This window comes from Vicia villosa, linkage group LG4, assembly GCF_029867415.1.
Source record: "Vicia villosa cultivar HV-30 ecotype Madison, WI linkage group LG4, Vvil1.0, whole genome shotgun sequence".
In the NCBI taxonomy this organism is placed as follows: domain Eukaryota; kingdom Viridiplantae; phylum Streptophyta; class Magnoliopsida; order Fabales; family Fabaceae; genus Vicia; species Vicia villosa.
Window position 1 is genome coordinate 158,728,113 of NC_081183.1, and position 72,089 is coordinate 158,800,201.

At 31.7% G+C, this 72,089-nt stretch overlaps 3 protein-coding genes and 2 long non-coding RNA genes across 7 annotated transcripts; 1 reads left to right on the forward strand and 4 right to left on the reverse strand.

The window, feature by feature from the left end:
- Positions 1-1,250: 1,250 nt before the first annotated feature.
- On the reverse strand, positions 1,251-2,762 carry LOC131600099 (alkane hydroxylase MAH1-like). The gene has a single exon (XM_058872323.1). The coding sequence runs from the start codon at positions 2,760-2,762 to the stop codon at positions 1,251-1,253; it is 1,512 nt and encodes a 503-aa protein (XP_058728306.1).
- Positions 2,763-13,300: 10,538 nt separating this feature from the next.
- Positions 13,301-16,787, forward strand: LOC131600100 (uncharacterized). Of its 3 annotated transcripts, none has more exons than XR_009283008.1 (5): positions 13,301-13,944; positions 14,059-14,136; positions 14,306-14,541; positions 15,020-15,120; positions 16,522-16,787. It is a non-coding gene; the product is annotated as an uncharacterized LOC131600100 (long non-coding RNA). The 3 variants fall into 3 exon arrangements; XR_009283007.1 differs by having other exon boundaries at positions 14,306-14,519; XR_009283009.1 differs by lacking the exons at positions 15,020-15,120; positions 16,522-16,787 and having other exon boundaries at positions 13,301-13,986; positions 14,306-15,013.
- Positions 16,788-17,457: 670 nt separating this feature from the next.
- Positions 17,458-19,021, reverse strand: LOC131600101 (alkane hydroxylase MAH1-like). Its single transcript, XM_058872324.1, has one exon. The coding sequence runs from the start codon at positions 19,006-19,008 to the stop codon at positions 17,458-17,460; it is 1,551 nt and encodes a 516-aa protein (XP_058728307.1). The 5' UTR covers positions 19,009-19,021.
- A 2,737-nt stretch (positions 19,022-21,758) lies between these two features.
- LOC131600102 (uncharacterized) lies at positions 21,759-23,916 on the reverse strand. The gene is made up of 3 exons (XR_009283010.1): positions 23,673-23,916; positions 23,333-23,411; positions 21,759-22,813 (listed from the first exon to the last, which is right to left on the reverse strand). It is a non-coding gene; the product is annotated as an uncharacterized LOC131600102 (long non-coding RNA).
- A 15,238-nt stretch (positions 23,917-39,154) lies between these two features.
- On the reverse strand, positions 39,155-40,918 carry LOC131600104 (alkane hydroxylase MAH1-like). The gene has a single exon (XM_058872325.1). It carries the CDS (start codon positions 40,825-40,827, stop codon positions 39,307-39,309), a length of 1,521 nt encoding a protein of 506 aa, XP_058728308.1. The 5' UTR covers positions 40,828-40,918; the 3' UTR covers positions 39,155-39,306.
- Between the last annotated feature and the right edge of the window lie 31,171 nt (positions 40,919-72,089).

The following is a 72,089-nucleotide window of genomic DNA, read 5'->3' on the forward strand; positions in this document are numbered from 1 at the left end:
TTGAGAAACCGCACAAAACCATATCTTCGTCCTCTTTTATCCCTCCTCGGAGGTATAACAACCTCATCAATTTCTCCCAACTCTTTAAACTCATACAAAAGATCTCTAGCCTTCCATTTCATACTGAACTCCGTAATGAAAAAGGTCGTAACCTTCGCGTTCTCCATCTTTTTTCCACCTCCACCCGCCACATCCCACCTAGCCTCATCTCCCTTTCTCGTCATGTTCCTGCCAACTTTAGTCCAACCACCTTCATGTACGTTCAATTTCTTCATGCCAGAGTAACCAGAAAACTATACGACGAAGATTAGTGAAGAAATGAGTATAGTGAAGATGGGTTTTTCGATAGAGAGTTGTTTTGTTCTAAAGAGTTTTCGCAATAGTGAAGATGGGTTCACCACGTTTACTGTTAATAACTGTGATGATATCTTATGATATTTGACCACAATTAGTTTTTCCAACCATAGGGAAAAGTTCTATAGATTTAGCTATATAAAAGCTCAACATGTTCATTTACCTTTTCACTAAACCAAACACATTCCGCCTCCAAATTTTATCTTTCATTCTTGTTGTGTTGTTGTATCAGTGACCTTGAAAGTTTAGCCTTTGAAGATACTAAAACAATTAAAAAATTTGGTTTGAAGATTAATGTTAAATTTCACTTTATCAAATAAATGATATGTTTAAATCTTGACATTGATCTTCAAAGTTAATATTTTTAAGATAGTAAAAATGAATAAAGATATCGCCAAGCAAAAATTTTAAACATAAATGAAAAACTAAATTGTATGCACTTGGATACGAAGCGTGTCCTTGAGAGTGATATTTTTCCACATTTAAAAAACCTAAGTTTGGTGAAAGGTTATTCAATTTTAATTTTAAAATAAACAAAAAAAAAAATACATGCAACCTTTCACCACAGTTATTTCGGCCAACCGAGTGAATAGTGTTTTGAAAGTTAAAAAAAAACGCTTAAATAAATAAATTTTACCATGATAGAAACTTTATACGGGATGATATTCGTTATCAAATCTACATTTTGTAGTAGTTCCAGTCTTGAATAATTATTAGTATTATTAGTAATACACAACAAATTCAGAATTCGAAAATACTAAAGATGCCAATGCCAGTAACAAACACATCTAGAAAACTAGGACAAGTAGAAACATAAAAATAAGTTAAAGGAAACCCTCAACATACATCACGCAAATTAATCTAAATTTCACACAACTTATATTAATATACCTACTTCAAATGCATCTTTTACTGACTTTTACCTTAAGTCCATGTTTCATACGAAGCATAAAAGAAACCCTTGGAGCTACAGAATGACCTTCCACCACCTGTATATTAAAATTCCATAACATGGCAACTGCAACCATTTTCATTTGAACAAAGCTAACATCTTTTCCCAAACAACTTCTTGGACCTGCATTGAATGCTATGAACTTGTAAGACGGCACGTGTATAATCTCTCCTCTATCTGATATCCATCTCTCTGGCTTAAACTCCAAGCAATCATTTCCCCATATTTGTTCCATCCTTCCCATTGCATACAAAGAATATATTAACTTTGTATTTGCACTAACATGGTCTCCACTAGGTAGTTTATCAGATTTTATGGCACACTTGTGTTGAAATGCTAGAGGAGGATAAAGCCTTAAGGCTTCACATATAGCTCCATGAAGGTAAACTAGTTTATCAAATTCTTCTACACTTAGATTAGTAACCAAATTCTCCTCTTGTGTTAAACAATTATTTTTTATCTCTTGAATAATTTTAGCTTCCACCGTAGGATGAGTTGAAACAAGCCAGAAGAACCAAACGAGACCTGTGCTAATTGTTGAATTTCCAGCAACCAAGAGATTAACTGCAGTGTCTCGAATGTATCTATCAGCAATTTCGCCCTTTTCCGATCCTTGCTTGATTATTTCTTTTAGTAAGCAAGAATGACTTTCATCAACATCTTCATCACCTTTGCATTGATCTATGCATTTGGACAAGAATCGGTGAAGATTTTCTAGAGCTACCTTACCTCTCTTCTCTTGACCAATTTGTATCCATTTTTGTACCTTCCAAATACGTTTTGGAGTATAGTGCCTCAACAATATCATATCCTCAATCACAGAAATAGCTGATACATAAGCGATATCCGAGAATTCATTGAATTTGTTAGGAAGGGAAATGGGATCAAAACCAAATAAAGAAGTGCAGATTATATCAAAGGTGAACCTCTCAAGAATATCTTGTAAATCAAGTACTCGTATACCTTTGGTCGCGTGATGATCGATAAGTGGTAAGAGGAAATTCTCTAGCTTCTGCTGAATGTTTTGTTGAAGGGATATCTCAAAACTTTTTGTTTTGAGCAATGAATGAAGTAGGTTTCTCTCTTGCCTCCATTCATCGGAATCCAAATTGAAAATACCAACACCGAGAATTTCAAAAATCTCATGGAAATCAGACCCTTTCCCATAATTGTTGAACTTCTTGCTAGTGATGTGGTGCACATTCATGGGATCACTAGTGAAGATAAAATTGGCACTGTTTGTGAACCAAGGTCCTTTGAAATGAAAAGTGCCTCCATGATGTTTCAAAACTGAAGTTGCAAAGTCATGAATATGGGATTGATTATGCAAAACTGATGGTAGCATGCCAATTATAGGCCAATTTGGTATAACTACATTTTTGTTGCATCTCCATATATAATAGATTATGGTGAAGAGAATGACAACAAATAAAGTGATATACTCAAACAAGTCCATATTGTACTTAGACTAAAGTGCATGTGATTCGAATGATATAAAGAAGAAGAAGATTTGGGTATATACAAATCTATATACAAATAAGACTATATTTACAATCAATTTTACAAATGCATTTCTCTAATAAATGGCCTCTCTTCTCTTGTACATTTCATAATTAATACCAATAAAAAAATGTCACAGAACCTGTAATGTAACAGTGTCTGGTCTTTGTTAACTACATCAAGGCATTACTACAAAGTTAAGCATTTTTCAATTTCTCATCACTTTGAGGAAATGTCAAATTATGCATTTATCAATTTTTAAAGGAAATGTCAACAATGATACGTCAGTTACATGAATGACATCAATGATACTCACCGAGTCATAAAAAAACCTCACATTTGCAGCAACAAAAAATTATACATTTTAATATTGATAAGAACTACAAATATACTTGTGCATACTGTAAGAAAAATAGATGGTGATGGAAGGTGGTGGAGAAGAGAAGGATAGAAATTACAAAATAATAGAGATTGTTTTTTTTGAAGGAAGATGATATGTTGTTTTTCATATATTTCATTAAGTTGAAAGTACTACAAATATATAGAACCAAGCAATGAACTTACTTGTAGCCCTTATTCGCTGTAGTGACTCTCTCCTTTGTTGTTGATTTCCTCCCTTTTTCCTTTTCCTTTTTTCTCACAAAAGGCTTTTTTCCAAAACTATTGTAGCTTTGGTTTTTGCCTTTGGTGTTGGCCACAAAAGCACCTTCAACATTTTCTTCCATCCTTAAAGATCTTCTCTGCTCAGTAGCTTGCAAAGCATTAACAAGCTCTGCGAGTGTGATTTGAGAAAAGTCCTTAGTTTCTTCTAGAGAGGATATTTTTGCTTCAAACCTCTCTGGAAGACACACCAAAATTTTTTCCACAACTCTTTGATCATTGAGTTCCTCTCCTAGCAATCTGATTTGTGAAACAACCTTCGAAATTCTGTCAGAAAATTCTCTAACAGTTTCGGTTTCTTTCATTTTTAGTGCTTCAAACTCCCTTCTCAAGTTCAGCACTTGCATCTTCTTTGTTCTTTCACTTCCTTGGAACTCCTCCTTCAACTTGTCCCAAGCTTCTTTTGCAATCTCAAGATTCAAGATCTTGATAAATATATCATCATGTAGTGCTGCATGTATTATGGCAAGTGCTCTTCCTTCTTTAGACACTTCCTCGTTGTGATTTTTTATTTGAGCTACTGTTGGGTTATTTGGAAGAGGTGGCGGGTTGCTTCCATTTTCCACAACATCCCATAAACTTTGAGCTCTCAAATAAGCTTTCATTTTTGCAGCACACAAATGATAGTTTTCTCCTAAAAACATAGGAGGTGGATGTAAAGAACTAGTGTTGGACGCCATTTATGGTGTTTAAAGGTTTTTGTGAATTTTATCAAGTTGGTTTTCTTTCCTCACAGACCCGTTAAGATCAATGAAGCTCTAGATACCATGTAAGAAAAATAGATGGTGATGGAAGGTGGTGGAAAAAGAAGGATAGAAATTACAAACTAATAGAGATTGTTTTTTTTTAAGGAAGATGATATGTTGTTTTTCATATATTTCATTAATTTGAAAGTACTACAAATATATAGAACCAAGCAGTGAACTTACTTGTTGTAGTGGAAGTAAAATCCAAAACAACACTATTCTAAATAGTAGACTAAATAGTAGACATCATTAGATTTGGTCTACTTTACTATCTTGACAAGCAAGAATCTAATTATTATAAAAAACAAGACAAGTAAAGTGACATGACAAGCAAAGTGACATAACAAGCAAAGTGACTAAACAAGTAATGTGACATAACAAGAAAAGTAATATGTTAGAATAATATCAATTTCCAACACTCCTCCTTGAGATTTTTCTTGAATACTACAAATATTGATGTCAATTCTTCAAACTTTCCCTTGAAAAGAGCTTTTGTCATTATGTCTGACATCTGATTTTATGAATTACAATGCTCCAAATTGATTTCCTTTGTCTACAAGATGCCATATTTGATTTTTCTCTATTATCTTTATCTCCTCCTGCATGGCAGCCTTCCATCCCTCAATATTAGCATCTTCAGCATATCGGGTAGGCTCTAATGTAGCTATATTGCACCTGGCATAAATATCATCCAAGGTTCTAGTACCTCGGGTTGAAAAATCCGCATCAATATCATAACTTTCTTCTTCATCTTCTGAATTTCGATCCTCCAAACTATCTTCCATAGACAATACCTTACTCGAACCTTCAGCTTGACTTTTCTCCCAATTCCATTTATAGAACTCATCAAATTTTACATCTCTGCTAACCAGAATTCTGTTGGTCTCCAAATTATAAATTCGATACGCTTTGGAGCTACTACTGTATCCCAAAAATATACCGATCACAGACTTTGTTTCCAATTTATCTCTTTTCACATTTGGAACATGGACGTAGCAGACCCATCCAAATATCTTTAAATGTTAAACAGACGACTTTCTTTTATACCATGCTTTAAAGGGTGTTTTTCCCTTCAAGGCTTTGGTAGGCAACAAATTCAGCAAGTACACTGAGGTGTTGACAGCCTCAGCCCAAAAAGTTTTAGGAATATCTTTCTCAAAAAGCAAACATCGAGACATCTCCATGATTGTCCTGTTCTTCCTTTCACTCACTCCATTTTGTTGAGGAGTGTAAGGAACAGTAAATTGATGTTGGATTCCAGCTTGCTCACAAAAAGTTTTAAATTCTCCTGCTGTATACTCAGTACCATTATCAGATCTGAGCTTTTTAATTTGACAATCAGCCTCTTTTTCAACCATAAGTTTGAAACTCTGAAATGTAGCAAACACATCTGACTTCTGCCTTAGAAAAAATAAACTCTTCCTTGTAAAATCATCAATAAATAGCAGAAAATACTTGTTGCCATTTAGAGATGTCGTTGGCATCGGACCACACACATCAGTGTGTATGAGCTGTAACCTTTCAGAAGCCCTCCAGGTTGACGCAGCAGGGAATGATAATCTACTTTGTTTTCCATATTGACATACATCACAAATGTCAACAGCATCATCAATGACTGGTAAATTTTCAACCAAATCATGAGAACTCATTTGTTTTAAGGTTGAGTAACTAAAGTGACCCAACCTTTTATGCCACAAGGAGGAATCACGAACAGTACTTGGAAATGCATGCATGGTTGTTTGACTCCACTCTATTGGAAAACTTTTACCTCTCATTTCAACAGTAATTAACTTATATCCAAAAGGATCTATAATAGTGCATCTCATGTCTTTGAAATGCAATGAATAGTTCTTTTCCATCATTTGTCCCACACTTAAAAGACTTTGATTTATTTCAGGTACAAATAAAACATCTGAAATGTATTTGATACCTGAGGGAGTTTCAACAGCTACAACACCTTTTCCTTTGACATCAACATGTTCTCCATTGCCTATAGTAACTTTAGAGTAGAAGGACTTATCAAGTTCCTTAAAAATGCCAACATTATGAGTCATGTGATTGGTGCACCCACTATCTATTAGCCATGTTTCTTCGCTACTATTGACTAAATAGCAAGAAGCCAAGAATACTTAATCCTCTTGTTGGTGGTGTTCAACAACTTGGGCTTGTTGTCCTAGCTAGTTTGCTTTGTTTTTGCAAACCTTCTCCACATGACCAAGTTGATTGCAAGCTCTACATTTAACTACTGGCCTGTACCAATAATACTTCTCTAAATGAGTATCTTTTTTGCAATGTTGACAAAGTGGAAACTTCTTTTTCCAACTCACTATGCCAAATTTGTCTTTTAGCAGCACCCCTACGAAAGCGCTTTTAGGAAAAAGCGCTGGTATAGGCTTCGCTAAAAAAAAAATTTAAAAAACACGCTAAAAAAACACTAAAAAAGCGCTGGTATATGGTATGTCTACAAAAGCGCTTTCTAAAAGCACTGGTATAGGCCATCTTACGAAAGCGCTTTATAAAAGCGCTGATATAGGGGTAGATATGAAAGCGCTTCTAAAAGCGCTGGTATAGGTATAGGGTACGAAAGCGCTTTTAGGGAGAAAGCGCTGGCATAGGGAACCTATGAAAGCGCTTTTGAAAAGCGCAGGCGTAGCTCATTTTAAAATTAAATTTTTTAAAACAAATTAAAACAGACGCGTTTTGTCTTTCATTATTCTTCATCGTTCTTCTTGCCCTCACTGTTCTCACTTCTCACTGTTAACCTCCACGACGCCAACCTCCACAGAGCCGACCACCACACGTCTGCTCGCCGCCGCCAACCTCCACAACACCGACCACCACTCAACGTCTTCTCGCCGCCGTCGCCGTTCTATATTCCAGTTTCTCCTTGTGAAGGTTAGCAAAATTCATGTTTCAACTTTTTCATTCTTGAATAAGAATTTTCGGGTCTGTTGTAGTTTTAGGGTTTGTTGTAGTTTTAGGGTTTTGTGTTAGGTTTTAATGAATGGGTTTTCTGTATTAATGAATTTAACAAAATACAATCTAGAGAATTTTTTTACCTGGATGTTGTTGAAACTAATGAATGGGTTTTTTGTAAATTGAGTTGGAATAAATTTAGTTTTCTGGTTATGGTAATCTTTCCTCCCCCTCAAAATCTCACGCATTATTTGTTACTGTAGGGAGAACCTGTATCATAGTTAATGTTTTTGAAGTAGTAGTTGCTTCCTTCCATGTAACTTGTGAGATAGACTAAGGATTACCAGTTCCAGCGAAACTAAGCTTCTATTACTTGTCACATTTGTAGTAGAAAAATATATAAAACGGCATGATTGTTATTTTGAGGAAAGAAATAGAGGAGAAATATATAACCCACCAAAGCATATATTAAGCAGCCAGTGTTTTTACTTATTCTATATGGACTTTACTTTTCTAATTCATAATATGCTCTTGTAGAATTTGTTAGATAATTTTAAATGATGAGTTGTCATATTAACTTGGAATATACTTGAGAGTTGAGAGATGTACAAAGGAAAGGGATATAATCTTAACTTTCTTTATGCATTCATTCTGCTGAAGTTATCAAAAGTAAATAATTTAATTAAAAAGTTTACCAAAAAGAAAAATATCACGAACAAGTAGAGTTAAATATCAATAAAAAATAAGAGTTAGAAGTGAAAAACAATAGTTACCAACTTATCTACCTTGGATGTGTCATACTAGTTTCATTGGTTTTAACCATTTGATATAGGTACCTGTGGTCTCCCTTATTGTTTTATTTTTGTGTTGCAAATGTTGGGAGTTCCTAAATAGTTTATTCAGTAAATTCCTAAATTGTTGAATCTGGCTTATTAGTAAATTTCTTTCTCGAATTACTGGTATTATGATGAATTCTTTGGGCGTATAATACCCGACCAGTAGGGTTAGTTTCTCATTCTTGGTTCATCTAATCTTTGTTTCTTTTGCGTAGCAAAATTTTCATATAACCTATTGTTTTAATTTATAGAGCACACTGGTTGTTGCTTGCTATCAACCCTATAAGAGAAGTGGTATATTTTCCGAATTCGGTAGATGGTGAGTGGAGCAATTATCCGGCTATGAAGGAAATGATTGATTTGTAAGTGGGATCGTTCTAAATATTCTTGTATATTTATATATTTAATTATTTGTGAGATTGATCTAAATATATGCTTTTATATTTTTGTTAGATCAATACAAGTGTTCCGAAGTCAACGAAACGCACAGGTATCCCGGACTAAATCAAACAACATTACTTGGATCAAAGTGCAGGTACATTATTTTTCACAATTTTGCTTATAATATTTATGCTACTTGATAAAACAAGACAACTATAAAATCTTATTTGTTTTTCTAAGTAGTGTCCGATACAGCGAAGCAGTTCAGATTGCGGATACTATGTTTTGAGGTTTATGAAAGAAATCCTTCAAGCGAATCAATTAGAGATTCCAATCACGGTATGAATTTATAACTTAAGATAATTTCTTATAATTTATTACATTTAACTAAATCATTCATATTATGTTTTTGTTTTGTAGTACTTTGACGAATTCTGTGCTGCTTCTTACACGAGACTTAAGTTGGAAGAAATCAAAGAGGATTTGAGTCAATTTTATCTTCAGCAACTATTCATGTAGGATTTGTGTCGATTTGAAGTATAATATTATAGTACTCTAGGATATATGGTTACTAACTTTGTTCATACTGTTGCCAATATTTGAAGTATAATATTGTTGATGTTACAAATTTAGTTTGTTTGACATGAGTTAGTTACATGTGAAACTTTCTGTATATATATCATACTTTACATGATTTAGTTTGTTTGACAGGAACTATAATGATGTATATATATATATATATATATATATATATATATAATTTTGGATATTATAATGGTATTATATTAGTATATATATATATATATATATTGTCCTACCTATGGTTGAAAATATATCGTCGAAAATATATTACAGGTCGAAAATATTACAGGCTGAAAATATATTACAGGTCGAATTAGGAGGCTTAAATTACAGGCTGCACTTTAAAATACCTTATTTAGCAACGACAGTGCTTTTAAAAAGCGCTCTTAAAGGGCCACCTACTAAAGCGCTTTATGACTAAAAGCGCTGCCAAAGATTTAAAAAAAAGCATTAAAAAAAAACGCAACCTACGAAAGCGCTTTTGGAAAAGCGCTCTTATAGGGGGGCTATCAGAGCGCTTTTTCTAGAAAAAACACTCTAATAGGGGGGCCTACCAGAGCGCTTTTCTGGAAAAAGCGCTCTTATAGGGGGGGCTACCAGAGCGCTTTTTCCAGAAAAGCGCTCTTATAGGGGGGTCTACCAGAGCGCTTTTCTGGAAAAAGCGCTCTTATAGGGGGCTACCAGAGCGCTTTCAAAAGCGCTTTTGTTACCTACGGCAGCGCTGGTTTGCCAGCGCTTTAAAGCGCTGTAATAGCCCAAAATAAGCGCTTTTAAAGCCCTTATTCGCTGTAGTGACTCTCTCCTTTGTTGTTGATTTCCTCCCTTTTTCCTTTTCCTTTTTTCTCACAAAAGGCTTTTTTCCAAAACTATTGTAGCTTTGGTTTTTGCCTTTGGTGTTGGCCACAAAAGCACCTTCAACATTTTCTTCCATCCTTAAAGATCTTCTCTGCTCAGTAGCTTGCAAAGCATTAACAAGCTCTGCGAGTGTGATTTGAGAAAAGTCCTTAGTTTCTTCTAGAGAGGATATTTTTGCTTCAAACCTCTCTGGAAGACACACCAAAATTTTTTCCACAACTCTTTGATCATTGAGTTCCTCTCCTAGCAATCTGATTTGTGAAACAACCTTCGAAATTCTGTCAGAAAATTCTCTAACAGTTTCGGTTTCTTTCATTTTTAGTGCTTCAAACTCCCTTCTCAAGTTCAGCACTTGCATCTTCTTTGTTCTTTCACTTCCTTGGAACTCCTCCTTCAACTTGTCCCAAGCTTCTTTTGCAATCTCAAGATTCAAGATCTTGATAAATATATCATCATGTAGTGCTGCATGTATTATGGCAAGTGCTCTTCCTTCTTTAGACACTTCCTCGTTGTGATTTTTTATTTGAGCTACTGTTGGGTTATTTGGAAGAGGTGGCGGGTTGCTTCCATTTTCCACAACATCCCATAAACTTTGAGCTCTCAAATAAGCTTTCATTTTTGCAGCACACAAATGATAGTTTTCTCCTAAAAACATAGGAGGTGGAGGTAAAGAACTAGTGTTGGACGCCATTTATGGTGTTTAAAGGTTTTTGTGAATTTTATCAAATTGGTTTTCTTTCCTCACAGACCCGTTAAGATCAATGAAGCTCTAGATACCATGTAAGAAAAATAGATGGTGATGGAAGGTGGTGGAAAAAGAAGGATAGAAATTACAAACTAATAGAGATTGTTTTTTTTTTAAGGAAGATGATATGTTGTTTTTCATATATTTCATTAATTTGAAAGTACTACAAATATATAGAACCAAGCAGTGAACTTACTTGTTGTAGTGGAAGTAAAATCCAAAACAACACTATTCTAAACAGTAAACTAAATAGTAGACATCATTAGATTTGGTCTACTTTACTATCTTGACAAGCAAGAATTTAATTATTATAAAAAAACAAGACAAGTAAAGTGACATGACAAGCAAAGTGACATAACAAGCAAAGTGACTAAACAAGTAATGTGACATAACAAGAAAAGTAATATGTTAGAAAAATATCAATTTCCAACACATACGCACGGATATTTGTATGGTGTGCACATTTGTTTTCAAAATGTAATAATAGAAAGACAAAATTGTTTAATAAAAAAAGTTTAATATTTTAAAAAGATATAATAAAGTGGTGCCTATAATTTTTTTCGTATATAAAAATATTTGAATCATTAATATATTTTTCCGTATATAAATAATATTATTTTTTGTTTTGACATTATTTACAAAAATATTTGAAGTAATAGTAAACTTGTTCTCATTATTATTTAATATTTTGATCAATCACTTCATTTTTCCCATTTCATATAATTTCACGAATTTATTATGGATGTTCTCCTTGTAGTGGCACCTGCAGGAACTTTATTTTATGAATTTAGTTTTTTATCTCTTTTTTATTTTTTCTTAGATTTGTAAAAAAAAATATTGTGAGTCTAACATTTGTGATTTGTTTTTCCGGTCAGAAATAATTTTTGTAGCGTTGAAATTTACTTCTCTTTTAATCGGTTAGTGTTTTGACTATTATTGATACTCTAATATTAAAATCAATATTTTTAATAATTAAGTATTATAATCTATGTGAGAGATTGTTAGATTAATTAATTAATTAATCAAATATGAATTGAAATAATTAATTATTTATTAACTATATTAAGCACTAATTAATGATGAATTGTTTGATTGAATTTTGTACTTGAATGAACTGTGATGGATTGGACCATTAAGTTAAGCTCATTGAGAGGTCCATGCACTCAATGAGCAAAATTAATAGTCGAATTCTAGACAAAATTATGGGCAAAATTAATAAAAGTAAGGGTGTGAAAACTAAAATAGATGAGTACCCAATGTCCAGACAGGCCCAACCCAATTAATTATATATGGATTATAACAAAAAAAAATTAAAAATTAATTATGCTACAGTGTTACAGATCGGCTGGTGTTTCAACTGTCCCCTCTATGTCTTTAACGGTTGGTGTTTCATCTTTCCCCTCTTTGTCTTTGACTATTGCTACTTCAAGATATACATATTTAATCATTATTATTAGATATTATAATAATAAGAGTTTTATATTGGTGATAAAACTCCAATCAGCTAATTATCTTCATAGTCTTTTTTTCTTGAAGGATACCATTTTTATTTTTTAGTCTTCTTGCAATTTATGCTTTCAAAACTTTATAATTGATTAGACCTTCCCTAATTTTATAATTTTTTTTACTTCTTTTCTATTATAATTTTAGAGCGACATTATAATTTTCCATATATTATAAAATCAAACAAAAAATTATAGCCTTTAAATTTAATTAAAAAGTAAGAGTAATACAAATTGAAATGTATGAAAATGATGAGTTTTACTATGTGATCAAATTAGAGAGTTCAAGCAAAATTAATTTGTCAATATGAAAAATTATCTAAATTTTTCACATAATAAATAACATTAAAAGTTTTGGGTTTTTTTTTTAACTCAACTATAGATATTATAATAAACCAATATAAAAACTAAAGTGAAAAAAAAACTATTTGAATTTTTAGAGTTTTTTAGTTTTCTCAACGGCACACACGTTTACAATTGAACATTTACTATTGTTCATTATAAATAGATCTAACAAAAACTAAAGGCAATTGGAATACTCTTTATTTCCTTATCATCTTTTTTAGAGAACAAATTAGAAAAGGCAAGGTACTCGAAATCATGGGCAGAGGAGCTACAACCCAGGGAACCCGGACACGCGTTCGTGCTCAACCCCTCCTTTTGTTATATACTCCTCACTTAATAGTTGATTTTTAGACAATACCAGAGGCAAAATTAGTAATCTTTAGACAAAATTAAGGACAAAATCAGTAAAAATATGGTGTGAAATTTTTGGACAAAATCAAGAGATTTTTTTTAGATAAAATCAAGAGAAAAATTAGTTCAGACATGATATAAAATTAATAAAAACAAGGTGTAAACTTTTTGCCCAGACTCCCTAAAATTTCTGGCTCCACCACTGCACTCAGTCGTTTAACTATTTAAACATTATCTCATTAGACGATTAAAATACTCTGTAAATCCTAGACGGCAACGAGGATAATAACTCTCTCATAAAAGAAATTACTAAAATCCTACGAGATACACTGTTCTAGTTACTCTTGATTACTCTATAATATACTATAATTTTGTATCTTTCAATATACTAAAATCCATCAACATCAACTTATAGATTATTAGATAAATAAGCTTATTGATTAAGGAAATGTTTTTCGGTGTACATGAGTGGTGTATGTTTTTCGGTGTACATATAGCAAGCCTCGATTGATTATTAGATTAAAAAAACTGTTCTAAAAGACTTAATTTCGATATGGCCCCCTTATAACTAGGGGTGGCAATAAAATCCATTAACACAATATCCATCCAATCCATCCTATAATTTATCCATCCAATCCATCCATTAAACAAAAAAATATTTTAATGGATTTATCCAATCCATCCATCAAATTATATGGATGGATTCAATCCATCCATCTTATTTTATAAATCCATTGGATATTATTTTATCATTTATTAAATAAAACTTTTTAATAAAAAATATATTAAACATTTAATATCTTTTCTTAAAACACAATAAGAAAATAAAATATATTTGAAAATTAGAAAAACATTTCAGATTCAATTTCTTGTTTCCAGATTTCTTCTTCCCCCAAACTTCAGGAATCACCACGTTTTCTCCAAACGAACGAAGAACCCTAATTTTGTATTCCCCCAATTTCATCTTCCCCCAATTTCACGATGAAACCATTTCGCTAGCAATTCAACTCAACATTTTGGTGCTACAATTGCAATTCAACTCAACGTTTTGATGCTACAATCTCAATTCATCTCAGCATTGCAAATTCAAATCAGCATCGCAACTCAACGTTTCGTATTGTCATAATCGTTGCCTCTTCTGCTGGATATTCTCTCTGTAGCTTTTCAAGATTTCTCTTCGGCGGCTGTTGATATATTTTTTGCGTTTTCTACTTCAAAGGTAAACCTATAGTATTATCTGGAAAAACCCATGAATGAGTAGGTACGCAATCAACTATAAAATATCTTATAGTTACTCGTATTTCAATGTTGTTCTTGTGGCTGATTTGCTCAGGTGGAATCAAGGTTTTCGGTTGTGGCTTCTGGTGTAAATCATCAAGTTTCATCAAGAGAGCTTCAACATACATCATTGGTAGGCTTCTTACTCGAGATCATTGATATTTCCCGCGTTATATATTGTGTTCACAACTAAATTGTTTTAGATTATATCACTTTATTTGCCTTGTATTGTGTTAGATAATTGTTAATTAGGTTGTGTTTAAGAGTGGTTGATATGGTGAGCTTATAGTCAAACTTTACAGATGAGTTTCTGCTCTCATTGTTTTGGATTCGGAAATAGATTCAATGAAATTAGCAGGGTGAAGGGAGAGTGATTTGTGGAGTGGTGAAGAGCAAAGAATGGTTGAAGAAGATAATGATGGAGAGTGGTGGGAGATTCTGTTATATAGAGGTTGATGAAAGTTGAGAACTTTGAATCTGAGCCATAGATTGAAGAATTATGTTACAAGTTGAAAGGTGAGATTGAATCAATTCTGAGGTTAGTTACATTCTGTTTTTGATAAGCTGGAATTTCGTTACCCTTCTGTTTTGGTAGTTAGTTGTGAACTGAATGTTAGTTACAGGTTTAAAGCAGTTAGCCAATGTTAATAGAAGCTGGTGAAACTATTAGAAGTGAAGTTAGTTTTTTTCTGTTGGATTCTGTTATGTAGTTTGTTAAGTGTTAGGATTCAGTTATTGTTAGTAATAAAATTGATGAATTGGAATTATGTTAACACAATTGTTGTGTTTGGAGGTTCAACTTCCTATGATATCAATCTGTTTTGGATTTCCCTTTGAGTTCTTAAATATGCCTTGCCTGAATGCTTTTGTGTGATGAACTGACCTGCTTGATAATGCTTGTAACAAATCTGATCGGCATTTTACTTGATATTGAGCGGCGTGAATACGACGTGAGATTATGAACCTGGGCCGAGTTTGATGCAAACTGAAGCTGAATTGACTTTTAATTTGTGCAGGTGTATAGTGTGGGGACAAATGGACACAAGATTAGATGTATTCAGATGTGATTGATCTGGTGACGGTATATGGACTGGTTTTTGCAAGGTGATTCAGTAAGGTATTTATATGAATGTATGCTGAGTTTATGGTTTTAGAGTGCATGTATGCGAGCTGTCGTGGAATGTTTTAGTTAGGAACAATTTAGATCGGTTAATGAACTAGAAGTGGTTTGATTATGTCAATAGTTAGGATTTGAACCACTAGGTGTGAGGCTGAATGTGTCTTTGAACCTTGAACTGTTTTTTGAATGTATGTATATGTGCTGGACTATTTTTATTGGTTATCTGGATGTTACGTCGCAGGGCCTGATTCTGTGATTCGCTTCAGTTTAATGTAGGTTAGGAAAAGGTACATGGCTTTGCAGGCCGATCTGGTTTTATGTGGCAGGTTTGGTTAGAAATGGTAGTGTGTGTATGCAGGGCTGTATTTGTGTCGAGTTAGAACTAGATAACATGGTTGATGTTATTTCGAAACCAATGAGATTATAGCAATCAGAAATTAAATGCTGTTAGGAATTGTTAGCTACGTAAAAACTGATGCTTGGAAGATTTGTGTTAATGACGAAGTATATTTGTTATTTGTTGTGGTAATTTTTATGTGATGGGTTTTCAACCAGGTAAGTGCTATCTAGGTGTAGCAGTTTGGTTTTGCATTGTGATATTTGGAGATTGTTTACAGATCCTGTTAGTGTGAAATAGAAAGGTGTTCATGTAGTTTTTGGTTAGTCTAAAAAAGAGAGAAAAGCTTGGACCTGTTTGGTGTTTTCGTTATAACCATTCTAAGTTGTATGTCAGTTTCTAAATGTGACAATCTCTAATAAAATGTTCTGCAAGTTGCAAGGGGTCAACTTAGCCTTACTATTGATTTTTCAATCAATAACGTTTAGAACTTAAACTGGTAAGTCTCTGAAGAAGTGTGTAGAAATTGTTGGAATTCTAGACACATCTTATAAAAAAATAGAGCTTGACAACAAAATTGTCTAGACAATGTTCATATTTTAATTAGGTATTTGATATTGAAACATTAAGCTATCATAGATCTCTTAAAGGCATTACGTAAAGGCTTAGAATGTAGGTGATTTGGTATATGTCCTTATTTTCATTTTCTTTGCTAGTAATATTGTTTAGATAATATAATATAATGATGTGAGAGAAAAAATAGAGAGGATTTAATTTACTTTATCTTTAGATTTTGCTTTTCTTTTTCTTTTTCATTGATATCTAGATAGCAATCAAAATTTAATGTGAGTGAAAGATTTAAAGAATCAGCATATATAAAGAAGAAACAAGAAGTATAATATAGTGTGTGTAAGGTATATATTTGAGTGTGAGCCAATGATTTCATAATTATAACTATCATTTCTTATTGAGAAGTCACCATCTTTTCCAATCATAAATTTCATCATTACTCTCTTCATTTCAATTTAATGGATTATTTTTATCATTTTACTTTATGGCAGGTTCTTTAACTTGAAGATGGAGCAATGATGAGAAAAGTTTTGGCATGCAAAGAAGAGGTGGAAACTTGAAGAAATTGAGTGGCTTCAATCAGTTGGAATTCTCTTGTAGCTTAAGGACTTTGACTTTATGCAACTTGAATTCAACTTGTTTCAACTTGGGATATGTAGCTAGTAGTGTAATCTTGAATTTGAATCTTGTTTCACTTAGGAATTCTCTTTTGTAATTCAAGAACTTGATGTAATTGAAATCCAAAGGTTTGTACTAATTTTGTATCACTTTTTCTAAATATAAATAGAGATAGATATAGAGAGAGCAAGAAAGTGTGTTTTTTACGATTAAGAATACTTAAATTTTTGAAAGAAATTTAAAAACAATGGGTATATTAATTTTTATTTGTGAAATTTAATTTTTTATGAAATTTAAAAGATAATTAACAATTTTTTTTTTGTGAAATTTAATTTTTTTATGAAATTTAAAAAATAATTAACAATTTTTTTTTTGTGAAATTTAATTTTTTTATGAAATTTAAAAAATAATTAATAATATTTTTTTTTGTGAAATTTATTTTCATACACCGACTTAATATCTGGCTATACAGGTAAAAATTATGGTTAATTTAATTCAATTCACGTTGTAAATTGTAGTTAATTCATATATTTGAACACACCACAATTTAACTGTGAAATTTAACTTTGAATTGAAGTGGTCATCTACTCAACTTAATTAATCATATTTTTGCAGATAATTAACCAAGTCGTACAAGTATACAAAAAGAGTATCCATTATATATTTCCATTCAATATCTATCCATTTTCTATAAGACACACAACAAGAATAAAGTACTACTTGAATAACATCATTCACTAGAACATACATGATATAGATTTAAAGGAGACGACACACAACATGCATAGCACTTATATATATTGCTTATATCATATGCTTCTTTTACTGACTTTAACCTTAAAACCATGTTTCATGCGAAGTACAGCAGAAACCCTTGGAGTTACAGATTGACCTTCCACAACATATATATGAAACTTCCATAACATAGCAGCTGCAACCATTTTCACTTGAACTAAGGTAACATCTTTTCCCAAACAACTTCTTGGACCTGCATTGAATGCTATGAACTTGTTAGACGGCACATGTATATTCTCTCCTCTATCTGATATCCATCTCTCTGGCTTAAATTCCAAGCAATCGTTTCCCCATATTTGTTCCATCCTTCCCATTGCATACAAAGAATATATTACCTTTGTATTTGCACTAACATGGTCTCCACTAGGTAGTATATCAGATTTGACTGCACACTTGTGCACAAATGGAACAGGAGGATAAAGCCTTAAGGTTTCACATATAGCTCCATGAAGGTAAACTAGCTTATCAAGGTCATCCATACTTGAATTTGTGATGAAATTCTCCTCTTGTGCTGCTAAATACTTATCTTTGATCTCTTGAATGATTTTAGCTTCCACTATAGGATGAGTTGAAACAAGCCAAAACAACCAACTGAGAGCTGAACTAATTGTTCCACTTCCTGCACTCAAGAGATTTCCTGCAGTGTCACTAATATACTTCTCATTCTCAACCACTTCATCCTTTCCCAAGCCTCCCTTCATTATTAGTTCCTTTAGCAAGCATGTACGACTTTCGTCCACATCTTCACTGCTTATCAATCTTCTATTCTCTTCATCACCTTTGAAAGTAGCTATACATTTGGACAGGAATTGTTCAAAATTTTGTTGAGCTACCTTGCCTTTCTTCTCTTGACCAATTTGAAGCCATTTTTGTAACTTCCAAATATGTTTTGGAGTATAGTGCCTATACAACATTGTATCCTCAATCACAGAAATAGCTTTTACACAAGCAATATCTGAGACTTCATTGAAATTGTAAGGATGGCAAATGGGATCAATACCAAATATAAAAGAGCAACTTATATCAAAGGTAAACCTCTCAAGAATATCTTGTAAATCAAGTACTTGTACACCGTTTGATGCATGATGATCGAGAAATGGTAATAGCCAATTCTCCAGCTTCTGTTGAATTATTTGTTGAAGGGATATCTCAAAACTTTTTGTTTTGAGCAATGAATGAAGTAGTGTTCTCTCTTGCTTCCATTCGTTGAAATCCAAATTGAAAATGCCAACACCGATGTTTTCAAATATGTCATGGAAATCAGACCCTTTCCCATAGTTGATGAAATTCTTGCTGGTGATGTGGTGCACATTCATGGGATCACTAGTGAGGATAAAGGTGGCAATGTTTGTGAACCAAGGTCCTTTGAAATGAAAAGTTCCTCCATGATGTTTCACAACTAAAGTTGCAAAATCATGAATATGGGATTGATTATGCAAAACTGATGGTAGCATGCCAATGATTGGCCAATTTGGTATAAGAACATTGTTGTTGCATCTCCATATATATAAAATTATGATGAAGAGAATGACTACAAATAAAGTGATATACTCAAACAAGGCCATATTATACTAAAGAGGTTGTGATTTTTATTGTCTTTTTGAATGATAATAGTGAAGAAGATGATATGGGTATCTATATCTATATTGAAATTTATATGCAATTCTGAAATTAATGACCTCTCCTCTTTTGTACATTTCACAATTATTACCAGAAATTAAAACATCACCGAACCTTTAATGTTACACAGTCATGTATTTGATTTGTTAACATAAAGGCACTACTCCAAAGTTATGCATTTATCAATTTTTAAAGGAAGTGTCAACAATGATGCATCAGTTACATGAATGACATCAATGAGTCTCACCGAGTCATATAATAAGAAAATTATATCACCAGAATCATTAAGAAAATTATTCTCACCGAGTCATTTTGAGATGGACATCGTTATTTTGAGATGGACGATGACGTATACTGTCATGTGTGTAATTAATTTTTTTCTTTGTTGTATTACATGTAATGAATACTAGTAACAAACCCGTGCATTCGCACGGGTTCTGGTACGGGACGCGCATTTGTTTCAGATTATTTTTTAATAGAAAAATGTCTAGTATTCGAGAAAAAATAATAATTGAATGTATAGAAAAATGTCTGGTACCCGTGAAAAAATAATAATTGAATATATAGAAAAGTGTCTGGTACTCGTGAAAAAATAATATTTGAATGTATAGAAAAATGTCTGGTACCCGTAAAAAAAAATAATTGAATATATAGAAAAACGTCTGATATCTGTGAAAAAATAATAATTAAATGTATAGAAAAATGTCTGATACCCGTGAAAAAATAATAATTGAATATACAGAAAAATGTCTGATACTCGTGAAAAAATAATAATTGAATATATAGAAAAATGTTTTAATACAATAAGATTTTTTTAATATTAAGATCAATAAGATTTTTTTAATACAAAATACAATTTTGTTATAAAATATGTGAATAATAGAAACTAAAAAAATGTAATAAAAAAATAGAAGCTAAAAAAATTATGAATGAAAAGAGTATGAGAAAAATTAAAGAGAAATCTTATGAATATAAAAAAGAAAATAATATTTAAAAATAAAAATAAAAGATAGAAAGATATACTCATTTATTTTGTTATATTAAAAAAATTGTTAGAATATTTCATGCATTGTGTCAATGTTCTATTCCTGCATGCACCTATACATCCACCTTTGTTTTCAGCTTCATTACCATCACGATTCTCATGTCATCAAACTATATTTTTAAGTTAAAAATAGTTTTAAAAAAAATTCTTTCGTTAAAAAAATTATGCCAGTACAACTACATTGATGGTAATTTTAAAAAATTAAAAACTGTCTTAAATGTAAATTATAGTAATAATAATAAGATTTTATTTATTATTAAAAATAAATGGTTATAATGATTATAAGCGACTTAATTAATTTATTTAATATCTATTTTAATTTAATATTTTAAAAATGATAAGTTATTATTTCTATAGTTGACCATTTCCATCTCTTCTATTCATCTTTCCTTTTATTTATTTGACACCATGTTCTCAAAAATTAAAGAAAGTGCAAATTATTGTCTTTAATTAAGAGAGAAACGTCTATGTATGAAAATATAATTTAGCCTTAGTAATTTTACTTAAAAACAAAAGTTGTTATATTTAAAACACTTAATATATAATTTATCTTTAAAATAATTAAAATAAATTATATATTAGTACACGCATTTGTTAACAAATATTACAAATTATAGTTTTGTTGAAGTTATACTACATAATTTAGACTGTCATAATCAACATTTGCCCTCTAATATTTTAGTTTATGTGAAAATTTATGTTTTTTTAAACTAATATATCATTATTATTTTTAGAAAAGTATTCGATCTTAATTTAAAAACATCTTCAATAAATTTAGAAAATTATTTTAGATGCTAATTAAAAATTATTTATAATTAGAAATCATTAATGTTGATAATACAAAAATGCTGATTGTGAATGATAAAAATAATTGCTATATATAAAAATGCTTATCATTTATAAATTTGGAAAACAATTTTAAATGATTAATTTCTTTTTTTTAACATAAATGATTAATTTCTTTATTCATCTCAGAAATGTAGCTAATTACCATTTAAAATATGTCCATTTTCTTTATTAGAAATTATTGCATATTTAACGTTTTTTATTGGTTGTGCAAATTTTCCATTTTTATGATCATTAAAAACATGTTTATTAATTATTTAATAATTTTCTTATTTAATAATTCACTCATAAATATGCATTTAAAATGAATAATTTTCTTTATTCTTCTCACAACTATAGCTTAATTATCATTTAAATTATGTTCATGTTCTTAATTAGAAATTATTGCATATTTAACATATTTTTTGGTTTGGCATAATTAACATTTTTATGATAATTAAACACAAATTTATTAATTATTAAATAATTTTCTTATTTGCTATATATAAATATGTAAAACTATAAATTTTTTTATAGTTTCCATATAATTCTTGTAATGTAATAAAAATAACATTTATAATTATTAGTTATACAAAATAATACACAATGCATATAAAATAAAAGAAAAAATATTTAAGTACTAAAAGATAAAATATAATTAATAATTAATCAACATTTATCAAAATTATAAAATGATGGCACTACATTGTAGGAGTAATAATGGCTCTGTTTGGTAAGACATATTTTCGAGCTTATAGCTTATGTCTTATGTCTTATAAGCTCATATGATAATTTAGACCCGTTTGGTAACGGTCCTTTCATCATGAGCTTATAGCTTATTTTACTAGCTTATAGCTTATTTTTCAGACGCTATTTCAAATAGCGTTTTAACTTATGTCTTATAGCTTATTATTTTTTCTTCCTTTTTTATCCTTATTATTTTAATTAAAATCCGTTTTTAACCTTTATAATTTATTTTAATTTAAAATAAAATAATTATATATTAAATATCTTTTATGTCATTTTACATTTATAAGTTAATTGAACCGCTAATTTTACCAAACACTTCAGTGAGCTTATAAGCTATCAGTCTCAACCATCCGCTATAAGCTATAAGTCATCAGTCATCAGCCATCAGTCATAAGCTATAAGCTAGCTTATCAGTCAACCGCTATTTTTACCAAACAGACCCAATGTCTTTGGTAGGTGCAATGTTCATTGGTTACTGCAATTTATAAATGCATGTTTTAGACTTTCACAGCTACTATATTTCAAACAGGGCAAAACATGGGAAACATAATCATGATTGAAAATAAAGCATTTATGAGATTATACCAAAAGCAAACTGAGTGATTTCATAGATAAAAATATTGAATGTTGTAAGAGTATCAATCAAAAGTCATATTGAATGATTTACAACAATTTTTTTCTCATTACAACTTTATATGCAAAGCTTTATGTCATGTCTGATAAATTATATAGCTTTCAAAATTTTTATTTTTAAATTCAAATGTTAAATATATCATACCAAATAAATTATGTTATTTACAATAATAAGTTTACAATAAGAAATCTTAATTCAATAATAATGCTTTTTTGGAATATATATATATATATATATATATATATATATATATATTCCATAAAATTGTTTCGTAATTGTCTTACTTCATATACAGTCAAATTTAAAGTCAAATTTAAATTTTAAGAACAGTAGTACTAAATAAATAAAAGACTGATTAATTATTTAATTAATTAATTTGTTGATTTAGGAGGAGATTTGATTTGAAAGAAGAAAGAAAAAACAATACATGGTGTGTGTGGGGTCCTCCTTGTTCATACACACACCATCTTCTGGTACTTTTTCTTTCTCTCTTGTTCTGCGATGAAAGAGAGAGTATTAAAGACAAAAATCTTAATAATGATGAATGACATTAAATTAAAAGAAATAATAGAATATTTTTTAAAGAGAAACAACCTTACATCTCATTTTATTCTCTCTCTAAATTATCATCTCATTTTATTTCCCATCTCAATCTCTCAATGTTTAGATCATTATAAAAATAGTTGCACTTCTTCATTTTTGTAATATTTAAAAAATATATAATAAATCTTAAATAGAAGATAAAAAATTTAATAAAACTCAAAAGAAATGAAAAAGATGTTAAGGTTGCTTAACTTTTTCTATCTTTTTATCAGTAGATCTACCATCTTAAAAAACAAAAAAAAAAGTGCTAAATATATTAAAAAGATAAAAAAAAAGTTTTGTAATGATTATAAAAAATGGAAAAATAAAAGATCTATATTACTAAAAATTCACATATGACATATATGATATAAAAATAACATATGTGAAATTAACATATTTAAAATAATAGATGTGATATAAAATTAATAACCATAATTTATATTTTCACAAATATTGTCAATGCTATTGTTTCAGTATTGTGTTCCTCTTTGTTTCAATAGATTTATATCCTGCAAAAAAAAAAAATAAAAGAAATAACAAAAGGGTTAAGAAGCTGAAAAAAAGAAATTTTTTGTGTTAAAGTTGACATTTTTAATATAGATCTATAAGCTAAAAATACTATGTGTTTGTATTTGTTTTGAAAGATCTACAACCTGAAAAAATCAAATAAGTGAAAAAGTGTTAAGGTGAAACGGAGATTTTTTTATGTTAAAGCTTACACTTTTAATGTAGATCTACACCTTGAGAAAACTAAAAACTATAAAACTTACACTTTTAATATTCAGTTTTCATTTTGAAGTAGATCTACCACCTAAAAAAAATAAAAATTAAAAGAATCACAAAGATGCAATACATTGATAAAGATAAAGAGATGATATGTAAATAAATGAGAGAATGAAGAAAAATTAAAAAAATAACAATGAAGAATGTGAAAGATGCAGTAACCTATAAAAGAGAGAGAGCAAAGAGAAAGAAAAGAGAAGCTGGAAAAAGAGAGAGTCCTTAAAAAAAAGAGTTAGGGAGTATTAAATAGAAAGAATAGAAAATAAAGTAGAAAAAGAGAGATAAGGAGAATTAAATAGAAAGAATAGAATGGAAGAAAAAAAGATAAAAAGTAGAAAGGATGATAAAGAGGAGTAACACGTGGCAAGCCAAAATAGAAGGAGGGACATTATGGTATTTTCAAAAATATTAAATTTTCTTATATGATAGATTATGAAGCCTCGAAATTGACTTCAGCTCTCCAAAGATGTTAAAGGCTATTAACCCTATAGACATGGCTTAAAGCTTTGTTAGTGTAACATATTTTCTAAAAAATATCTTTAATGATTTTAGCATGAAACAATGGTACGCGCATACATATATATTGTGTTCACTTAAATGTAAAGTTTAACGACATGCATTGTGGATTTTCTACTAAAGACGTGTATATTTTATGAACATACACTAATATCTCAAATTCGATATTTATATTATATTTACTATAAAATCTATTATATTTATATATTATTTGTACTGCATCCTTCAATAATTAATATGATTTGCCTTTTAATAATAAATTATTTTAAAATATCTCCTTTAATAATTAATTTATCCTTCAATATATTTTGTTTATTTAAAAAATAATACATTTTTTCATTAATAAATTTATTTTTTAATAATATATTATTTTTTACTTAATTCTTCGATAATTAATTTATTTTTGTTTACTAATAAAAACGAAACAATATTTATATGAAATTGAACGGCATATCATCCAATTCCTATAACAAATATCTATATTATTTTCTAGAAAATACAATGACAATATGAAGGAAAGACAATAATAGAATATGAAAATATTAATCCAATGATAATAAGAAAAATATTAATTGAGTGATGATAAGAAATTGGAAAACAATAATTTTTTATAAATTAAAATTTTACAAAAACCATGACAATAATAATAGTTGTATACACAAGATCATTTTGGTCTGATAAAAATGGAATCAATAAATTGAGTATGATTTTTTTATAAATTTAATGAAAAAATTTACATTTAATATTATGAAATAATACAAGAAAAAAATACTTATAATATTATGACATAATACAAGAAAAAAATACTTAACTCCTTCTAATGAGAATTTTAGATGATTAATTTTTAATTCCAACTAATAGATTAGAAAATATTTATTTAATATTTAATCTAAATTATCTTAAAATAATTGGAATATTCTTATATTACCACTAATAAATAACTAACATATAATATGCTTTTTATATATGCAATTTATATAAGTACTTATTAATAGAACGTTAAATTAATGAATTCAATTTTATTTTAATTTTTAAATTTGTTTTTCATTTAGAACGTCAATTTTTTAGGCAACATCAATTTTCTTTTATAAAAATTGTTTCAATCAATAAAGTAGGATGTATTTTATAATATTTTAAACAAAAATATAATATACCTGATAAAAAAATGAAATATGATATTATTACATGATACAAGAAAAATAAAATTGACATAAAAAGTTGTTAGCATTTATTTATAATAAAATATTAGCATTTATTCTAAAAAAAAACATGAGAAAATTATGATTTTATGAAAGACACAAATTTATTATATTTTTATATTTATAACAAATTTATTATATTTTTATATTTAAATAATAGATTTATTATATTTAATTGAAAAAAAAGGAACGATAAGATTTCATTATATATGAATTTCACGGGAAAGTTTGATTAGGATTTTCATACGTAGACCATATGACATTCCAATAAATTAAATATATGATTCACTGAATTTCACGAGAGAGTTTTAAAATATTAGGATTTTGTTTTTTCCATAAATTATATATGATTCTTCAATTCATTTATTTCAATCTAAATAAAAAAACTTACTACACACAAATAATTATAAAATGCAATAAATTTACTTTATTTGTTTTTCATGAAAAACTCAATTTTAATGCTAATAGTAATGTTTTGATTTCTTAATAAGTGGTTGGTGGTAATAATTAATAATTTTTTTTGGTTATCACAAACAGGTGTCAGTTCTGGACTCAAGTGGTTTCAGCCCCCTCCCGATAGCAGTTGCGGGGGATCGAACCGTGGTTCTCCCTATCAAGTTCAGCGCCAATCATCACTTAACCATCTAACAATTGGTACTACAATAATATTTTAATCCTACAAGTTTTCCAATCAATTCCAATATTTAAAAGTAATAATTATGGGTGGAATTCAAATAGTACCTTGACATAATTTAGGGAGGAATCAGTATAAAAACTTTCAACACGCATTATTGTATCTTCCACCTTGAAAATAGTTGACATTAACCAAACCGCTTTTGTTCCGGGAAGAAGTATGATGGATGGAGTAGTTATGGTGAATGAAATTCTTGATTGGGCGAAGAGGAAGAAGAAGGGGTGTTTATTACTTAAAGTGGACTTCGAAAAGGCGTATGACTCAATTTCTTGGAATTACTTAAGGTGGATTTTGGTGAAAATGGGTTTTGGTAAAAGATGGATGAAATGGATGGAAGCTAGCATTTTTACCAATTTCATGTCCGTGATGGTTAATGGGAGTGCAACTAGAGAATTCAAGGTTCAAAGAGGTCTTAGACAAGGAGACCCGTTATCACCCTTCTTGTTTGTTCTTGCTATGGAAGGTTTAACCGCTCTAACTAAGAACTCCGTGGCGGTGGGTGATTTTAAACCTTTCAAGTATGGAGCCAACGACTTTGTGGACATCCTCCAATTCGCGGATGATACCATCATTCTAGGAGAACCTTCTTACGATAACCTTTGGAGTATAAAAGTGTTGTTGAGAGGTTTTGAATTGGTTTCCGGATTGAAGATCAATTTCCATAAAAGCAACTTTTATGGAACTCACATAGGAGATTGGTTCATAAATTCGGCGACAAAGTTCCTTGCTTGCAAAAAAGGTTGTTTTCCATTTAAATTCCTCGGTATTTGGGTGGGAGAAGGCGCGAATAAGAAGAAGGTTTGGCAAGAGGTGATCGACAAAATAAAATCAAGACTTTCCAATTGGAAGGGAAGGAACATCTCCATAGGAGGGAGGGTGACTTTAATTGGCTCCGTTCTTAATGCTATTCCTATTTTCACTCTTTCCTTCTACAAAGCTCCGAGTAAAATCCTCCAAACTATAAGAAGCCTTCTTAGCAATTTTTTGTGGTGCGGGAACACTAAATCAAGATGCATTCATTGGGTGAAGTGGGAGAATGTATGCAAACCAAGAGAGAAAGGTGGGTTAGGCATTAGGGATATTGGAGATATGAATAAATCCCTACTTCTTAAATGGAAATGGAGAATTTTAAAGGAAGATAAGGCTATTTGGAGTAGATTCTTACTCTTGAGATACCATAATCCCAAATTAAAAGTGTTAGCTTCTAACAAGGACCTTTTAAATAGGGAGGACTCACGTTGGTGGCGAGACATAGTCCTTAATGACTTCAAAGAAGATGATTTAGGAGAAGGTTTTAATGAATGGGTGAAATGTGAGTTCAAGAGAGGAAACAATATTCTTTTTTGGTTTAGTTGTTGGTTGGTTGATCAACCTCTCCGAGTTGTTTTTCCGAATTTGTTTGACAAAACAACCAACAAACTTAGTGCGGTGAGCGACCTCTTTCTCTCCAATCACGGAGAAACCATTTGGAAACTAGAAGACATTTTTGGGGAGGAAGTGTTGAACCCTCCGGCTCGGAGTGCATCTTACATCATTTCATCCAATCCGACCACGGCAATAACCGAAGAGCTTAGGGAGTTGAAAAGGATGCTTCAAGGAATGGTCCCGGATTCGACGACAATGGACGGTTTCCAATGGAACTTAAATACAAACGGAGCCTTCACGGTGTCTAGTGTGTCGCACTTGGTATCTAATGCAAAGGAAATAGCTTGGCCAAATTCTATCATCAAGAGTTTGGACGTCATTTGGAAGACAAACCTACCGGCAAAGATCAAGATTTTTGCGTGGAGATTCTTCCTCAATAGGCTCCCTTTAAAAGATCAACTCGCCAAAAGAGGTGTGACTACTCTTACTTCCTTAGATTGTCTTTTTTGCACTAATCATCCGGAAACTTTGGATCACCTCTTCTTCCATTGTCATGTCACAAAGGAGGTGTGGAGTAGAATTTATACATGGTTGGGGAATGATTTGAATTTTTCTTTTGAGGAGTTCAAGAGCTTTGGGAGCATTCAAGAGAAGGTGAAAAACAAAAACATTAAAGCTAATCTAAATAATATTTGGATAGCTTTGATTTGGTGCATTTGGAATATGAGAAACACTATGATTTTCGATGAAGGTTTTTTTAGCTTTGATGAGGTGATATCAAACATCATGTTTTTCTCATGGAGATGGACAAGCAACAAGGATCTTCCAAGTAGGATATTTTTTTATGATTGGTATAAATTGCCATTACTTTGTAATTAATATTTCAAGTACTCTATCGATGTAAGGGTTGCACCCCTAGTGCGCTTTCTTATATCGAATTGCTTATTAAAAAAAAAAATTCTAATTTATATTCATTCCTTTAATATCCACCTTGAAATAGTTGTCATTAATTCTAATTTATATTTATTCCTTTAATATCCATAAAAAAATAGATGACATTAATTCTAATTTATATTCATTCCATTAAATATATCAAATACAAAAGAAAGAGTTGATATTGATCATTTTTCTATGAAACACAAATTTGTTATTCTACTATATTTTGTAGTAGATTTATTTAGTATTTGTAATTGTATGTTCATGTATGAGAATGTGAATATCGTATGTCCATCATTCAATTATTATTATTATTATTATTATTATTATTATTATTATTATTATTATTATTGAAATATATTTTTAAAAAATCAAACTTAAAGGGAAGAAATTTAAAAAATAAAATGGAGATTTTATGATGTGTGGATCCTCTAAAATTTATATTTATATTTAATATGTTATAATAATTCCTAATTAATAGGTTCCAAAACACAAACCGTTACAATTACAATAAATGTTCGTCTATTTAGTATCTATTTTATTGTAAATTGGTCTCAATATATATTTTCAACCTTTTAAAATGGAAAGTTTTGGTCTAAAAATAGTAATTTACCTTCTAAATTTTTATTTTGAAAATAAAATATTACTTTGAAAAAGAATTAAAAAAATTAGTAAAAAATGTGACTATTTTAATTAATTATAATTTATTTTTTATTTTCAAAGATAACATAAAAGTTGTTTCTATATTTATTCCAATTAAATTATTTAGATTGCATCTACGAAAGGAGTTAAAATTTTGATTTTGATTTTGATTTTTAAAAAGATTTAGTTCTTTGGTGGGATCAGTGGCTTTTTTTTATTTTCAAAAAGGAGTTAAGGTTCCAACTTTATAAATAAAATGTTTTCATTTTAAACTTTTTTCTGTAAAGATTATGAAGAAAATTATAAGTTATTTTTTATTTAATAAATATTTTATTTTTTATTGGATTTGCAATTTGAATTAAATATTTTTGCTGTTTTTATTCCATTACATTATTATTTTTGATTTGGTATAAGCAGTTAACACAAATATGAGAAATTAACCACATGTATGTGATAAATAAAATTAAACATATATTTAAAGTTAAATAATGAGATTGATGATACATAATAACTATATATTTAAATAAAATTAAATATATATTTAAAGTTAAATAATGATACATAATAACTACATTACCTCAATTTTTATTGATATTTTATTTACCTCAATTTTTATTGATTTTTTATTTTTAATTAAGAACTATATTTTTTCAGAGTTAAAATTGTAATCTTCAATAGTTATTTATTACCTCCAATATTATTTTTAATTTTTATCCAAAATTATTATTATTTTTAGTTCATTGTAAAGTTTGTTTAAAATCATCTATATACCTTTCATTATTTTGTTTGTCTTTCATATTATTTATTTTGTCAAATATTTTTATGTATTAATATTACTCTTTACGAGAATAAGTTACAAATATTTTTATAAACAAAAAATAATTTACTGTTGATATAATTATTTTTATAAACGGTAATAAATTATAAGTATTTTTATAAACGGGAAAAAGTCAACTGTTGATACAATTTTTTTTATAAAACAGAAATATGTTACAAATACTTTATAAATGAAAATTTTTTAACTGTTGATACAATTGTTTTTATAAACGAGACTAAGTTACAATTATTTAACGAGAAAAAGTTAATTGTTGATACAATTATTTTTATAAACGAAAAATAAGTTACAAATATTTTTATAATTGGAGACACGGGTAGAGGTGGCAAATCGGGCTGCCTGCCCCTCCCTGCCTTAAGCCTGCCAAAAAATAAGTAGGACAGACAAGCCCGCCAAGTGAAATAGGCATAAAAATCATGCTTGCTCCGCCAAGATGACGCGCGGCGGATTTTTCCGCCTATTTTTTCATTTTCTTAAATAAATTAATAGGTTTTTTTTTTTTTACCTTTTCAATTAAATTTTTCACTTATTTTTTAAAATAATTTTACTTAAAAAATATTACATATATTTATAGATAAATGTATAAAATAAAACCATTAAGAATTGGAATTATTAGAATTAACTTAAAAAAGACGAACTTAAGGGGAGACGGACTGAACAAATTGGCGAGACGAGTTTTGGCAGACGGCAGGCTTTGGCGGGCGCAGGTTTTTGCTGGGTGGACTTTGGCAGGTGCGCGGGTGGGGTCGGCGGTCCATGACCTATTTTGCGACCCCTACACACGGGTTGTAAAATCTTGCCTCCGCCCTACAAAACCATGGGTGCGGGGCGTGGTGGACACAAAGGCATTGCACCTTTTATGAATGAGAAAAAATCAATTGTTAATACAATTATGTCTCAATGTGAAATGTATTATACGAAATACTCATATATATTCTTCAACATAATTTCTATGTATATCCTAACAGCAACTACAACCTGATAAATTAAATTAATATTTATATGACAATCATCGTTTAACATATTTTTTTCTTAATTCATATGTATTTTTATATATATTCTTTTAACTATTATTATATAATATTTATTTAATATCTATATCGGCATTACGGGACCCGTGCGAATGCACGGGTCCTTTACTAGTATATATAAAATTATGACGAAGAGAATGACTACAAATAAAGTGATATACTCAAACAACGCCATATTATACAAAATAGGTTGTGATTTCTATTGTCTTTTTGAATGATAATAGTGAAGAAGATGATATGGGTATCTATATCTATATTGAAATTTATATGCAATTCTGAAATTAATGACCTCTCCTCTTTTGTGCATTTCACAATTATTACCGGAAATTAAAACATCACCGAACCTTTAATGTTACATAGTCATGTATTTGATTTGTTAACATAAAGGCATTACTCCAAAGTTATGCATTTATCAATTTTTAGAGGAAGTGTCAACAATGATGCATCAGTTACATGAATGACATCAATAAGTCTCACCGAGTCATATAATAAGAAAATTATATCACCAGAATCATTAAGAAAATTATTCTCATCACCGAGTCATTTTGAGATGGACATCGTCATTTTGAGATAGACGATGACGTGTACTGCCATGTGTGTAATTAATTTTCTTTGTTGTATTACATGTAATGAATATTTTGAAGCCTCGAAACTGACTTCAGTTCTCCAAAGATGTTAAACACTATTAACCCTATAGACATGGCTTAAAGCTTTCTTAGTGTAACATATTTTCTAAGAAATATCATTAATGATTTTAGCATGAAACAATGGTACGCGCATACATACATATTGTGTTCAATTAAATGTAAAGTTTAACGACATGCATTGTGGATTTTCTACTAAAGACGTGTATATTTTATGAACATACACTAATACCTACATTTACATGCAAGAAGACTAAATAAATTTAAATATCATGATTATTTTGGAATGTTGAAAAAGAGAATAGACTTGATGTCTTGAATGTGTGCAAAATTATTTTTTCTTCTTTCTTTAAATGCTTTTGGGTATTTATGTTCCTACCTTTTCGAACATTCACCATGTCAACTGTGCAAAATTTAGTTTAAAGAGTGTGTCAAGTGTTAGAATTCATTCAATTATTTTTATTAAATTAATTTATCGCTAAGACTATGTTTGGGAGTTTGGAGAGGAAGGGAGGGGAAGGCTTTGGAAAATAGGAAGAATTGAATGAAAAGGATAAAAAGATTTTGGGTTGGAGGGTTTTGGAGGGTTTGAGTTTATTCATAACACCAAAAACCCCATAAAATGGGGAACTCAAAAATTATGTTGAAGGAGGGTTTTGAAAGGCTTACATAAATATTCCAAATATCTATTAGGTTGTTATAGTATTCTGAAAATTAAAAATTTACTAATGATAATGACTCTTTTATCATTCTAAACAAAATCATTTTTTCAAAAAATGTCAAATATTTTCCTATATTTTTTTAAAATTTCATTTTTGTAAGTCTTCCCCTCCCCTCCCCTCCAAACTCCCAAACATATCGCTAAAGGATCTCTAGCAGGCTAAGCAAGAAATATCTTATTGTTATATAGCACTAGGAGTACTAAGCGGAACATGGCACATGACAAAGTGCTCTTAGCGACATGCCTTGCATTTTTGGCTAAACATTGGTCTCAATTGTGATTTTAAAAAATACATTTAAAAGAATAAATAAGAAAAATTTAAAAATAGGTCGGATTGCCTCCCAATAAGTGCTTGTTTAATGTCAATAGATTGACGATTGCCAGTGTTACGTAATACCATTTGCCTTAAAGCATACCTCACTGTCTATAATTCTGACCTTCACTTCACTACAAAAAAACTCCTCCCCAGCGACATAATTAGCGACGTGGAAAACACGTGGCTCCAAAATGCTTGTTGCGACGTGAGTCTAACATCGCAACCTGTATTTTAATATTAAACCACTTTACAGTCTTAAAGTGATTAGAAGTCAGACATGGGGTAATGTGAAAAATAGTTGCGACGTGGGATACACGTCGCTACATTAAATGCATAAATTAATTCATTAAAAGCCATAACGTTCAAATGGGGGAATATTCAAATTTTTGAAAAATTTAGTTGTGACGTTAGTATCACATCGCTACATTTAGAAATAAAAAACAACGTTCCACTGATGTGACATAGTGGCAGCTTTGCAGGTAGAAGCATTGATGAATGTTGTCGTTGCCATTTTGCGACGTGTATCTCACGTGGCAAATAGCGATGTGCTATCCACGTCGCTACATTGTCTATTAATCTAACCATTTCACTTCTCTCCACCACCATTCACGAACAACTTTCATTTTTTCTTCTGCAGCAAACGAAACCAGAACCCTTTCTCTCCCAAAACCCCCTCCTAAAATCCAACCCTTCTCTCCCAAGATCAATTCAATCCCAAATTTTTTTTTGTATCAAAGGTAGTTAAGGTTACATTTGATATTTTGTTTATTTTCTTATAATTTCATTATATATTTTGTTTTTAATTTTTGATTTTTTTTTGTATAGATTAGTAGATTGAAGAAGGTTGTAGATTGAAGAAGAGGTAAGTTATTTTTGTCTATTGTAGTATATTTTAAATAGATTTAATAGGTATATTTTTTAATAGATTTATCAGGTATGTTTGTTGAAAATAAAATTTGTATTGTTTATTAGTTATGTTTGTTAATATGTTTGTTTATTAGATATGTTTATTTGATATGTTTATTAGATATGTTTGTTTATTAGGTATATTATAAAGTTTTAATTTTTAATTTTTATCATATATATTATTTATTATAATGAGTAATATTATACTATATTTAAAAAAAAAACAGAATATATATTATATTTATATATTTGTTTATTAAATATGTTTATTAGATATGTTTGTTTATTAGGTATATTATAAAGTTTTCATTTTTAATTTTTATTATATATATTATTTATCATAATGAGTAATATTATACTATATTTTAAAAAAATAGAATATATATTATATTTATATATTTGTTTATTAGATATGTTTATTAGATATGTTTGTTTATTAGGTATATTATACTATATTTTAAAAAAACAGAATATATAATATATTTTTATATAGAATTTAATTTTTATTATAAATTTAATTTTTGCATATATAGAAATTAAATTTTTTATGTTTATAATAAAAAGATAATATTTTTATATTATGAATTATGAAAATAAAATATTAAAAAGAGAATATTTTTATACATATAAGTTATGAATTTTTTATGTTTATATAAAATAAGTTATTTTTTTGAAAAATAGAAATATAAACAAACTATAATTAAAAATACATCATTTTTATATATATTTGATAAAAATAGTTTTATTAAAAAAATTCTAATAGAATATGTTTTATATGTAATATATATTATTGTTTTTAAAAATAGAAATTATTATTAAAAATAATATACATATTAATCTTAATGAGTGTAAAAGTTATGTTTACAATATATTATTAATATTTAAAAATAAAAAATAAAATATTATAAATTTACATTTTGTAAATAGAATATATTATATATTTAATAAAAAATTATATTTATTATCTTTATAAATGTTATATGAGTAGTACTTTTTAATATGTAATATATATTTATATGGTACATGTTTAATAGTTGAATCAAAAATAATATTTTTAATATAGTAAATATTTAACAGTAGTATTTTTATTAAATAATATTTTCAATATGTGTAGCTTAAAATGTGTAGTTAATAAAATAGTAACTTTATGGTTAACATAGGTTCAATATATACAACATGTGTAGTTAAAAATATTAGTAGTATTGTTATTAAATAATATTTTTAAGAATAGTAAATATTAACTAGTATACGTCTAAGAATAATATTAAGTTGATTAATATTACTAACTCAAAATGACAATGATTGTATAAATATGCAGTATGGAATATTATCGGTATTATCGTAGTTGGATGTACGATAGAACATTTCCAAAATCTAGCTTTCCATTCACACATACTGGTGTGCCCCCGCCCAGCTTTCCATTCGCACATACTGGCATGCCTTCATCCTTCCAGCAGACTGGAGGATCTGGTTTTTCATATCCCATGCAGATGACTTCATCCTTCCAGCAGACGGGAGGATCCAGCAGTACACGTCCGACACAGGCTGGACGATCTCCTAGTCCACGCCCCACACAGGCTGGACGATCTCCCCGTCCACGTCCGACACAGGCTGGACGATCTCCTAGTCCATGCCCCACACAGGTTCGAGGCTCACGCACCCCACATCCCACACATGTACCAGCCCGTGAGGTTGATGAGGCAGTTGAGGAGATAGATGGAGTTGATCTTTGTGGGAGGGATGATCCCAATGAGATTCATGTCGTTGATGGTAGATTTTGGATTCAGCCCGAAGGAAGCAAGTAAGTTTCCTATTTAAAAACTTTTATAGTATGTATACATTTTCATTTTTTGTATAAATTTATATCTAACATTTTCATTTTTTGTTTCAGTTTTACGCCGAGTCGGACTGCTGCTAGGATTGTTAACTATATAATTCAGCAGATGTATAAATCAGTTTTTAAGAGCTATGGGGATGTCGAAAATAATGATGAACGGTTTAGAATGTTTAAGGTATTGTTATTTATTTAAGTTTTGCATTTAATTTATTTTTTTAGTTATGGTTATTTAAATGAAATTCTCATTATAATTACTTAACATTTTATTTTAATGTCATACAAAACATTATTGCAGGAGAAATGTGTGTGGGATCCATTGAGTGAAAAAGCCGCTCAGAAAATTTTCAATACCAGATGCTCTAAAAGAATGTCTGATATGCTGCGGCGAGTAAGGGAGAATTATGAGCTTCACGACATCCGTCCTAGCTGGATAGGCGAGGAGGTTTTTCAGGAGCTTGTAATATATTGGAGGACTCCAGAATTCCGGGCTAAATCAGAAACTTTTAAGAAGATGAGGGCATCTGAAAAGGGCGGTTGTGTCAACACAGTTGGAAGTATTAGCCCCGCCGAGCATGCCCGACGATTGGTAAAAATTTTAAAATTTTTAAGTTACATCTTTATTCATAATATATTTTACTAATTATTTTTAATTATATTATTTAGGCTAAGGAGTTGGGGAGAAGACCATTGATGCCTGAGCTGATTTCGAGGACCCGGACAAGGAGATCGGGAGATGTTGTCGACGAGCGCACGAAGATGTATCTTGTAAGTGAAATTTACGTTGTTTATTTTTTTTAAATTAATACAAAATTTGTGACGTGAATTTCATGTGGCAATTGATAAATTGCCACGTGAAAATCATGTGGCAAATCATAAGTTGTGGCGTGAAAATCACGTGGCAACTTTTTAATATATTTTAATTTATAGTATGTACATATTTATTTAGTATAATTAAATATGCATTTAAATATTTAACTTAAATTTTTTTTATTGAATATGTGTGTAGGAAGAATATGATAGACTGCTTGCCATTTTTCTGGAAAATAATCCTCAATTCATGCCAGCAGAGGGGGAGCCGCTTAACGCGGATGTTGAACACTATATTTGGTGTGAGGTTATTAAAGAAAAAAGGGCCTAATGGTTGCTTTTTTGGGGCTGGAAATTTGGCGTCCAGCTATAAACGTGGTGACCGCAATCTGTTTCAAAGAGTTCAGGATGGAGATGGTGGATCGCGTCAACTAAATCTGACACAGGAACAAACTGAATTAATAAGGCAATTGGCGAGACGCGAAAATGAGGCCCAGATGGAGATGATGCGGAAGAAGCAGTCTGATATGGAGGAGCAGCATGCGCGGCAGATAGAGGGCATTATGAAGAAGCAAGCTGAGATGGAGGAGCAGATGAGACGGTTTATGCAAGGAGGTGGAAATTACAGTAATGCTCCTCCTCAAGAGCCGGAGGATGACGGAGCGGCTGATGATTTTAATCCAGATAATTATTTTCCGGATGATGCCTCTTAAAAATATTTTGTATTTTATTTGTTTTTAATTTATTATTATGTAAATTATTCTACATTTTAATTCATTAAAATATTAGTTTAAATTTTTAGTTTTATTTAATTGAATTTATTATATAAAGTTTATTATATGAATTTATTTTTTAAAATTTTAATATATAAATTTTATTATATAAATTATATTTTATAGATTTTATTATATAAATTTTATTATATATAAATTATTTTATAAATATTTTATTATATATATTTTATTATATATTAATTAATTATATAAAACCAATAAAACCAATCACATCCTGCGTGATTACATTTTTTTTTTAAAAAAGCATTTAATGTAGCGAAGTGGAAACCACGTCGCTACATTGGTCAACTTCACACTTTTCCACACCTGCCACACCTGTTGTGTGTGCAGGTAGTTGTTTTGCATGTAATCCTGTTGCGACGTTGGAGTCACGTCGCTACTTTCTGACGTGGTCTCCACGTCGCTACGTAGTTGCCACTTTAGCTCCTGCGACATGTTGGCCCACGTCGCTATTTTTTTGTTGCCACGTGATGTTGCATGTTGCGACGTGTTATCCACGTCGCTGCAGAGCATCTTTTTTGTAGTGCTTGACCTCTACCAATTTATACGACCATCCTTATGGTCTTTATGAATGGTCGCCCAAGAATGAGAGGTATCCCCTGTCTTCTTCAATGTCTAGTACAATGTCTACAACATCTCACAATCAATAGATGATGAAAGAGACAAAAAAGGAACATCATCTAACCGAGGCTTATCCAAATAAGATTCTTGAAAATAATCTGTAAAGAACTTAAAAATTTCTTGCAGAACCTCACTAAAAACTTAGGCCGAACCCAATCCTACTTGATGAGTCAAAATAACATACCATGATAAGAAATTTTGTTGAACTTAACACATCCCTATAAAACGGGTTTGTAAGGATGATTTAGGACCAACCACATTTCTTAATATAGTATTTGAACCTGGTTTACGATCAAATGAGCCACTTGCTATTAGTTTTTCGCTATCACACCACCCACCTTTTAGTTCCACACTCCAGATGTCTAGTCCTCGGCACAAGGGTATGTGTAAGAGTCTCACATCGAATAATATAGGAAATGAACATGTGTTTATAAGTGGGGACTATCCTCACCCTACAAAGTTTATTTTGTAGGGTTGAGTTTGGCGCAACCATGTTTCTTATCATTATTTAATGACAATGATAATGAATAATAGAAGCATATAAGTCAATCCAATTATGCACAAATGAAGATAATATGATGATCACTGTTTGCAAGTTATTTCATTTGAGTCATTTTTCGGTGTAACTATCATAACATCTTTTCAAATTCTATTATGGTAGTTAGATTTGTTTCCATACATGCGATCCCATTCTAGCTAAGATGCACCATCTTATGAATGTGTAAAATACATGAACACTCCATGCAATCAATTAGGTGATGCACTTATAGTTGGCATGCTCCCTTTTTCATCATCGTTTCCGCATTTGAGGTTCTCCGAAATCCCTTATTACTAGATCTTCTCACTTTACAGAACCTTAACTTGATCAATCAAGATCATTCTTTGATTGTCCAAATGATGTACCTTCATTATTAAGTGTTTCTCTGAAGCTTAATGGCTCAAATTATCACTATTGGGCCCGTTCAATTCGTCGAGCACTTGAAGGGAACTTAAATCTTGACTTTGTTGATGGAACTATCACTCCCATCATTGATACATTTGATCATCTGTATCGTGCATGGAATCATTATAATATTCTTTTTCTACTGGGCCCCTTCATCCTTTTGAAGGCACATATTCTTTTTCTAAGTAAGAAAATGCATATTTCTTGGTAACAAAACATGCATGAATATTCTTTCTTGGAAGTATATATAGAAGTCAAGCCTATGCAACACATGTGAAGAGATAACTTGATGATCACAGATTGCTTACACCACAAGTTACTTCCTTTGAACCATTTTTGTAACTCCCTTTTTCATCTTGTTTTCACTTTCTTAACAGTAATATTGCTCCTCTTCCTAAACATAAAACAAGCACGGAAAAAAATTGGCATTCGCATCCCTTTCATTCAACAACCTCCTTATGAAATGAACAAATGTTGTGTTTCATATGTGGAGATGAAGAAATGGTGTGTTTAGGAAAGAAATTTTGTATGTTTAATCGGATGGACGCAACCTAGCCAGAGCGAGCTAATCAATGTAACTACTCAAATAGACGGAGTATTAGTCCCTTTTAACTATTATATTCATATTATATTCAAAGGGAAATGAAAGAAGAAATGTAAAAGAGAAAAAACACTAATTGAATTACATTAGATGCATCTTTATTTCATACACAAATAGAAAATAACATGGTCTCACCTTAACATTATTTAATTAGTACAACGATACACATATGCAGATAGGTTAAAGGAAACACCAAAGATAATAATTCTTATATCAAATGCATCTTTTACTAACTTTGACCTTAAGGCCATGTTCCATGCGAAGAACAACAGAAATCTTTGGTGTTACAGATTGATTTTCCACAACATGTATGTGAAACTTCCATAACATAGCAGCTGCAACCATTTTCATTTGAATAAGGCTAATACCTTTCCCAATACAACTTCTTGGACCTGCATTGAATGCTATGAACTTGTATGATGGTACATGTATAATCTCTCCTCTATCTGATATCCATCTCTCTGGCTTAAATTCCAAGCAATCATCTCCCCATATTTGTTCCATCCTTCCCATTGCATACAAAGAATATATTAACTTCGTATTTGCACTAACATGGTGTCCACTAGGTAGTACATCAGATTTGACTGCACACTTGTGCTCTAATGGAACAGGAGGATAAAGCCTTAAGGCTTCACATATTGCTCCATGAAGGTAAACTAGCTTATCGAGCTCTTCGACACGTAACTCAGTAATCAAATTCTCCTCTTGTGTAAAATAGTTATCTTTGATTTCTTGAATGATTTTAGCTTCCACAATAGGATGAGTTGAAACTAGCCAAAAGAACCAAGTGAGACCTGAACTAATTGGTCCATCTCCTGCAGCCAATAGATTGAGTGCAGTGTCTCTAAGATAATACTTCTCGGCCATTTCGTCGTCTCCCAAGTCCCTTTTCATTAATTCTTTTAGTAAGCATGGATGATATTCTTCCACAACATTTTTTCCTTCATCGCCTTCCGAATATGCTATACACTTGTACAAGAATCGGTAAAGATTTTCTCGAGCTACCTTTCTCTTCCTTTCTTGACCTATTTGTAGCCATTTTTGTACCTTCCAAATACATTTTGGAATACAGTGTCTGATCAAATGTGTATCATCAATCACAGAAATAGCTTTTACATAAGCAGCATCTGAAAATTCATTGAAGTGGTAAGGAATGGAATTTGGATCAAATCCAAATAGAAAGGTACAGGCGATGTCAAAGGTGAACCTCTCAAGAATATCTTGTAAATCAATTACTTGTACACCTTTACATGCATGATCAAGAAATGGTAATAGACAATTCTCTAGCTTCTTTTGAATATTATTTTGATGGAAAATCTCAAAGCTTTTCCTTTTTACCAACGAATGAAGTAGTGCTCTCTCTTTTTTCCATTCATTGGAATCCAAATTAAATATACCAACGCCGAAAACATCAAAAATCTCACGGAAATCAGTTCCTTTCCCATAGTTGCTGAAATTTTTGCTGGTGATGTGGTGCACATTCATTGGATCACAAGTGATGATAATGTTGGCCATGTTTGTGAACCAAGGTCCTTTAAAATGAAAAGTGCTTCCATATTGTTTGGAACCTAAGGTTAAAACATGATGAAAATTGGATAGATAAAGGAGAAGTGATGGTAGCATGCCAATTATTGGCCAATTTGGAACAATAACAATTTTGTTGCGCCTCCATATTTTGTAGAATATGAGGAAGATAATGGCTAGAAACAATAAAATGTATTGATACAAGATCATTGTACTTAGGCTAAAGGGAATCTGACTCAAATTGTATATGTGAGTGATATCTTGAAGAAAAGAATGAGTAGAAGATATATACTCAATTAAATATGAGCATGAATCGTTGCACTTTCAGCAATGGCCAACCAACCTTTATAGGAATACAAATTTTTTTGATATTACCTATAACTGACGTGCAAACATGCTCTACGTACGTGTCGGTGTTTTTAACTTTTGCAAAATGCGAAAATTTGAAAAAAAAAATTGTTATTAATTAAATTTTATATATATATATATATATATATATATATATATATATATATATATATATATATATATATATATATATATATATATATATATATATATATATATATATATATATATATATATATATATATATATATATATATATATATATATATATATATATATATATATATATATATATATATATTTTCCAAAAATAAGTTTAAAGATTTACTCTAAACTTAACCCTCTATTTTTTTCTAATCTAACGGTTTCAATTGGTCATTTATATTTTAAAGTGAGCAAAACATTTGTAAAAACAATTATATAAATAAAATCAATGTTAACCGTCCATAGCTTGAGGTTACTTTGTAAGCTTCTCCTAAGTTATATCCAAGTTTTTAAACTAGTTTTAATAATTCGACAACTTTAAAGCATGAGGTTTGTAAGCTCTCTTTGAGTCTGATAGTTCATAGGTTGAGTTTTGTAAGTTTCTCCCTAGTTCTATCCAAGTTATTAAACTTTTATGATGATAAAAAATAACTTGGCAACTTTAAAGTATGAGGTTTGTAAGTTCTAGTTTTTAGGTTGAGTTTTGTAAACTCCCCTTAATTTCTTTTCAAATTTATTTAACACCATAAAATAATTAAGCAATAATTAATCACAATTTCTTAAGTTGATTTTAAAGAATTCAGAATCTTAAAAACCTTATAAATGTTTTTATCATAAAAATGCTCTCATATTTCTCCATTATATTAGGTTCAAGATCTTAAAAATAATATAAATGTTTTTAATATTCTCTTTAAAATACTCTCATATTTCTTCCCATTTTGTCGTCAACAAAAAGTAAAATAAAAAAGAAAAAGAAAAAGAAATTTGAAAGTAAAGAGAACAATCATAATAAGTGCAGATATTTAATAGTATAAAAACATAAATGCAAATGCTAGACATAATAAAAGAAACAGTGCAACACAAGTTTTTAACAGATAGCAAAAACAAAAAACAAAAGAGGTTCTAGATCCTAATCCTAGGGTTTCTTCAAAAGTTCCTGAATATCTTCAGATCAGGTCCCGTTTCTTCTTGCTTAGCAGCTAAACAACTGAGATGAGCATCCATTATTTCTTCATGATCAGAGAGATTAGCTTGTTCTTCATTAGAATCTTTTTATTTTAAATCAGAATCATCCCATGTTGCCATGAGACCCTTCTTGGCTTTGAACACTTTCGTAAGTTTCTTGTCTTTCCTAAGAATTGGACATTCTTGTAGTTCCAGGTTCATTGCACTCGTAGCATGTGACTTCTTTTCCAGAAGTTTTCTTTTGACCAGATGATGATTCAGTTCTATCCTTTGATCTTCTTAGTCTTCTGAACTTGTTCTTTCTATGTTTACATAGCTGATTTAATCTTCTGGATATCAGTGAGAGTTCATCTTTACCTGAGTCTTCTTCAGACTCTTCTGAATCTTCTTTTGCTTGAAAGGCCTTTGTCTTTTTAGACTTAGACTTTAGAGTCACAGATTTGCCTCTCCTCTGAGGTTCATCTTCTTGAATCTCAATCTCGTGACTTCTTAAAAAACTATTTAGTTCCTCAAGACTAGTGTTGTTCAGATCCTTTGACAGTTTGTTAAGTGTCAAAATGTAGTTATTTTGTGTTTGTAAATAGTGGCACTTATCGATACTTTTTGTTAATACCGTTCGAATAATACCCCGTTTTGTGTATAAATACGTATACTTTGTGCATAGATGTATCTTCGTATACTTTTATACTTTTTGATAGTTTTCTATTCATTTTGTAGGTATTGAGGCGTATTTGAAGTATGAGCAATAACGTGGCGAAGACACGGCTTCAAACGCGCGATTTTGAGCGGCAGAATCAATTCATTCGGCGAATAAAGCTCAAAACCAAATAATAATAAATCACCAATTTGGTTGATATGTTGTCATTGTTAGATAGAGCATGAAATAAGCTTTCCAACGCTTCGAACCGGGTGCAAATCGGAGTTACGGTTCTCAAGATATGGCCAAAACAAGATTTCAATTTTCTGTTGAGCGGGCTAAGCGGGCTTGACCGCGCTAAGCGCGGTCTGGGCGGTTTGGAAAGTCATTAAATAGGGAAAAATCACATTTTTTAGGGTTATGCTTTGGGGTATTTGTTCCCAAAGTCATAACAACCATTTTTTAGTGGAAAGATGCTAGAAAACACATTGGAGCTGTCAAATGGATGATCCGGGGTTGAATCCTTCATCAATCGGAGCCGACAAACCGTGAGATTTTTGGGTTTTTCTTCTTTTCTTCTCTTTGTGGTTTCATTTGTGGGTTTTGTATATATATACTTTGATCTCATGTATATTTGTCGCCCATGGCGTTGTATAAAGTTGCTTTACAATATAAACTTGTTGTTTTTCCTGATTTTTTACATCTTGATGTTTGGGTTATGTTTGGTGGGTTGTTTTGCATCTTGATGTTAGGGGTTTGTGTTGTTGTAGAGATAGACCTCACAAATCTTGATTAGGAGAGATAATCATTAGCTTCTTGATTGTAGAGATAGATGAAGAGTTAATGTTCACTTTGTGTTGGTTCGTAATGCTACCGGGTTGTTTGATTGGTGGAGAGATCGTCGATCGCGCAATATTTTAATTTAACACGGTAAGCTACCGTATGTTTGATTGGTGGAGAAATCGTCAACTAAGCATACAATAGAACTCGTGGAGGTGTTTGGACACAAATGCCGACAACGGGCAACACGTGAATGGTTTAAGGAGTATAGTAGACTGAGTGCAACTGGTCGATAAGTTTAAGTTTGTGAAGAGTAGATTATATGCAATACTTGATAGTTTCTTCTATTTGAAGAATGTATTCTTTTTGTGTTGATATTTACTTTTCCATTTCATATTTAAATTCATTCAAAACCAAACTCATAACTAAGAATCCGTCGAACGGCAGTTCAGTAGCACTAATCTCTGTGGACACGATAAATTCCCGGATAAATATTTCCAAATCTTTTGTTGCTTACCGCTTTACCGCTTCAACAAAATGGCGCCGTTGCCGGGGATTGGTGTTTTTATTGAATTCGCATTGCGATAGTTTCTTTGTTTTTGAGTTTTGTGAATATCGTATATTTTGTGCATATTCTCATACTTATATATTCTTATATTGATACATGTTTATATTTTCATACTTATAGATGTTTGTGTGTTTGATTTTGTTCCTCTTTACTTTTGCTATTTAGCAAGGTGAAATTGGCTAAACAAATTGAACTCGGATAGTTCGTAAATTCTAAATCTTCATTTTTCAATTTGTTTAGCCAATTAAGGATTTTGTAAATTTTGCATTTTATGTATATTATGTTTTTAAACATACTTGTATATACTTTTGCTTTTGATTCGTTTGTTAAGTGTTTGGCAGGACGTTTTCTTTAGGTGGCGTTTGAGGCGAAAGCATTGGCGTACCGCGAGGAAGTTTCTTACCATTCGCGAAAAAATAAGAGGCGTCGAGCTAACGACGTAAAACGTGCGCTTGTTGGGAGGCACCCCAACGGTTTTATTTTTCTGTTTTTCTGTAAATGAGTAGTGTAGGTGTTAAGTGGAGGCACACTGGAATTCCTGTTTTGTTGCACTGTTTTTTGTCTTTCTGGTGTAGCGCGCTTAGCGCGCTAGACTGCGCTTAGCGCGGTCTGTAGCTTTTGGCTAATGAATTCTTTTTAATGATTCATTTGCCTCACCCTTTTTCCCACTTACACCAAGGCTTTATAGTATGTATTTTATAGTTATAATTTTAATTCTTTTGTTGTTGTTTAGACTCAAATTTTGGCTCGATTACTTGAAGTCACATTTGGTAATTCTTCAATTTTGATTGATTCAACATGCCAATTGTGCGATAATGATTGTTCGAATTTGTACATAGCAAGGTACTCGTTTATCGCTTTCTATAGCATAACATGTTTAAGAGACTTTTCATTTGTACAATTTTCATATCATTCATTCTTTTTGCATAACTTGCTCATGATTTGAATCACATTAGTTTCCCCTTTTTACCATAAATGTGAGGTGGCTTTCCATTGTGTATATATGTGAGTGACTGACATTTCTTGTTTTAACTGGATATTATTATGTTTAATCTGTCATTTGTATTGATTTTGTGAATGCACGAAAGTGATCAAGGCACTTGTTTGATTTTGAGCGCAACTACCATAGCCAAATATCAATTCACCTTGTGATTGTGTGACCATTAGTGACCCCCTTTGAGCCTTTTTGTCAATATCCATATTGTTTTTGCTAAATTCTTGTCTATGAGCGTTTGATTTTCATTTGTGTATGGATGTTGATTCTTTGTTTTCTTGAACCCTCAACTATGATTTATAGTTTGAATTTTTACCTTGCCTTAGAAAGTAGGGAGTATTCTTATTATGATGATAGTTGTATTCAAGTTGGGGAGAGGATGTTTGCTTACTTATATTGTGGTTGGTGTGAGGTTGTGAAAAAAAAAACATGTGAAAAAGAAAGAAAAGAAAAAGAAAAAAAAAAGAGAAAAAAGTTTGAAAAAGAAAAGAACAAAAAGAGTAGAATAAGATTGTGTTAATAAGTATTGTGTTTGGTGTGAAAAATGTTGTTAAGGAAGAAGTTTGATTGAAATTCCTTTATTTGAAACTTTGTGGAAGTAATTACTCCCTTAGGTTTAGGCAAGTTTTTGTTTCGATTAGCTTTAGGAATTATCACTTGTTTGTTAACCGAGCCACATTACAACCTTTAAAGCCCTTGTGATTCGTGCCGTTGCGTTTTCGATACTATTTTTGGATGAACGCATGATTTTGTCTATTGTTTGCAAGTTTGTCGGGTGTGTGTCAAAGTCCTCACCTTTCGGTGTTTTTCATCTACCGGTGAATTTTTGCTAGGCGTGATTCGTGATTGAGCTTGTTTTGTTTTAGAATGTTTTGTATGAATTTTGTACTTAGGATCCGTTTCATTTTCATGTTGTCGCTGTAGGATTGTGGTAAGTATTTACTTTGTTGGTACATTTTTGTTTGAACCGTACAATTGTTTCGTTTTTCCAAATCTTGTTGATTCTTGATTCTTTGATTTTTACTTTTGCGATTTGAGTGTTTGGCCTTGTTTGAGGACAAACAAATTCAAGTTGGGGAGAGTTGTTAAGTGTCAAAATGTAGTTATTTTGTGTTTGTAAATAGTGGCACTTATCGATACTTTTTGTTAATACCGTTCGAATAATACCCCGTTTTGTGTATAAATACGTATACTTTGTGAATAGATGTATCTTCGTATACTTTTATACTTTTTGATAGTTTTCTATTCATTTTGTAGGTATTGAGGCGTATTTGAAGTATGAGCAATAACGTGGCGAAGACATGGCTTCAAACGCGCGATTTTGAGCGGCAGAATCAATTCATTCGGCGAATAAAGCTCAAAACCAAATAATAATAAATCACCGATTTGGTTGATATGTTGTCATTGTTAGATAGAGCATGAAATAAGCTTTCCAACACTTCGAACCGGGCGCAAATCGGAGTTACGGTTCTCAAGATATGGCCAAAACAAGTTTTCAATTTTCTGTTGAGCGGGCTAAGCGGGCTTGACCGCGCTAAGCGCGGTCTGGGCGGTTTGGAAAGTCATTAAATAGGGAAAAATCACATTTTTTAGGGTTATGCTTTGGGGTATTTGTTCCCAAAGTCATCACAACCATTTTTTAGTGGAAAGATGCTAGAAAACACATTGGAGCTGTCAAATGGATGATCCGGGGTTGAATCCTTCATCAATCGGAGCCGACAAACCGTGAGATTTTTGGGTTTTTCTTCTTTTCTTCTCTTTGTGGTTTCATTTGTGGGTTTTGTATATATATACTTTGATCTCATGTATATTTGTCGCCCATGGCGTTGTATAAAGTTGCTTTACAATATAAACTTGTTGTTTTTCCTGATTTTTTACATCTTGATGTTTGGGTTATGTTTGGTGGGTTGTTTTGCATCTTGATGTTAGGGGTTTGTGTTGTTGTAGAGATAGACCTCACAAATCTTGATTAGGAGAGATAATCATTAGCTTCTTGATTGTAGAGATAGATGAAGAGTTAATGTTCACTTTGTGTTGGTTCGTAATGCTACCGGGTTGTTTGATTGGTGGAGAGATCGTCGATCGCGCAATATTTTAATTTAACACGGTAAGCTACCGTATGTTTGATTGGTGGAGAAATCGTCAACTAAGCATACGATAGAACTCGTGGAGGTGTTTGGACACAAATGCCGACAACGGGCAACACGTGAATGGTTTAAGGAGTATAGTAGACTGAGTGCAACTGGTCGATAAGTTTAAGTTTGTGAAGAGTAGATTATATGCAATACTTGATAGTTTCTTCTATTTGAAGAATGTATTCTTTTTGTGTTGATATTTACTTTTCCATTTCATATTTAAATTCATTCAAAACCAAACTCATAACTAAGAATCCGTCGAACGGCAGTTCAGTAGCACTAATCTCTGTGGACACGATAAATTCCCGGATAAATATTTCCAAATCTTTTGTTGCTTACCGCTTTACCGCTTCAACAAAATGGCGCCGTTGCCGGGGATTGGTGTTTTTATTGAATTCGCATTGCGATAGTTTCTTTGTTTTTGAGTTTTGTGAATATCGTATATTTTGTGCATATTCTCATACTTATATATTCTTATATTGATACATGTTTATATTTTCATACTTATAGATGTTTGTGTGTTTGATTTTGTTCCTCTTTACTTTTACTATTTAGCAAGGTGAAGTTGGCTAAACAAATTGAACTCGGATAGTTCGTAAATTCTAAATCTTCATTTTTCAATTTGTTTAGCCAATTAAGGATTTTGTAAATTTTGCATTTTATGTATATTATGTTTTTAAACATACTTGTATATACTTTTGCTTTTGATTCGTTTGTTAAGTGTTTGGCAGGACGTTTTCTTTAGGTGGCGTTTGAGGCGAAAGCATTGGCGTACCGCGAGGAAGTTTCTTACCATTCGCGAAAAAATAAGAGGCCTCGAGCTAACGACGTAAAACGTGCGCTTGTTGGGAGGCACCCCAACGGTTTTATTTTTCTGTTTTTCTGTAAATGAGTAGTGTAGGTGTTAAGTGGAGGCACACTGGAATTCCTGTTTTGTTGCACTGTTTTTTGTCTTTCTGGTGTAGCGCGCTTAGCGCGCTAGACTGCGCTTAGCGCGGTCTGTAGCTTTTGGCTAATGAATTCTTTTTAATGATTCATTTGCCTCACCCTTTTTCCCACTTACACCAAGGCTTTATAGTATGTATTTTATAGTTATAATTTTAATTCTTTTGTTGTTGTTTAGACTCAAATTTTGGCTCGATTACTTGAAGTCACATTTGGTAATTCTTCAATTTTGATTGATTCAACATGCCAATTGTGCGATAATGATTGTTCGAATTTGTACATAGCAAGGTACTCGTTTATCGCTTTCTATAGCATAACATGTTTAAGAGACTTTTCATTTGTACAATTTTCATATCATTCATTCTTTTTGCATAACTTGCTCATGATTTGAATCACATTAGTTTCCCCTTTTTACCATAAATGTGAGGTGGCTTTCCATTGTGTATATATGTGAGTGACTGACATTTCTTGTTTTAACTGGATATTATTATGTTTAATCTGTCATTTGTATTGATTTTGTGAATGCACGAAAGTGATCAAGGCACTTGTTTGATTTTGAGCGCAACTACCATAGCCAAATATCAATTCACCTTGTGATTGTGTGACCATTAGTGACCCCCTTTGAGCCTTTTTGTCAATATCCATATTGTTTTTGCTAAATTCTTGTCTATGAGCGTTTGATTTTCATTTGTGTATGGATGTTGATTCTTTGTTTTCTTGAACCCTCAACTATGATTTATAGTTTGAATTTTTACCTTGCCTTAGAAAGTAGGGAGTATTCTTATTATGATGATAGTTGTATTCAAGTTGGGGAGAGGATGTTTGCTTACTTATATTGTGGTTGGTGTGAGGTTGTGAAAAAAAAAACATGTGAAAAAGAAAGAAAAGAAAAAGAAAAAAAAAAGAGAAAAAAGTTTGAAAAAGAAAAGAACAAAAAGAGTAGAATAAGATTGTGTTAATAAGTATTGTGTTTGGTGTGAAAAATGTTGTTAAGGAAGAAGTTTGATTGAAATTCCTTTATTTGAAACTTTGTGGAAGTAATTACTCCCTTAGGTTTAGGCAAGTTTTTGTTTCGATTAGCTTTAGGAATTATCACTTGTTTGTTAACCGAGCCACATTACAACCTTTAAAGCCCTTGTGATTCGTGCCGTTGCGTTTTCGATACTATTTTTGGATGAACGCATGATTTTGTCTATTGTTTGCAAGTTTGTCGGGTGTGTGTCAAAGTCCTCACCTTTCGGTGTTTTTCATCTACCGGTGAATTTTTGCTAGGCGTGATTCGTGATTGAGCTTGTTTTGTTTTAGAATGTTTTGTATGAATTTTGTACTTAGGATCCGTTTCATTTTCATGTTGTCGCTGTAGGATTGTGGTAAGTATTTACTTTGTTGGTACATTTTTGTTTGAACCGTACAATTGTTTCGTTTTTCCAAATCTTGTTGATTCTTGATTCTTTGATTTTTACTTTTGCGATTTGAGTGTTTGGCCTTGTTTGAGGACAAACAAATTCAAGTTGGGGAGAGTTGTTAAGTGTCAAAATGTAGTTATTTTGTGTTTGTAAATAGTGGCACTTATCGATACTTTTTGTTAATACCGTTCGAATAATACCCCGTTTTGTGTATAAATACGTATACTTTGTGAATAGATGTATCTTCGTATACTTTTATACTTTTTGATAGTTTTCTATTCATTTTGTAGGTATTGAGGCGTATTTGAAGTATGAGCAATAACGTGGCGAAGACACGGCTTCAAACGCGCGATTTTGAGCGGCAGAATCAATTCATTCGGCGAATAAAGCTCAAAACCAAATAATAATAAATCACCGATTTGGTTGATATGTTGTCATTGTTAGATAGAGCATGAAATAAGCTTTCCAACACTTCGAACCGGGCGCAAATCGGAGTTACGGTTCTCAAGATATGGCCAAAACAAGTTTTCAATTTTCTGTTGAGCGGGCTAAGCGGGCTTGACCGCGCTAAGCGCGGTCTGGGCGGTTTGGAAAGTCATTAAATAGGGAAAAATCACATTTTTTAGGGTTATGCTTTGGGGTATTTGTTCCCAAAGTCATCACAACCATTTTTTAGTGGAAAGATGCTAGAAAACACATTGGAGCTGTCAAATGGATGATCCGGGGTTGAATCCTTCATCAATCGGAGCCGACAAACCGTGAGATTTTTGGGTTTTTCTTCTTTTCTTCTCTTTGTGGTTTCATTTGTGGGTTTTGTATATATATACTTTGATCTCATGTATATTTGTCGCCCATGGCGTTGTATAAAGTTGCTTTACAATATAAACTTGTTGTTTTTCCTGATTTTTTACATCTTGATGTTTGGGTTATGTTTGGTGGGTTGTTTTGCATCTTGATGTTAGGGGTTTGTGTTGTTGTAGAGATAGACCTCACAAATCTTGATTAGGAGAGATAATCATTAGCTTCTTGATTGTAGAGATAGATGAAGAGTTAATGTTCACTTTGTGTTGGTTCGTAATGCTACCGGGTTGTTTGATTGGTGGAGAGATCGTCGATCGCGCAATATTTTAATTTAACACGGTAAGCTACCGTATGTTTGATTGGTGGAGAAATCGTCAACTAAGCATACGATAGAACTCGTGGAGGTGTTTGGACACAAATGCCGACAACGGGCAACACGTGAATGGTTTAAGGAGTATAGTAGACTGAGTGCAACTGGTCGATAAGTTTAAGTTTGTGAAGAGTAGATTATATGCAATACTTGATAGTTTCTTCTATTTGAAGAATGTATTCTTTTTGTGTTGATATTTACTTTTCCATTTCATATTTAAATTCATTCAAAACCAAACTCATAACTAAGAATCCGTCGAACGGCAGTTCAGTAGCACTAATCTCTGTGGACACGATAAATTCCCGGATAAATATTTCCAAATCTTTTGTTGCTTACCGCTTTACCGCTTCAACAAAATGGCGCCGTTGCCGGGGATTGGTGTTTTTATTGAATTCGCATTGCGATAGTTTCTTTGTTTTTGAGTTTTGTGAATATCGTATATTTTGTGCATATTCTCATACTTATATATTCTTATATTGATACATGTTTATATTTTCATACTTATAGATGTTTGTGTGTTTGATTTTGTTCCTCTTTACTTTTACTATTTAGCAAGGTGAAGTTGGCTAAACAAATTGAACTCGGATAGTTCGTAAATTCTAAATCTTCATTTTTCAATTTGTTTAGCCAATTAAGGATTTTGTAAATTTTGCATTTTATGTATATTATGTTTTTAAACATACTTGTATATACTTTTGCTTTTGATTCGTTTGTTAAGTGTTTGGCAGGACGTTTTCTTTAGGTGGCGTTTGAGGCGAAAGCATTGGCGTACCGCGAGGAAGTTTCTTACCATTCGCGAAAAAATAAGAGGCGTCGAGCTAACGACGTAAAACGTGCGCTTGTTGGGAGGCACCCCAACGGTTTTATTTTTCTGTTTTTCTGTAAATGAGTAGTGTAGGTGTTAAGTGGAGGCACACTGGAATTCCTGTTTTGTTGCACTGTTTTTTGTCTTTCTGGTGTAGCGCGCTTAGCGCGCTAGACTGCGCTTAGCGCGGTCGTTAGCTTTTGGCTAATGAATTCTTTTTAATGATTCATTTGCCTCACCCTTTTTCCCACTTACACCAAGGCTTTATAGTATGTATTTTATAGTTATAATTTTAATTCTTTTGTTGTTGTTTAGACTCAAATTTTGGCTCGATTACTTGAAGTCACATTTGGTAATTCTTCAATTTTGATTGATTCAACATGCCAATTGTGCGATAATGATTGTTCGAATTTGTACATAGCAAGGTACTCGTTTATCGCTTTCTATAGCATAACATGTTTAAGAGACTTTTCATTTGTACAATTTTCATATCATTCATTCTTTTTGCATAACTTGCTCATGATTTGAATCACATTAGTTTCCCCTTTTTACCATAAATGTGAGGTGGCTTTCCATTGTGTATATATGTGAGTGACTGACATTTCTTGTTTTAACTGGATATTATTATGTTTAATCTGTCATTTGTATTGATTTTGTGAATGCACGAAAGTGATCAAGGCACTTGTTTGATTTTGAGCGCAACTACCATAGCCAAATATCAATTCACCTTGTGATTGTGTGACCATTAGTGACCCCCTTTGAGCCTTTTTGTCAATATCCATATTGTTTTTGCTAAATTCTTGTCTATGAGCGTTTGATTTTCATTTGTGTATGGATGTTGATTCTTTGTTTTCTTGAACCCTCAACTATGATTTATAGTTTGAATTTTTACCTTGCCTTAGAAAGTAGGGAGTATTCTTATTATGATGATAGTTGTATTCAAGTTGGGGAGAGGATGTTTGCTTACTTATATTGTGGTTGGTGTGAGGTTGTGAAAAAAAAAACATGTGAAAAAGAAAGAAAAGAAAAAGAAAAAAAAAAAGAGAAAAAAGTTTGAAAAAGAAAAGAACAAAAAGAGTAGAATAAGATTGTGTTAATAAGTATTGTGTTTGGTGTGAAAAATGTGGTTAAGGAAGAAGTTTGATTGAAATTCCTTTATTTGAAACTTTGTGGAAGTAATTACTCCCTTAGGTTTAGGCAAGTTTTTGTTTCGATTAGCTTTAGGAATTATCACTTGTTTGTTAACCGAGCCACATTACAACCTTTAAAGCCCTTGTGATTCGTGCCGTTGCGTTTTCGATACTATTTTTGGATGAACGCATAATTTTGTCTATTGTTTGCAAGTTTGTCGGGTGTGTGTCAAAGTCCTCACCTTTCGGTGTTTTTCATCTACCGGTGAATTTTTGCTAGGCGTGATTCGTGATTGAGCTTGTTTTGTTTTAGAATGTTTTGTATGAATTTTGTACTTAGGATCCGTTTCATTTTCATGTTGTCGCTGTAGGATTGTGGTAAGTATTTACTTTGTTGGTACATTTTTGTTTGAACCGTACAATTGTTTCGTTTTTCCAAATCTTGTTGATTCTTGATTCTTTGATTTTTACTTTTGCGATTTGAGTGTTTGGCCTTGTTTGAGGACAAACAAATTCAAGTTGGGGAGAGTTGTTAAGTGTCAAAATGTAGTTATTTTGTGTTTGTAAATAGTGGCACTTATCGATACTTTTTGTTAATACCGTTCGAATAATACCCCGTTTTGTGTATAAATACGTATACTTTGTGAATAGATGTATCTTCGTATACTTTTATACTTTTTGATAGTTTTCTATTCATTTTGTAGGTATTGAGGCGTATTTGAAGTATGAGCAATAACGTGGCGAAGACACGGCTTCAAACGCGCGATTTTGAGCGGCAGAATCAATTCATTCGGCGAATAAAGCTCAAAACCAAATAATAATAAATCACCAGTTTGGTTGATATGTTGTCATTGTTAGATAGAGCATGAAATAAGCTTTCCAACACTTCGAACCGGGCGCAAATCGGAGTTACGGTTCTCAAGATATGGCCAAAACAAGATTTCAATTTTCTGTTGAGCGGGCTAAGCGGGCTTGACCGCGCTAAGCGCGGTCTGGGCGGTTTGGAAAGTCATTAAATAGGGAAAAATCACATTTTTTAGGGTTATGCTTTGGGGTATTTGTTCCCAAAGTCATCACAACCATTTTTTAGTGGAAAGATGCTAGAAAACACATTGGAGCTGTCAAATGGATGATCCGGGGTTGAATCCTTCATCAATCGGAGCCGACAAACCGTGAGATTTTTGGGTTTTTCTTCTTTTCTTCTCTTTGTGGTTTCATTTGTGGGTTTTGTATATATATACTTTGATCTCATGTATATTTGTCGCCCATGGCGTTGTATAAAGTTGCTTTACAATATAAACTTGTTGTTTTTCCTGATTTTTTACATCTTGATGTTTGGGTTATGTTTGGTGGGTTGTTTTGCATCTTGATGTTAGGGGTTTGTGTTGTTGTAGAGATAGACCTCACAAATCTTGATTAGGAGAGATAATCATTAGCTTCTTGATTGTAGAGATAGATGAAGAGTTAATGTTCACTTTGTGTTGGTTCGTAATGCTACCGGGTTGTTTGATTGGTGGAGAGATCGTCGATCGCGCAATATTTTAATTTAACACGGTAAGCTACCGTATGTTTGATTGGTGGAGAAATCGTCAACTAAGCATACGATAGAACTCGTGGAGGTGTTTGGACACAAATGCCGACAACGGGCAACACGTGAATGGTTTAAGGAGTATAGTAGACTGAGTGCAACTGGTCGATAAGTTTAAGTTTGTGAAGAGTAGATTATATGCAATACTTGATAGTTTCTTCTATTTGAAGAATGTATTCTTTTTGTGTTGATATTTACTTTTCCATTTCATATTTAAATTCATTCAAAACCAAACTCATAACTAAGAATCCGTCGAACGGCAGTTCAGTAGCACTAATCTCTGTGGACACGATAAATTCCCAGATAAATATTTCCAAATCTTTTGTTGCTTACCACTTTACCGCTTCAACAAAATGGCGCCGTTGCCGGGGATTGGTGTTTTTATTGAATTCGCATTGCGATAGTTTCTTTGTTTTTGAGTTTTGTGAATATCGTATATTTTGTGCATATTCTCATACTTATATATTCTTATATTGATACATGTTTATATTTTCATACTTATAGATGTTTGTGTGTTTGATTTTGTTCCTCTTTACTTTTGCTATTTAGCAAGGTGAAGTTGGCTAAACAAATTGAACTCGGATAGTTCGTAAATTCTAAATCTTCATTTTTCAATTTGTTTAGCCAATTAAGGATTTTGTAAATTTTGCATTTTATGTATATTATGTTTTTAAACATACTTGTATATACTTTTGCTTTTGATTCGTTTGTTAAGTGTTTGGCAGGACGTTTTCTTTAGGTGGCGTTTGAGGCGAAAGCATTGGCGTACCGCGAGGAAGTTTCTTACCATTCGCGAAAAAATAAGAGGCGTCGAGCTAACGACGTAAAACGTGCGCTTGTTGGGAGGCACCCCAACGGTTTTATTTTTCTGTTTTTCTGTAAATGAGTAGTGTAGGTGTTAAGTGGAGGCACACTGGAATTCCTGTTTTGTTGCACTGTTTTTTGTCTTTCTGGTGTAGCGCGCTTAGCGCGCTAGACTGCGCTTAGCGCGGTCTGTAGCTTTTGGCTAATGAATTCTTTTTAATGATTCATTTGCCTCACCCTTTTTCCCACTTACACCAAGGCTTTATAGTATGTATTTTATAGTTATAATTTTAATTCTTTTGTTGTTGTTTAGACTCAAATTTTGGCTCGATTACTTGAAGTCACATTTGGTAATTCTTCAATTTTGATTGATTCAACATGCCAATTGTGCGATAATGATTGTTCGAATTTGTACATAGCAAGGTACTCGTTTATCGCTTTCTATAGCATAACATGTTTAAGAGACTTTTCATTTGTACAATTTTCATATCATTCATTCTTTTTGCATAACTTGCTCATGATTTGAATCACATTAGTTTCCCCTTTTTACCATAAATGTGAGGTGACTTTCCATTGTGTATATATGTGAGTGACTGACATTTCTTGTTTTAACTGGATATTATTATGTTTAATCTGTCATTTGTATTGATTTTGTGAATGCACGAAAGTGATCAAGGCACTTGTTTGATTTTGAGCGCAACTACCATAGCCAAATATCAATTCACCTTGTGATTGTGTGACCATTAGTGACCCCCTTTGAGCCTTTTTGTCAATATCCATATTGTTTTTGCTAAATTCTTGTCTATGAGCGTTTGATTTTCATTTGTGTATGGATGTTGATTCTTTGTTTTCTTGAACCCTCAACTATGATTTATAGTTTGAATTTTTACCTTGCCTTAGAAAGTAGGGAGTATTCTTATTATGATGATAGTTGTATTCAAGTTGGGGAGAGGATGTTTGCTTACTTATATTGTGGTTGGTGTGAGGTTGTGAAAAAAAAAACATGTGAAAAAGAAAGAAAAGAAAAAGAAAAAAAAAAGAGAAAAAAGTTTGAAAAAGAAAAGAACAAAAAGAGTAGAATAAGATTGTGTTAATAAGTATTGTGTTTGGTGTGAAAAATGTGGTTAAGGAAGAAGTTTGATTGAAATTCCTTTATTTGAAACTTTGTGGAAGTAATTACTCCCTTAGGTTTAGGCAAGTTTTTGTTTCGATTAGCTTTAGGAATTATCACTTGTTTGTTAACCGAGCCACATTACAACCTTTAAAGCCCTTATGATTGGTGCCGTTGCGTTTTCGATACTATTTTTGGATGAACGCATAATTTTGTCTATTGTTTGCAAGTTTGTCGGGTGTGTGTCAAAGTCCTCACCTTTCGGTGTTTTTCATCTACCGGTGAATTTTTGCTAGGCGTGATTCGTGATTGAGCTTGTTTTGTTTTAGAATGTTTTGTATGAATTTTGTACTTAGGATCCGTTTCATTTTCATGTTGTCGTTGTAGGATTGTGGTAAGTATTTACTTTGTTGGTACATTTTTGTTTGAACCATACAATTGTTTCGTTTTTCCAAATCTTGTTGATTCTTGATTCTTTTATTTTTACTTTTGCGATTTGAGTGTTTGGCCTTGTTTGAGGACAAACAAATTCAAGTTGGGGAGAGTTGTTAAGTGTCAAAATGTAGTTATTTTGTGTTTGTAAATAGTGGCACTTATCGATACTTTTTGTTAACATCGTTCGAATAATACCCCGTTTTGTGTATAAATACGTATACTTTGTGAATAGATGTATCTTCATATACTTTTATACTTTTTGATAGTTTTCTATTCATTTTGTAGGTATTGAGGCGTATTTGAACTATGAGCAATAACGTGGCGAAGACACGGCTTCAAACGCGCGATTTTGAGCGGCAGAATCAATTCATTCGGCGAATAAAGCTCAAAACCAAATACTAATAAATCACCAATTTGGTTGATATGTTTTCATTGTTAGATAGAGCATGAAATAAGCTTTCCAACGCTTCGAACCGGGCGCAAATCGGAGTTACGGTTCTCAAGATATGGCCAAAACAAGATTTCAATTTTCTGTTGAGCGGGCTAAGCGGGCTTGACCGCGCTAAGCGCGGTCTGGGCGGTTTGGAAAGTCATTAAATAGGGTAAAATCACATTTTTTAGGGTTATGCTTTGGGGTATTTGTTCCCAAAGTCATCACAACCATTTTTTAGTGGAAAGATGCTAGAAAACACATTGGAGCTGTCAAATGGATGATCCGGGGTTGAATCCTTCATCAATCGGAGCCGACAAACCGTGAGATTTTTGGGTTTTTCTTCTTTTCTTCTCTTTGTGGTTTCATTTGTGGGTTTTGTATATATATACTTTGATCTCATGTATATTTGTCGCCCATGGCGTTGTATAAAGTTGCTTTACAATATAAACTTGTTGTTTTTCCTGATTTTTTACATCTTGATGTTTGGGTTATGTTTGGTGGGTTGTTTTGCATCTTGATGTTAGGGGTTTGTGTTGTTGTAGAGATAGACCTCACAAATCTTGATTAGGAGAGATAATCATTAGCTTCTTGATTGTAGAGATAGATGAAGAGTTAATGTTCACTTTGTGTTGGTTCGTAATGCTACCGGGTTGTTTGATTGGTGGAGAGATCGTCGATCGCGCAATATTTTAATTTAACACGGTAAGCTACCGTATGTTTGATTGGTGGAGAAATCGTCAACTAAGCATACAATAGAACTCGTGGAGGTGTTTGGACACAAATGCCGACAACGGGCAACACGTGAATGGTTTAAGGAGTATAGTAGACTGAGTGCAACTGGTCGATAAGTTTAAGTTTGTGAAGAGTAGATTATATGCAATACTTGATAGTTTCTTCTATTTGAAGAATGTATTCTTTTTGTGTTGATATTTACTTTTCCATTTCATATTTAAATTCATTCAAAACCAAACTCATAACTAAGAATCCGTCGAACGGCAGTTCAGTAGCACTAATCTCTGTGGACACGATAAATTCCCGGATAAATATTTCCAAATCTTTTGTTGCTTACCGCTTTACCGCTTCAACACAGTTTCAAAGTAGTTACCATTGGTCTCCATTTCTTAGGCAGACTTCTGATAATCTTCTTAACATGATCTGATGTAGAATATCCTTTAACCAAAACCTTAAGTCCTGCAACAAGCATCTGGAATCTTAAAAACATTGTTTCCACATATTCCTCTTCTTCCATCTCAAAGGCTTCATATATTTGGATTAGGGCCAAAGTCTTTGTCTCCTTAACTTGAGCGTTGCCTTCATGGGTCATTTTAAGAGAATCAAATATGAACTTAGTAGTCTCTTTATCAGTGATCTTCTCATACTCAACATGAAAAATAAGAGATAACAAAATAGACCTAGATTTGAAATGATTCTTGTATATAAGCTTTCTTTTGGTCATCTGTCATTGCATTTCTTGCAATCTTGACACTACTTGCATCTACTGGATATCTGCAACCATCAACTACCAGATCCCAAAGATCAAAGTCAAATGCCATGAAAAACATTTCAATTCTATCCTTCCAATAGTAAAACTTTTCTCCATCAAACATAAGAGGTTTAGCTCTATACGTATCTCTATCTCTATTATAAATAATGACATTGTTGGTAGGAGTACCTGTGGGGGTAGCCATTGTTTTTCACACAGTTTGGGTCGGTACTGAACAATGTTAGGCGCTTGATAAAGATTCAAACTCTTTATCACCACTCAGAAGTGGAGCTCTGATACCAACTGAAGGTATGAAAAACACTAGAAATGGGGGGTTTGAATAGGATTTTTAGAAAACAAAGCTTTTATAAAAAACAACTCCCCTTTTTAAAACAACAAATACTTCACTCTTGATAATAACAATAGATTACAAGAAGGAAATAAAAAGGTATGATTATACTAGTTCACTTGAAAATTATCGAGTTAATCTAGTCGATCCACCCTCCAAGGTGATTTCGCCTCTCTCAAATGAGGTCTTAATCCACTATAACAAAACTGATTACAATTGCATGGACTAACTACCGATGACTAACAAAATACCATCTTTAAGACGCACAAGTCCTAAACTTCTCAAGAAATTCTAACCATCTGTTCTCTTGAGGCCAGACTCTAAGACACACTAATCTTAGACTTCTCAAGAAATTCTGACCAACTGGTCTCTTGAGGAACAATCAAACAACAGATTAAATAAGAATTTGTTTACAAATAAATGCTTCTATACAAGCTGAATGTAAATGATATTTTTCAGATTCTAGACTTTTAAAGAGAATGAAGCTATGAACAGTCTTTCAAGAATGTATATGATCGTGAATTAGCAGCTTCCTCTTTGAGTCTTCAAGCCTTTATATAGCCAATATAATAATATCCGTTAGAGGGCAAATCTGGAAGCTCCAGAAGTTTGCCGGCTTGAACGTAGTGGGGAACAAGATCGTATAACGCGTGAGTCCTTTTCATGGTAGTGGAGCAAAACATTCGCTTTGTTCTTCGTACCACGTACTATGTACCGCGTCCGTCTTTAGAGTCTTCAGCACCTAGTCTCCAATACCCTTTTTCTTTAGAAGGATAAATCTTCAGAGCTTTAAATCTTCAGAACTGCGTCTTCAGAGTCTTCAGCACTTGGTCTTTAGATTGGTTTCTTCAGACTTCGTATTAGAGTCACAACTTCAGAGTCTTCTGAAGTGGTTTTCTATTGTTTATCAGAACTTTTGTAGCACAGAAGCGGAACTTGGTATCTTCTGATGTGTTGGCCACGCCTCTATTTGTTAAAAGCTCAAAGCAACAAACGTTAGAGTACCAAAATTGTTCATACAAACATACTCATTGTTATCATTAAAACTCAGATATATTACGGAACTAAATCTTGTTCTAATAACATGTTCTTTCATTCCTCTAATAAAATTCAAATTAAGCTTTCCATGATTTAGCATTCAATTTTTTAAACTATTTTAAATGTTTGTAATGATATTATTTTTTTCTCTTTCTTCACAAATGTGAAATAGAGGGATAAAAATAGTATTATCTCAACTACGAATTGGTTTCTATGTAGATCAGTGGGGAACTCATGTAATTTCTCTAATAGGGTTCAAAATTCTATCATTCTTCTTAACCAATAGGTTTTGAGTATTTTGATTTAGTTTGAGAGTTGTTCTTTTTTTGGGAGTTCCTTTTGAAGGTCTCTTTTCTATTGATTGTGGTTCTAGTGGCTTGAAATCTAACTCATATTTCTTCAGGGGTAGTATTTTGATGACTTTTTTTCTCTTGTGTTGTTCTTCTTGACTTTTTGTTATTTTGATTCTTGGTGGTTATCTTTTTTTTTTTAATAAGCAAGAGGAACTTTATTAAGACAAAAGGAGAACAAAGGGTTCTCCAACCCATTACAACCGAACACGGAAAAATCCAACCAAAAGGAAAATTACAAACCAACTACTACTACGAGAGGAATAACAAAGGGTCCATCACAAACTCGTAATATGAGAAATTGGGATGAGTAATTTTATCGCAAAACATCCACTTCCAAGTCAATAATTTGTATTCCAAACGATATCGTTAACGCTCCATTTATCCTTCCGAAAATGAACACCGTTCCTTATAATCCAAAGGGACCAACAACAAGCAAGCCAAATCATACCCTCCTTCCCTTTTTTCACTTTCTTCGATCGGAAAAAATTATGCCAATCCAAGAAAACAACTTTACAATCTTCCTCATTCGACTCGCTTTTTCCCACCCAAACGGCTACCTCCGACCACACCTTCTTAACCACCTCGCTAGAAAAGAAGAAGTGCTTCGAATTCTCCTCACTTTTGTCACAAAGAATACAATTTAAGCTATCCGCGGGAATGGCCACACCTCTTCTCAATAAGAGATCTAAGGTAGGGAGTCTATTTCGGAAAAGTCTCCAACCAAACGCCTTCACTTTACGAGGAACCTCCGATTTCCAAAGTAAACCAAACGCCCCATGATTTTTTTCAAAAGGTCCGTGAGGTGTCCTACCCCTCCTAAAGTAATCGTAACACGAAGCTACCGAAAAGCTCGAAGCCGTGTCCGTCTTACCTCTCCACACCATTACATCCCTACCTTCCTTCAAACCACCGAAATCCACCAACCGGCCCTTAAGAGTACCATACCTACTATCATCGCCGTCTTCCCCCAACAACCCTTCTATCACTCCTAAATCCCCCCACTTCCAACTACCCTCCTCCCAACCTCCCATGGCCGCTACCGAAACCTTTTTCAAGCACGACTTATCAAAGATTTCCGGAAAAACCTCTCTAAGGGGTCTCTCATCCAACCAAGAAGAATCCCAAAACGGAGTGGAGAAACCATTATGAACATTAAATCTAATATTATCAACAATGGGATCATTAAAGGAAAAGGAACCCACTTTTAACAAATCCTTCCACCAAAAGGAACAATTAGGAGTAACTTTACTATCTCTAGCATAGCCAAAAATAATAGAGTTTAAGTCACCGTACCTAGATTTCAAAACATTGTACCATAAAGAGTTACTCCTTTCAAGAATTCTCCATCTCCTTTTACTAAGGAGAGCTAAATTAAACAAGTTGATATTTTTCACACCTAACCCTCCATCCTCCAAAGGCAAGTTAACATCGCTCCACTTCGCCCAATGAATTTTCCTCTTTTCCTCCACTCCCTCCCAAAGAAATTTATTTTGGATGCTAGTAAATTTCTTCACCACTTTAGAAGGAACTTTGTAGAAAGACATAGTGAAAATAGCTAAAGAGCTAAGCACGGACTTCAAAAGAGTAATTCTTCCACCTAAGTTCAAGAAACGATTTGTCCAACCTTCCAATCTACTCTTCATTTTAACCACTAGAGGGTTCCAAGAAGATTCCTTCCTCGGATTACAACCTATCGGAATACCAAGGAAATGAAAGCAAGACTCCTCTCTCTTGCAAGAAAGAAAGTGAGACACGGCATCCAAAAAGTGATTGTTAGAATTAATTCCAATCAATTTACTTTTATGGAAATTAATGCCTAACCCCGAAACAATTTCAAAGGCCCTAAGAACCGCTTTCAAAGCACGAACATGTTTCCAATTCCCCTCTCCACCAATCAACGTGTCATCCGCAAATTGAAGGATGTCCACACTACAAGATTCACTTATAGTGAAATTTTGGAATTCTCCAACTTGGATAGATTGCTTCACAAGACCCGTCAAACCTTCCGCCACTAACACAAAAAGGAAAGGAGAAAGAGGATCCCCTTGCCTCAACCCCTTTTGAACCAAGAACTCCTTCGTAGGACTCCCGTTCACAAGCACCGACATCTTATTATTAAAGATCAATAACTCCATCCACTTCATCCATTTATCTCCGAACCCAAACCTTTTAAGAATATACCTTAAAAAGCTCCAATTCACCTTATCATAAGCTTTCTCAAAATCAACCTTGAAGAGAAGGCAATTTTTTCCCTCTTTTCTAGCAAAATCAACCACCTCGTTCGCCACTAGAACACCATCCAACAATTGTCTTCCGGGAACAAAAGCACTTTGAGAGTTAGATATGATCGAATTAAGCACCCTTTTTAATATACCCGCCAAAAGCTTAGCCACCACCTTGTACATGCATCCCACCAAACATATAGGTCTATAATCATCCAAACTCAAAGGATTTTTGCACTTGGGAATGAGAGTAAGAAATGAAGAACACACCGCCTTAGAAATAAAATTTGCTTCGAAGAAATACTTGAAGAAGTTAACAAAATCACCCTTGATAAAATGCCAACACTTCTTTAGAAAAATAAAAGAGTACCCATCCGGAGCCGGACTTTTCTCCCCACCATAATTCCACACCGCCTCTTTAATCTCGTTTTCAAGAAAAGGTTTTTCAATCTCTGAAGCTTCTCCACCACTTATGGATCTAAAAAAAATGCCGTCCAAGGTCGGTCTCACCCTTTCCTCTTCAAAAAACTTGTTATTAAAGTGATTGAACACCACTTCCCTCACTTCCTCCACCGATTCTACCATCCCCCCCGCATGGTTTAGAGGCCCTAAATGATTAATCCTTCTTCTTTGTTTCATAGCTTTGTGAAAAAAACCACTATTGTAATCTCCCTCTTTAAGCCAATTCACTCTAGATTTTTGAAGAAGCATATTTTCCTTTAACCTTAAGTTCTTCCAAAATCTACCACAAGCTTCCCTTCTCAAAAGCATATTCTCATCAAAGTTAGCGTAGTTATCCTCCATCAAGTTCTCCTCGACCAAGTTCATCTCGCGGACCCCATCCTCCATATCCAACTCAATCCTCCCAAACACCTCCTTATTCCACCATCTAAGTTTGTCTTTAAGAAGCCGAAGCTTTTCTTTTAAGACAAAATCACATCTTCCCTCTATCTTCATACCCTTCCACTCACCCTCCACAAACGAAATAAAAGAATCAAAAGTGAACCATTCGTTATTGAATCTAAAAGGTTTAGGCCCCCAATTAACCTTATCCGACTTCACCCAAATGGGACAATGGTCTGAAACATCCCGGTCTCCAATAAATTGGCCAATCACCTCCCATCTATTCACCACATCACTAGATAAAAGGAACCGATCAATTCTACTTTTCGACTTGCCATCTCCACTAAACCAAGAGAATTTCTTCCCTTTGCAAGGTATGTCCACCAAAACAGTCTTGTCAATGAATTCCGCGAATAAATTTATCTCTCTTTGATTCTCCGAAACCGCCCTTCCTCTTCTTTCTCTTTCATTTTTGATAGCATTAAAATCGCCACCTAAAATCCACTCCCCATCTTTGTATTTCTCCAACAAATCAAGGAGATCTTTCGACAATGCTTTCTTTTTACTAAGCTCACAAGAAGAGTACACATTCACTACATAGTAAAGTTGATTCTTCCACCTCACCTTGATTCCCAAAAAACCATCCCCTTTAAAACTAAACTCCACGTCTATAACATCCTTATTCCAAATGGTAAGAATTCCCCCCGATCTCCCCAAGGAATTGGAGAAAGAATATCCTACATCCGTATCTCTCCAAAAACTTTTAGCCATCGCATCATCCATACTCACAACTTTAGTCTCTTGTAATAAAAAAATATCATTGCCCTTCTTAATCAAAGACGAAATTCTCCTTCTCTTGAGAATATTCATACCCCCTCTAATGTTCAATGAACCTATAATCATTAGGAATCATTGTTGGACGCCCTCCTTGCCTTCCCTTCAGTAACTTTCCCTCTTTCGAGATCCTCAATCCTTCTAAGAAGTTTGCTTCGCCCCTCCTCCTCCACCACATCCAAAGCCACAATAGCCGACCACAATTTCCCGGGATCCTCATTGTTCAAAAACTCTCATTGTCTAAAATTACTTCTTCTAATATCGGAATCCTCCCCTTGAGTGCCATAGAACATAGAAACCAAATCACTATTATGTCCCCCGCCTTCTTTAATAATAAATTTATCTAAAGAGCCCTTTTTATTGACCTCACACAACTCCTCCGGATTGCCCCTGCCTCTTATTCTTTTAAATTCCTTCCCTTTTCTCCTTTTGATCCAACACACCTTACCTAAACCTCCCACACCATTCAAACACCTCATTTTAATTTTCTTTTTTCCTTCAAAATGAGACTCCTCTACCGAACCACCTTTCTTCGGATTGACACCTCCCTCAAACCGATCCCCACCTCCTTGAGGAACCGGGAGATTCCGAAGGCGACACAAAGCACCATCAAAATTCCCGAGTTCAGGATTACCGCCGTCCCCTGCTTATTTTGTTTATTTCTAATTTCGTTTCTTCCTTTTTTTTTTAAGTATATACACTACAAAAAAGATGCTCTGCAGCGACGTGAATAACACGTCGCAACATGCAACATCACGTGGCAACCAAAAAATAGCGACGTGGGCCAACACGTCGCAGGAGTTAAAGTGGCAACTATGTAGCGACGTGGAGACCACGTCAGAAAGTAGCGACGTGACTCCCACGTCGCAATAGGATTACATAGGAAACAGCTCCCTGCACACAGAGCAGGTGTGGCAGGTGTTGAGAAGTGTGTTTGTTGACCAATGTAGCGACGTGGTTTCCACTTCGCTACATTAATTGCTTTTTTTTTAAAAAAAATTAATACGCAGGATGCATTTGATTTTATATAATTAATTTATTTATTTATATAATAAAATTTATATATAATAATATATATATAATAAAATTTATATAATAAAATATATAAAATAAAATGTATATAATAAAATCTATAAAATATAATTTATATAATAAAATTTTATAAAATAAATTCATATAATAAACTTTATATAATAAATTCAATTTAGATAAAACTAAAATTTTAAAACTAATATTTTAATGAATTAAAATGTAGAATAAGTTACATAAATATAAATTAAAAACAAATAAAATACAAAATGTTTTTAAGAGGCATAATATATATATATATATATATATATATATATATATATATATATATATATATATATATATATATATATATATATATATATATATATATATATATATATATATAAAATAGTTTTTCTAAACATTTTTGCTAGACATTTTTAATTTATACATTTTTCTAAACATTTTTTAATAACCTAATTAAATTTCAGCAACAACATAATTTAAACAACAACATATTCTAAACATTTTTCGTTTTATAATAGTTAATTTAAAAGAATAACCTAATTAATAACAATAACATATATTTCAATTTTAAAAATATAACATATAATCATATTATATTTTATTTCATTTTAAAAATACATATATAATATATATTCTACTTTTAATATATATTTTAATTTTTTAAAATATGTATTTTTAATATAATAACAATAACATAACATATATTCTTTATCTATTAATTTTTAAAATTCTAAAATACATATATAATAGTATTTCTATTAATTTTTAAAAACATATTTAACATTATATATATATATATATATATATATATATATATATATATATATAATAGTTTTTCTAAACATTTTTCTAAACATTTTTAATTTATACATTATTCTAAACATTTTTAATAACCTAATTAAATTTCAACAACAACATAATTTAAACAACAACATATTCTAAACATTTTTCGTTTTATAATCATTAATTTAAAAAAATAACCTAATTAAAAATATAACCTAACAAAACTATGAAAATATATCACATTATAAATAAATTTTAAAAAAAAAACTGAAAACAGATAAAAAAAACTTACCTCTTCTTCAATCTACTCCTTCACCTTCTTCTTCTCCTTAACTTTCTTTTCCTCCTTCACCTTCTTATTTCTTCAAATTAAATGGACACAAAAAAAAAATTAAACCATTAATAACAAAAAACAGTATGAACATAAAACAAGATTATAAAAAAAACCTAATTATACCTTGTAAGGGATTGAAATGAGAAAGAAAAATTTAGGGATTTTGAGAGAGGTTGGGGACGTTTGCGTTTGCAGAGGAAGAGGAAACAATTTGCAAGAAATGGTAATGGTGTAATAGAAGGGGAAGAAGCAAAACGCGTGATTTAATAAGCTAATCAGCGACGTGAGAATCACGTCGCAACCTTGCCACGTGTGAATCACGTCGCAACATGACAACGGTAACATTAATTAATGTTCCTGTCTACAAAGCTGAAACCATGTCAGGTTAATGTAACGTTGTATTTTTCCTCTAAAAGTTGCGACGTGTATGTAACGTCACAACCAATTTTTTTAAAATTTGAATTTCCCCCTATGTGAATGTTATAACTTTATCTATTTTAATTTAAAAACTTAATATTGTGACGTTTAGCTCACGTCGCAATTTTTTTTACAAACCCCAATGTCTGACTCCTCACTACTTTATGTCAATAATGTTATTTAAAATTTAAAAATATGTAGCGATGTGAATGTCACGTCGCAAAAGGCAATACTTAGCCACGTGTGTTCCACGTCGCTAATATATGTCGCTGGGGACAACATTTCTTGTTGTGATATCAGTTTGATCTATCTCTCTTGTATTTTGATGGGTTTTTAATTCTCAAACTCTATTTATATATTATTTTGCCACTAAAAAAAATTAACCAATTATCTATGTTAAGGAAATTGTAAATTAAAAAAAAAAAAACTTATTGGATACAGAAGCTATAAAAGAATTATATAGAAAATTTACGTTTTTTTACTGATTAAAAGAGGATATTGTAAAAAGATTTTGTTTTATGAAACTTTAAATCAAAATTAAACTAGAGTGACAAGTCCAAATACAAAATTGCTAATACAACCCCTCACGCCCAGCACTCCTTTTGTAAAGGTGGGTGGCCCATGGTCCGATCGATAGACTCTGATACCATATTAGAGTTTGACCTAACTCATTCTTACAAAACCGGTTAGTAAGGTGATGGGTGTCGCTCTATATATACTTTTTCAATGCTCTATCTCCAACCAATATGAAACTTTAGGATCTTAGAAATATGAACAATGAACAGAGTGACAACTTAATAAGTTAATACTAAAAACCAGAATATATTAATCAGTACTTTTGTCTCTTGCACATTTATTTTCCTATTTTGTAGACTGAGTTTCTCACCTTTACTACATTACTTAGATTGAATATTTATTTGAATATTTTGTTTAATAAGATTCTCACGGTTACTACATTAGTTAGATTGTACATTTAAATTTGCATATATTTTAGATTGAGTTTCTCACGGTTCACATTACTTAGAATGTATAAAGACAAATGCTAACTTATTTGACGTGATTTTTCGTGAGGTTGGAGAGTGTAAGGTGAATGGCATTTAAGTTGATAGTTTACTACTTGGAAAGATCATATACCAACAAAATATATTTTGTCTCTTTTGACATAATCAAAGACGAAACATAGTAGTTTGATATATTAAGTTTTCTAGTTTGATATATTAAGTTAAACTCTATCCATTATCATACTTAACAATTTGATATAATAAATTAATTTTGAGATTTATTATATCTTGTCTATTTAGTAAAAAAGATTATTCCAGATTTGAGTTGATGTAGATAGCATGATAGGATATAAAAAAGTTATGATAAAATATAATTTACCGATTTTTTTTTGACAGATAAGTTACCGATCTTAAAGTATGTAGTTTGTAGAAGAACAAATTGAAATATTATATGATATTAATAGCCCCGTTTGAGAGTATTTGGTTTTGTTTATGCAGTGGAGTGTCCTTAGTGCTTCTTCCAAAGGATTTTAGTTCTAGAAATTTTTCCATAAACCTTCGTTCACCTTTTTATTAAATTTAACTCATTCCGCCATCAACCTTCATATTTTATTTTTCAAAATTTAATATAGTATATTAAATATTTTGGTTTAAAGATTAATATTAAGTTTCAGTTTATCAAGTAAATGATATGTTTGAACCTTAACATTGATCTTTAATATCAAATTTTCAACGTAGAAAAAACAAATGAAAATATTGCTCACAAAATGTATCAGAGATTGCAAAATATGTGATTGTCTGCAAAAACTAAACTCTCTGTGAGATTTATAAAACTAAATTATCTAAGATTATAAAAAATGAGCATCACGTTTTACAATAGTTGATAGAAATGACCGCAGTGAAAAGTATTTTAGTTTGAATATAAATATTCAAATTAAGGTGACACACTCTTTTTTGTAACCAAAAAAATGGAAAATAGTTGGTGTTAGAATTCAAAGCGTGTAATCCATAATATATCACCACGGTTATTATCCAGAATCATGGTAAAAAGTGTTTTAATAAATAAGAAATGAAGGCGCCAAAATAATGATGGGTGAGAATATGGACATAAAGAGGTTTAGAAAAGGAGGGTTTGAATAGACCTATCCCAAAGTAGAAAATCTCAAATTAAAACATTTTAGGTCCCATAAAAAGAAATAAGAGATTTTAAAATACATGAAAGCAAAATACAACACGAAGAGAGGTTGGAAGCATCTCAATGAATTATTCCAACACAATTATTACAATACCTCACTAAATATATAATTCTTTCTAATGCAAATCAATTTCAAAATAACCGAAGTCGCTTTGAACAATGCGATTTAAAAACACTTTATGTAAAAATTCATTCAAAATATAATTGAATTTATGATGATTAAATATGTTTGATGCATTACAGGCCTAAGCTTACTATCATACCCTAAATTTTGCCTTGTTTCTTTTTGGACATTCATTTCATGCATCACCATTAATAATCCATTATTCATAAAAAGGTGTGATTCTAGGGTGGTAAAAGGCCAGTTTGTTTCAGCTGTAGAAAAATGAATTTTTTTATATTTTAAAAAATAGATTTTACAAAACTGTTTTTCAAAATATTACAATTTTTTATATTCGTTTTTTTAAATTGAAACATTAATTTTGACATCCTATAACATAAATATACATTTTAAAAATCAAAGTCTAGTCAAAATCACAATTTTTCAAAAAGTTGTATTTCAAATATGATTTTCATGAAAATATATTTTAAATAGTTTCAAATTATATGATTTTTAAAAATTTTGATATCCAAAAAAGTTCTAATAAAAAGATGAAATACCTAAAATAACATTTTAAGAATAACTATTCAAAACCAAATTTTCATTTGAAATTTTTATGAAAAAAAATTTTGTAAATTTTTTTTTACTAAATTATATAACACCACAAAAATCATTTTAAAAAAAACTAAAACAAGAGTCCAAAGTTAAAAGTGAATTGTGATGGTATAGGTTTTTTTGTGATTGGTTTGCTAACTCAAGTACCATTTGCTTTTGCTTTCTTAAGGTTTAGATTTCACTTTTGCAATTTTGAGGTCCAAGATTGATGGTCATTTGGTTGGTTCATCATATATTGATACCTTTCATCCATCATATTCCATTCATGTCATCCATTATTGTATAGCCCGTGTTCTCATTCATATACTATTCAAGCTTTAAAACAATAATTGGATCTAAGTTTTATTTTTTAATTTGAAAATTTGCATTTTTTTGGTCATTTGATTGATTTTTTCAAATCATTTGTTTTCTCATTAAATTTTAATCTCAAAATCCTCCTCTCATCATTTAAGTTCAAACTCTGGAAAAAAAAAAAACAAAAAATAATTGAATCCTTTTGATTTCATTTAAGGACATAAATATTCCCAGGTTCTTGTTTGATCCATTTCCATTTAACCAAATAATTCACTTTTTAATTAATTCTTGATTGTGTTATCATCCATATAAAACCAATTTGCTTAATCACTTTTGTTGAAGTAAGCTTTTTCTTCATCAAGCCTTGGTTCCTTTTTTTTATATACACCATTAGTTCAAAAAGTCCAATTAAGCAATTTAGAACAAGTTAAGTTAATCACTTGATTTCGTTTAACAATAGGGGTGTGCATGGATAAATAACCAAACCAAATTGAACCATACATATAGTTTGGTTTGGATCTTAAAACCATTTCTTTAAAATTGGTTAATTTTTTAAAAACTGGTTTACATGTGAATCGGTTCAGTTCTAAACCAGATTTTTTTAAAAACCAGTTTTAATAAAAAAACCGATTTCTCTCAAAACCATATTTTTATTTTCTTTCAAAAAGTCAGTTTCTTTAAAAAAAACCGGTTTTAAACCGGTTTCTCTCGAAACCAATTTTGTATTTAAAAAAAAAATCAATTTTATTAAAACTTAGATGTATTTTTTATATTCTTAATTTTTATTTTATAGAAGAATTGCACAAATTTATAATTTTTAACAAAAACAAATTTCTTACGTAAAAAATCACATGTTATATTAAAAAATTCACACTAGTTACAAAATAAATAGTAGTATAACTTAAAGAAAAAATCACACTCGTTACAAAGTAAATAGTAATATAACTTAAAAGATAAAGACTTGTAATATTATTAAAATTAATCAAATTCTTAAACGGTTGAAATCAATTCTTCTCTGTCTATAAATAAAATGGTGATTGTATCATATATAGCAGCATAATAGCAGTGCATGATTAATGAGTACTGGAGATAGAGAAGGGAATTAAGTAGCAGTGCATGATTAATGAGTACTGGAGATAGAGAAGGGAATCAAGTGCAGTATAAAAATTGTGAGATTTACATAAATTTAATTCATAATAAAATTTGGGTATCCAATAACTAAACCAAATTATTATTATGGTTACCGGTTTACATTTGTATAACAAAATGGATATCCGCTTTTACATTTTAACATTTAGATTGGGTTTTTAAAAGTGGAATAATCTGGATATCAATTTGGTTAAAGATAACCGGTTTTTCTGCACACAATCATTTAACAAATCATTTCAAATTCAGGCTTGTCTTCATTTTTGTGTCATCTTCAAACTTAAGCTAAACAATAAACATTAGCAATAAAACTCTTTTACTCTAAAAACTGATACATGATTTCATTTTTATCTATTGCATCACGTTGAATAAAATGCAAGGCATTAACCCGATTCAAATTCCAACATAAGTTTGTTATAAGTATCACATGAGTTTCACTTCGAGTGGTTAATCGCGGCCGCTATGGCCGCTATTCCGGGCGCTCCGGCCTGGACGGCAACTTACCACGCGAGAACAAGGGTGCGGTTACGCCATTCAAATCGCGGTCGCTTTTCCCACAATACTGAACCGCGGGTCAATCCCAGGCTGAGCGGTTTTCGGTTTTTATTTTTTTCTGTGCATTAACGATATTCACTACTACAAAATGCGAAAACAACAACGCCAAAGTCACCACGGTTCGCCCAAAACCGTGGTGACACTTCTAAAGTCATGTGCTAACAAGTGTTTTTGATTTTTTTATTAAAAATTTTAAGGTTATAATTACGGTTAACTACGTAACCGTGGTGATATAACCCAGCTTTCCTGGGTTCAATCCTCAGGTTCCTCAAATAGTTAATCCATTTTATGTTAATGCGCGCCTATTCAATTTTATTTATATTTAATTAAAAAATAATAGGTATATCATTAGGGCTCCTTTATAAAATCGTTGTTACACAATGGCGCTTCTTTATATATGTCAAACACTAAG

Bases quoted from the DNA above. Each gene is read 5' to 3' on its own strand.
- LOC131600099 (XM_058872323.1), bottom strand. From the start codon at position 2,762: ATGGACTTGTTTGAGTATATCACTTTATTTGTTGTCATTCTCTTCACC.
- LOC131600101 (XM_058872324.1), bottom strand. From the start codon at position 19,008: ATGGCCTTGTTTGAGTATATCACTTTATTTGTAGTCATTCTCTTCATC.
- LOC131600104 (XM_058872325.1), bottom strand. From the start codon at position 40,827: ATGATCTTGTATCAATACATTTTATTGTTTCTAGCCATTATCTTCCTC.